Source organism: Balaenoptera musculus, chromosome 17 (assembly GCF_009873245.2).
Source record: "Balaenoptera musculus isolate JJ_BM4_2016_0621 chromosome 17, mBalMus1.pri.v3, whole genome shotgun sequence".
NCBI classification, from domain to species: Eukaryota; Metazoa; Chordata; class Mammalia; order Artiodactyla; family Balaenopteridae; genus Balaenoptera; species Balaenoptera musculus.
The window spans coordinates 78,032,792-78,086,173 of NC_045801.1; the positions used below are offsets into that span (position 1 = coordinate 78,032,792).

Genomic DNA, 53,382 nt, shown 5'->3' on the forward strand with positions numbered 1-53,382 from the left:
GACTGGGAAGAATCAGATGGAGAGGAGGAGGGAGCCAACTGAAGCATTAGTTCACAACGAGCTGGCCACTGCTCTGGGCAACCGGGGCTCTTGTTTGAGAACCGCCTAGAGAACTTTGCAGAATGCACAAAAGCGTGCATCTCCGACATGGAAAATGGAGCCCTTATGGATTGGCTTCATTCCCCGGCGGACAAGGGTTGCTCCAGGGAAGTTCACTCCCTCGCACTTGTAGATCTGTGCTTGTGCTGGAATAGCTGAGCGACTCCTGCAGGACCCCATGTAACAGCAGCTAAAGCATTAGAGCAGAAAGCAAGAGCCACGCGGTTAATGTGCTCTCAGGCTACACCTCTTGCCAGAGCAGGGGCCAGAGCAAAGCCGTGGGCCGGGATGGTATCAGATAAGAAGTAAATCATAGTAACTTTGCCTTTTCCATTCTTAATAACTACCTGACATAAGACCTTCATTCTTTCTTGCTTGATTGGCAAACTCATAACTGGGAATTCAATATTTATTGGCTTTATGCCCCGTTGTGTTTTCCCACATATATTGCCACCAAGAATAATCTGTCGTATTTGGGCAAGCATGATGAAAACCTTTGAAACAATGTCGAACAGAGTCTAAGAACTTTACCCTTTATCTCCTTTAGATCAAAAGAGATTTAGTAAGAGGTATTCAAGCTCTTATATTGGTCTCTATAATGAAGAGTTTGGTAGTGCGTGCTTTCTCATTTATTCGGCATCCTCGGGGAAGTACCTAGTGTACACACGTAAGTTTTCCAAGTAACAAAACTTTACAGAATTTTAGAAAGGAATGTCGTACTCGAGAACATCTAATGAGATTCTCCTTTTCAGCTGGGTGAACTGACGCCAATGCAGACTAAATCACCTTGACAATGGCACACTGTTGATCAGTGACTGGACAAAGAGTAGAACTCAGGTTGCATGACTGCAGTTCAGTATTTTTTCCACCCAAGACTTTTATTTCCTTCCATACTACATTTCCCCCCATATTTTCCTCCTAATCATGACTAAATGCATACATGATTTCCTAGACTTTTAAAGCAGAGTACACTAAACATAATTTATCAGTTATGTTCAATATTCTTTTAGTTGCAAGAAGGTAAACTGAGCGTCAGCTGGTCTTCCCTCTCTAAACAAAACTATAGAAACAATTCTTGTTTTGCAGAAAGTAGATACAAGCTTTGCTCAAAAAGAGGCAGTTTTCACGGGAAAGACAGAAAGAGACTTTCATCTCTGGAACACTGATGTGGGTGGGACTGGGTAGGAGAGGAGAGTGTAGCCGGGGGGCGGGGGTGTCACCGGGAGAGAGCCCGGGTCACAGAACAGAGAGGAGAAGGGCCAAGGGACCCTGACGGGGTGATGGGTTGGGACACAAAGCCAGAGCAGCTGGATCGCTCAGCCCCTGCGCACTCACTCAGCCCCGCTTCCCAGCAGAACCGCTGTCTTCCAGAAAGGATATCAGTCCTCAGGGTGGAGGCAGAGGGCGGCCCTTGGGTCCGAAGAAACCTGCCGTCTGGCAAAGGAACGGACAGAACAACTTGCCCGTCCAGCCCACGGCTCTAGATGGAAAGATACTTCTTTCTCTGGAGAATTTGTAACCCTGAACAAGCCCTTATATAGGTTTAGAATTTAAATTATGTTACCTTTGTAGTCCAATTACAAGCTAAGGATTAAATGAAAATACCCTCACAATAAGAGTGTCCTGGGTTCTTGTGGAAAAATAAATGACACAGTGAAATACTCTCAATTCAGCCTCCTTCAGAATTACCCTCAGTAAGGTTCTGCTGGGTGTGGCCTCACAGTCAAAATTACTAAACACCTGCAGTGGAGACAATGGCTGAGTGAGACTCTGAGGAACACAGACATTGGAACAGCCAGATAGAGAACTTAAAAAAAAAGCAGTACTTAAAATCTTTAATGAAATGAAGGAGGAAATTAAAATATTAGCAAGAAACAAGATATTATCAAATAAGAAAAGGCAGATTTGAAATATGATAGAATAGAAGCTTGAAAAATGAAAAACATAATCTTTGAAATTAAATACTCAGTGGATCATTCAAACAGCAGATTAGACACATGTTAGAGGAAATTAGTAAACCAGAAAAATGGCTTGAAAGTACCTACAATACAGCACTAAGAGATGAGGAAATGGAAAATATGTCAGAGAAGTTAAGAGACCTAGAGAATGATGGTCTAATAGACACTCAACGTTTGAGAAGCAAAGAATACAGAAAGTGAAGATGGAATATTTAAGGAAAGAATGGCTGAGAAGTTAAAAAATTGTTGGAAGACATACAAACTCATAGTCAAGAGGAACACAATATTCTCAGCAGGATACTTTTTTTTCCAAAAAAAAAAAAAAGCCTTAGATAATTGCAGTTAAAGAGCTGAAAGAGGAAAGACAAAGATCTTAAAAGCAGATGAAGAGCAAAGACAGATTTCTACAAAGCAATGATACTTGGACCAATAGCTGATGTGATTCAAAGATGATGGAACCCAGAAACAAGCGTGATAACATCCACAAGGGCTCAGGGAAAAGAATGGTCACTCGAAAATGATGTAGTCAGTCTCTCATTACAAATAATTACAAAATGAAGACGTTGTCAGACAAACAAAAACTGAGGCTACTCTTAACCATCAGGCTCTCAGTGAAAGAACTTTGGAAGGAACTTGAGGAAAAAAGACAGTGGTTCACAAGAGAAGGTCTGGGTGCAAAAATATACCTTTAAAACCAACAACAGAGTAAGAAGGAAACAATGTGTATTTGGGGGGATTAAAATACACCTAGAATGCAGACCTACTGCATAAGTTACAGTGGTTGTATTGAATGTGCTCCAGGGTCCCTGTCTCATCTGAGAGAGTAAAGATGTGGGTTTACTTTGGAATGCAAACGTGTTTGTGTGCTAGACATCTTCCGCTGAGCTCTCTCTCCATCACCCGACTCTGGGCGTGACCCCTGGGCGCTGCTCCACGCCCTCCTTGCCCTTTAGATTTCCGTTGGCTTGCTTGTGAGGGGCACAGAAGGGGAAGAAGAGTGAATAGAGGTACCTATTCCCTGGCTCCCCCCTCAAGCTGGGTCGCCACAGGTGGGCTGCTTCCCTTTTCCAAAGACAGCATTGATTGGACAGCCCTCTTTCAAAGCTCCTAGAGCCACATGTGTTCTTTCTGGGCTTGTAAACCACTCTCCCTACCTTGCCCTTTAAAGCCTCCATGTGCTAACGACCACTCACTGTTCCTCTGCTAAACCCTGACTATACCTCAGGAAAAATCCCTTATTAAAATGTTCTCATTTGAGCAGTTAATTTCCTGAGAGCACCCTGACTTATACAGCATGTTAACACTGAGGATACCTACTCAGTAAATAAGAAAAGAGTATATAATTTGTGAAAGGGTAGAGGCTGAGGAATGAAATTTTAATCTCCAAGTCAATCTAAAAGAAGAAAGGAAAGAGAAGTACAGACAAAGCTGGAAATATAGAAAGAAAAAGAAAATGATAGAAATAAATTCAAACATATCAATAATCACAAAATATAAATGGTAAACAGTGAGAAGACACAGAATTTCATTTGGATCGAAAAACAAAATCCACCTCTTAATACGTCCGTACAAGGCATGCACCTAAAATGAAAGCTCACAAAAATGTTTAAAGTAAAAGGATTAAAAAAAGAAAGATGGCATTGCTAAATTATTAAAAGACAGAGTGGGCTTTCAGTCAGAAAGTATTATTGGGGTTACAAAGAGTCACTAAGAATAACTAAAGGATCAAATACACGTGGTAAGAAAACAATTCTAAACTTGTATAGTGACTTCCCTGGTGGTCCAGTGGGTAAGACTCCACGCTCCCAGCGCAGGGGCCTGGGTTCGATCCCTGGTTGGGGAGCTAGATCCCACATGCATGCTGCAACTAAGAGACCGCATGCCACAACAAAAGATCCTGCGTGCCACAACTAACACCCGGCACAGCCAAATTAATTAATTAATTAATTAATATTTTAAAAAAATAAACTTGTATAAATGTACAGTATTACCTCAAAAGACATAAAGTGAAGATGAACAGAAGCTCAAAGAGAAAATGACAAATTTAATGTGACTCAGAAATTGATAGATTAAGCAAACAAAAACTTTGTAATGATATTGAAGATAAGAACAGCACAATTAGGGAGCTTCATATCATTGGTACATGTAGAATCCTATATTCGCTTAAGAACACGTATTTTCTAGCACACAAGGCTACTTATAAAAACTGACTACGTACTAAATCTTAAAAAAACTTTCAGAAAATTTCAAAGGTTTGATATCAGAGAGACCGAATTATGAAATCAAAGTAGATTAAGTTGGAAATAAACTATAAAACTATAACTAGGTTGTTAGCCATAAGAAAGAAGATGAAATCAGACTTACCATCCTGTCACAAACAACTATAAACTCTGGAAAAATATATTTAAAAAAACAACGGTTTGTGGGCACTGGAAAGCAACCAGTACAGACTTGCAATGCTGGAAACATAGGGGCACACAAGGTGAGCCCCAAATTCACCCAGGCTTCACCCTGGGGACGTGCTTCCAGGCCATTGCTCAGGGAATGTGAGTGCAGAGGTCTTGCTGGGTAGAAGAGACAGAAGAGAGTCCAAGGTACTAAGGGGACTGAGATTTGGGGGCCAGATTGACAGATTGGGTGAGCCACAGAGAGGGGACCTCAAAATGTGAGTGGAAACTCGTCTCGGGTCCTTGGGTGGCTCATAGCCGTGTGAGCACAGAGCAGAAAGCAGCTGCTAGGAGGCTGAGCGCTAAGTGGAGATTCTGGAGAGCATACATTTCCAGGGAGACGTTCAAATTCAAGCTTAGAGTGAAGAGATTTGATGGGGAGATATCCCATACCTTCAGTTGAAACCCTAGAAAGACCACACCTTAGGAGAAAGGATCACACAGTAGGAGTAAGGGCTGTGCCTTAGGAAGAAACACAAAAGCACACTTGAACTGTCTTAGCCTGACAGGATAGAGGTGATCTGTCAGCAATTTGTCTGCCTGTCGGAACACAGGCCAACACTCTTTAGGAGAGGATCACATAATCCACAGCTTCAGAAGGTAACACCCACACCACCCAGCATTTGATGACCAGATATTTAAATAAACAGGAAAATGTGATCAATAATCAAAAGACAACTTGGTTAGTAGAACACCAAAGATGATTCAGATCTTTGAAATAATAGATGAGGCTCTAATATAACTGTCATTTCCATGTTAAAGAAAGTAGAGAAAAGGCTGGACAAAAATGGATTAAAAAGGAATATTTCAACAAAGAATTAGAATCTATTAAAAGAATCAAATGAGCATTATAGCACTTAGAAAATATCTTAAATAAGAACATAGTGAATGGTTTCATAGCATCATACTGAACAGAGCAGAGGATAGTGCTGGTAAACAAGGACAGACGTATTGAATATATCCAAAGGGAAAAACCCCAAAAAAACAAAAAACAGGACAGAGTGTGCAAGAGATATAGTGGGATATGGTCAAAAGATGTAACCTACGTGTCATTGGAGTTCTAGAAGGAGAGGGAGGGGAAATGGAGGAGAAGTGAATTTGAAGAAATAATGGATGAAACATTTCCAAATCTAATGAAAATCTCGAGAAAGACAGAAAGATCTGAAAATAGGACAGAAGGAGTGTCTAAGCAGCAAGTTTTGAGTGTAGTTTTTCATGTGACAAAAGCTCAATGTGCCCTTCAATTGGTGCTCCGCAATGTGCCCACGGAGAGGACCTCAGATATGGGAGTATCTGTCCCAAGAGGTGCTCCATGAATCCCTCAACCAAAAAGTTCTTATGCTGAATTTTCCTTGTAAACCAGTCATGCTCCTGTCAGAGTGACACAATCTCTACATTTTCTCTTTTGTCTAGTCCTACGGCTTTACATGACTATTTAAACATCAATGACTCCCAGACTTATCTCTCTGGTTCTAGCTCCCTCCTCTGTTAACAGGACTCTATTTCCAACTGAATAAAATACTTTCATTTGGAAGCTGAGGAATAACCTACAAGTTAACATGGCCAAAGCATCATGATGTTTCAGCTCTGAAGCTTTAAAAGATTCCACCCTCCTCATCTTAGTAAATGGGACCCCCATCTTCCCAGTTACTGGAAACAAAGATCTGGAGGCTACCCTTGATTTCTTCCTTTCCTTCATTCCCCACATTCATTCCACCAGCATTTTTTGTTAACTTCTAAATCATGTTAAAATTCATGTATTTCTAACACTAGCCCAGACTCCATACCACTATCCTCTCTGCCTTGACGACATAAATGTATTCTCAACTGGCTTTCCTGCATTCCCTTTTGCCCCCCACCCCCTTAGTATTTTGCAAATACAGCAGTATGAGTAATATCTTTGGAATAAAAGTCAGATCATGCCACTCCTCGGTTTACACTGTGTTGGGGTTTCTCATTCTACTTCAGATAAGATTCCTTAACGAGACCTCTGAGTCCCTGGGTCCTCAGGCCCCTGCTTTCTCTGCAGCCTCACCACTCATCCTTCATCTCCTTCATTCACTGCAATCACTCCAGCTACTTCCTCCTTCCTGTTCCTTGAAAGAATGAGGCTGTCACGTGTTTGTGCTCAGTTCTCTGGGGAACAAATGAACAGACATGCAGAAGCATCGAAATAAGCCTTGTTTTCAAAGTTCTACCCAAAGGGGTGGCAAATCTGTGCTGCTCTGTTCTCAGCCGCATTCTACACTCTCTCCTCCTCCAAGTTGCAAGGAGTGCCTTTCCATGCTTCACCACTTTCGAGTTCCCAGGCAGTTCAACCAACAGGGCGTCCTGGACAAGTCTGGGTTCCAGAGGGGTGAAGAAGACAAGACATCCCTTTCCCCGCCTCCCTGTTTTGAGTGGCATCTCTGGCAGTACCTACACCTCCCTGTCGCCCCAGCTCCTTTGAGCAGCCCTTCCCTCCGGGGTCTGAACTGCTCCAGGGCAGCCCTTCCTGTGGTTTTATCTCTTGCCATATATATGTATGTTCCCAGACCGTTTCCCCAGAGTCTTCCAGCCCTGGAGCTGGTACAGATCCCTCTGTTCTCTGGCCCCCTTTCTGTCTGTATCCTGTTTCTCTCTTCAGCTCTTCTATCCTCAATGTAATAAGTTTCCTGGATTAAATGTTCCTGTTTGAAATACCTAGAGTGGTGTCTGTTTTTTGACCGGACTCTGACTGATCCAAACATGTGTTTCCAAGTGTTGCCATTGCTAAAAGCATTTTTTGACTCGTCTTTTATAAATGTCATCTCACAACACATTTCAAGAACCATCCAAAACAACAGTCTGATTAACTTGATTCACTACACAGGCATACCTCATTTTATCGCACTTTGCAGATATTGTGTTTGTTTGTTTGTTTTTTTTTACAAACTGAAAGTTTGTGGCAACCTTGCATCAAGCAAGTCTATCAGGACCATTTTCCCGAGAGCATTTCTCTCTTCCTGTCTCTGTGTCACATTTTGGTAATCATCACAATATTTCAGACCCTCCACCAGCAAAAAGATTACAACTCACTGAAGGTTCTGATGATGGTTAGCATTTTTTAGCAATAAAGTATCTTTTAATTAATATATATATATATACACACATTGTTTCTTGGATATAATGCTATTGCACACTTAATAGACTACATAACTTTATATGCACTAGGAAATGAAAAAATTTGTGTGACTTGCTGTACTGTGATATTCGCTTTATTGTGGTGGTCTGGAACAAAACCTGCAATATCTTCAAGGTATGCCTGTACAAGCCTAAAAGTGATTTATTTCCAAATACCAAAAGAACATTTAAATTCTTAAAAATCCATGATGTTTACATGTACAAAGTTTCTGAATGAAATTATAAAAGGAACAATATTCTAATATTTTTTGAGAAATAGCTATTTTGTTGGTATAAGCATAATCCTTCTACGTATCTATGTATTCTTTCTTCCTTCCTCCTTCCCTCTTTCTTTCCTCCTTACTTCCTTTTTTTTCTTTCTTAGATCAATGACTTTAAGGTTATAGCAACTCACTTTTGCCTCACAGATCCAAAATAGTACAGTCTGTGATTAGATACCTGTATGCGTATGATAATTTAAAAAGTTGATTTGTCAGCAATTCTAGACAGAGAAATGAAGAGAGGTAGGAAATTTCAGTATCACCCTATAAACTATATATCTATCACACTTTTATATTGCATATTGGGAATCAATTTCATACTTTTGCTTCATTCTAAGAGCTGTATATATGGAATTAATTCTGTACAGCACATTCTATCTTCTCATCAAACAAGCATAACTTGAGAAATTTTGCATATTTAAAAGAGAAACTAAAGTTATTCTATAACTAAATTTATATTAGTGTCAGGAAAAAAAAAAAAAAAAAGCCAAGATCATAAGCAAATGTGCCTAAAATGAGCGTCAGTCATTTGACTCTCAGAATAGGAGCTGAATGTGTTTCATAGCAGGACTGGTGCCTTGTCTCCGACGAGACTCCTTTGGAACTTTTGTACAACAGGCTTCTCAAAGGCCAGAGAGTGACAGTCTCACTGAATCACTTGTGAGAGAAGCACTCACTTACATGCCATACCGTTCCTGACATCGAATGCTGGAACAAGCAATGTAATACTTTTCTTCCCCAGAGAAACTAATCATCAGATCAAAATTTGATATAGTATTGTTTATAATTTCTATAAAAATGTAAAACCAACCAACTGTTGACTTGGTTTATTACCTGTGCACCCACCGTATGGTGTAAACAAACTAAAATGTAATCTTTTGCTTCAGAGCTAAATGGTGCTACTTTCATGGAAGAAATCCCTGAATTCTGATTTGAAATAATTTTCTCCAAACTCTGTCCTAGGGGAGAGCTTTAGAAAATCTGTTTTCTAGCATATATATCAATGAAATTTAACGCTTACAATATATTTATTTGTATATCAGTTCACAATACAACTGGAGTTGTGTGTGTCTCCGAATCTCTTTTCTGGTCATCCTCTCTTACTTCTGGACCTCACATAAGGCTGGTCACAGTCAACACTAGTGATAAAGTGCTCAGAGAGAGAAAGAAGAGAGAGAAAAGTGGACTTAATCCTAACATTCATTGTATTTTAAATATATTAGAGTCATGATACTGTGTAGCTAAATGGCATCTCTAAAGTATGAAACCCTGCTTGATTCAGGTTTCTGTGAGGGTAGATGAGGATGGTGAGAAGATAAGGGAATTAAGTATGATTTCTTATTAGACTTGAAGGACTGCATCTTTTTTTCATTTCTTTGGTTACATTTGTCACATGACAAATTAGTTATTCTCTGGAAGTGCCCTCGTCATATAGATTACAAGTGTAGGATCACTTAATTGTGATTCTAAAATGCAAAAAGCTCTGAAAATCAATTTTTTTCCCCAGAAATTAGCAGCAAATTCGTAGGGAGGCAAAATATGGTCTGAAGTGAAGTGAGACGTCTTGTGGTCTTTATCCCACTCTGTTTCACTTCAGAGATATTAATGTTTGATTACAAGAGGACTGCCTCAGACCTACTGAAGAAGTTATGTAAAACATGGTGTATATACCAGATAATTTTTAAAAAATATTTATTTATTTAATTTATTTATTTAGGCTGTGCTGGGTCTTAGCTGTGGCACATGGGATCCTTTAGTTGTGCCATGCGGACTTCTCAGTTGCGGCATACGGACACTTAGTTGCGGCATGCAGGATCTAGTTCCCCAACCAGGGTTCGAACTGGGGCCCCTGCATCGGGAGCACGGAGTCTTACCCACTGGACCACCAGGCAAGTCCCCAGATAATTTTTTGAAAATGTGAAAAATGTTAAATTCTAAAGTACGTGAGAGCCCAAGGGCTTGATATGTGGGGTTGTGGGCCTATAATTATAAAATTTGGGCTTATGGTAAGAGGCAGTTTTATGTTACAAATTATATCTACATTCATAAGAGATATTGGTTTGTAGTTTTATTTTCCTGTGATATCTTTAACTACTTTGATATTAGTTAATACTGGCCTCATAGAATGGTTTGGCTTTCTTTCTTCTTGTATTTTTGGAAGAGTTTGTAAAGGATTGGTCATTAAGATGTCTCTGGAGATTTCTCTTGTTCTTTTGTTTTAGAATATATTACTGTGTTTCTTCATTTTCCTTGACTTTCTGTGTTGGTTTCTGCACGTTAAATAAAACAACTGCCTCTCCCAGTCTTTACAGAGTTGTCTCATTTAGCCGATAAACCTGCCCAGCCCAGCTCCGAGCTGCTCTCAAACCTCTGTGACAATCCAACCCATCTTCTTTGTGCTTAGTGGCTCCCAGTGTCCGAGATGGTGCCAAGCTCTATCAGTGTCCCAAAGGGGTGGATCGCAGTCAGCACCTAGTTGTACCCTGAGTAGAAGCTGGACCCTCAGGCAGCAGCTGGGAAAGTATTTAGTTGAACCCTTTCCGGGGAGAACCTGGGAGATGAACGTTTTTGCTCCCTGTGTGCTGAGCCCAGATGTACCGCCATGGCAGAGTGCTTCTGCGTCCGTTTAAAAACTGCTTCTTTATTTGCTATAGACCTGTGGGATTCATGAACACAAACCCCACTGGCTATTAGAGCCAGGTGATTTAGGTGTTTATCCTTGGTCAGCAGCCGCAAAAGCTGGGCCGTCAGATGTATGTACGAGCTTGTTCCAGGAGATACTGGTGCCTTGGCTTTACTGTTGGAGCAGACCAGAGGGGAAGAAGGGGAAGGTGTCTGCAGGCTTCCCCAGTCTCCAGGGAGGGTTGCAGGCCGCCCTTAGATGCATGCTAACGTTAGAGGCTGGATGATCAGGCAGCATTTTGTAGGGGCAGTTAGACCCCTTTGCGCGAAAGATGGGCAGGTGGGCATTTTTGCCTGTTCCTTCCACACTGAGCCCTGGGGGGACATTCTCAGTGAGTGCTCGTGTGTCCGTTAAGAAATGCTTCTTTGTTTGCTGCGGTCTTGTGGGTCTCATGGACGCAAGCCTGTTGGCTTTTAGGGCTAGGTGTTTTGGGGGCCCGTCCCTCAGGAGGGAGTCTTGGTGGTTGGGGTGCTAGCTGTGTCTTCTAAATGCTTCAGTCCTCAGGGAGAAGCTGGAATTAGGAGTCTCCTTCCAATTGTAAGGAGCTGTGCTGGGAGTGGGGGGCACGGTGAGTGTGTCTCAGCGTTTCCTGTCTGTTTCAACATGGGCATTTTCTCTTTCACCTGATGTGTGGAGTCACTTAGTTTCTGGATTTCTTTCAAAGGGAATTTCTCTGTGTGTAGTTGTATTGATAGAATTGGTGCATCCGTAGGAGAGAAGTTCACTAGCCTTCTTTGTTATCATTTTGGTCACTGCTGCAGGCAAGATTTTGATCTCAGTGTCACAGGAATAGAAATTAATTTTAAAAATCAGAAAACAAAAAAGATTTTTTCATATGAACATTTAAGAAAAATCAATCTCATTTAAACAACTCTTCTATCAAAGAGAAACTATGAATCAAAATTAGAGAATCTCCTGAAAGCACAATAACGAAAACATTTTATTTAAGATCATTTGGAATAAAAAGAAAAGGGCACTCAGAGGAAAATTTATAGCCCTAAATACTCTTACCTATTTAAAAAAGGGAAGAAATAAATTATCCACCAAACGGAAAAGTAAGAAGAAAAACGGGTTAACTGAAACAAAACAAAAGGAATTAGTAAAGTTAAAAGCCAAAATTATGGAATTAAAAAAGAAAAAACAATAGAGTGAATTCAAGTTCATATTGCAAAACAATAACGATAAATATTAAAGTAGGTAAAACACTTGCTAACCTATTTTTGAAGAGGGGAGAAATTTCAAATATAAAAGATAAGAAATCGTAAGGAGCAAAATGAGAAATTATAGGAAAGTACAGTTTACCAAAACTGACACGTGAAAAGACACTAATTTTTCAATTATATCCTGGTAAAAATAAGGCCAAATTCTTATTGAACTTATGCAAATAACTGTATTGCTATAAAAGGTAAAGAGACTCAATAAAAGAAGTGAATTCTTGGGAAGTGAGAATCCCGTATCAGTTAAAAATATTTAATTTCAGTTCATCAAAATAAAGTCTACAGCACTGTTATGGATTATAAATAGCTTAAAGTCATCAATGAGTGGTATGCCAGTAAATGTTTCACAACTGGCTCTCTGGAAAAAACAGAACAAAAGCCTGGTTTGAGGCATTTGCCAGTTGCAGAGGTGTAGATACCCCATCAGTACTGATTTCAGCTACTAACCCGTTACGTGATTCCTCCACACCGATGCAACAGTCACAACCTCCAAAGCAGAGGTTATAGTAAAACATAGTACAGTAAGTGGCAGGGATTCATTTTTAAGTATTTATTACCTTTATTTATAATATAATTTATTTAATTGTAAGTTTATGTAATTTAACTTTTAGTAGTATCTGTTTTTAACAGCTGGTCAAAAGATTCCCCAAATTCTAACAGCTGATCTCAGTACACCATTCTACCTACTCTCTGATCAAATTGTCCCACCTCTGGGAACTTATCCTACAGATGTACCTGCACACATGCCCGAGGACATGTAAACACAATTGCAGCATTGTTTGTGATAGCAGGAGATTAAAACAATCCACATTTCTATTTGAGAAGGACTGGTTACATAAACTCTGATATTTCCACAAAATGAAATGCTCTGAAGAAGTTTAATTATTTTAAAGAGAATGAGAAAACTATGTATTGATATAGAACTATCTCCAGTAGTCATTGTTACATGAAAAACACATAATGCAGAACAATGAATATTTTTGTGTAAAAATGTAGATAAAGCAATTTAATTGTATTTGCATAAAGAAACACCCCCCAGGGACTTCCCTGGTGGCGCAGTGGTTAAGAATTCACCTGCCAATGCAGGGGACCTGGGTTCGAGCCCTGGTCCAGGAAGATCCCACATGCCGCAGAGCAACTAAGCCCATGAGCCACAACTACTGAGCCTGTGCCCTACAGCCCACGAGCCACAACTACTGAGCCCGCATGCCGCAACTACTGAAGCCCACATGCCACAAGTACTGAAGCCCGTGCACCTAGAGCCCGTGCTCCGCAACAAGAGAAGCTACCGCAAAGAGAAGCCCGTGCACCGCAATGAAGAGTAGCTCTCGCTCGCTGCAACTAGAGAAAGCCCGTGCACAGCAATGAACACCCAAAACAGCCAAAAATAAAAACAAACAAACAAACAAAAAAAAAACAACCCAAATACAAAGGAAACTAAAAAAATAGTTTTCTTATATGAGATGGGGGTTGGATGTGGAAAACAGAGATAAGGCTACTTACAATACCTTTGTAAATAGTTCTGATTTTTGGCCCACGTGAATGTATGAGCAAGTAACAATCTTTTTAAACCAATGAAAAGAAATCATTGTCCATTTTGAACTATAAATGATATTTTCTTAATGTTTACCAACTAAACTTGATAAATTGAACTATATTACTTTCACATGTGCTATATAATCTTGTTCATATCAATTATTTTTCCCAGAATTAACATATTTTCAGTATTCACTTATTTAATATCTTTCTTTGACTTGACTGTAGAATTGATCTGTCTTCCCTTCTTGCTTTAGTTGTCTGAACATACCACCTTTATACGGGAGTTTAACATACTAACATTGACGTAATTTTTCAAAATAATTGCCACTGCATTTGTCTCTGTTTCATAAAATAGATTAACCACCTCTTGCACAGTAGACAATGAAGCCACGGCTCACGCTTCAGTGTCAAAGAGAACACTTGACATTCTTCTCACATTTTAACTTTACTTGTGTGACTCACCTCTGCTTTCATTCAAGCTACAGTTTTTGTGCAAACTGGGAAGGTGAGAAGATCACTGGGTAGGATTCAAAGGAACAATTCTATTCCTAGCTCCTCCACTTATTAAATGATCATGGTTATGCAACTTAACCCCTCAAAGCCTGTTTTTAATTATAAAGTAGAGATAGGGTTATTCTGCATAAAGCACAAGGAAGTTAACGTGACCAAATGAGATGTTATCGTAGGAAGTACTTTGACAAAATCAAAGGTTCGTGCACATTTTTATATTATTGCCATCAGCACAAAGCGATCTTTTAACATGCTGCATAGATTTTGAAATCAGAAGAAAAACTGTACCTTCGAAATGAAGCTGGTTTCAAACTTTGCTGTTTTATTGAAAATATTTGTGTGTCGGTTCTAATTTTATTTACTTTTATCTCTTTACCTACTCCCTCTGCTGTTCAACTGTCCTGGTTTTCATATTCTGTTAAACTGGGGGGTGAGGGGTAGGGGTCAGGAATAAAATCAAAGAGGATTCACCTCTGTGCCTCCTGAAATATTCTTGTATTGAAATTATCTATTTCTAAGGGTAGATTATTCAATCATTCTGTATTTTTTTGGGTAGTTTATAGAACTAGGCTTTGATGTTCTTTTAAAACCTCACTCTTTGGGTGCAGTCTAAAAGCTTTTCATTTTAATGGCACATGCTTTAAAAACGCTAGAAATTGAAGGAAGTCTTATAAAACAAAGGAGTCAGTCAGAGATGGTGGTACTAGATTCAGGATGTATTGTGGCTTCTCCACTCAGGGGATGTTTGTTTCTAGACTCTGAGTGCTAACTGAATAATCATGAAATTTATTGCAAAACAAGAAACATTTTTGGCAAGCACTGCCTCCAAATCCAAAGCTTGTTCTGAGTCTGAACTCTTTGGAGCCATGAACTGCTAAGTTTTGTTAAGCTCAGTGACTATATTGATCTTAAAAGTGCACGGTGCTACGTAGTATTCAAAGGAATCCACCAGCTCTAGATTTATTATACCTTGAGTGCTGTCACTTTGCTCATAATTTTGCTTTAAGAAGTATGTGAGATTAAAGGGAAAGAAAATGCTTTTAAAGTCGATATATCAAATATAACTACTGTCTCAAGTCAATGCTACCTTTCAAACACATGCTAACATTCTATCAGCATCTTTTCTGGTCCCAAGCCCGCCCGTCCGCATCTGCTTCTTTACTGTGAAATGTGCCGTATTCTTAATTCATTCAGCCAATATATGTGTTGTAGATGCTGGATACTATATGGGGAATATCAGCAGTAATGTCATTATATTTATTAAGTCAAAATGCTTTTCACTCTTTGCACACAGGAGGGTGCCTTTGGTGAGGTCAAGTGAGTGAGTGAGGGGGTGACAGGGGTCTGTGTCTGTGAGAGGCCCTGGCCACACTCTGGGGTCCTGCACGGCCTCTTCTGGGCCATTTGAGGACAAGGCAGAAAGCCATTCAGGGACCAGGAGTCCCTCAGTCCCTGGGAAACCAGTTATCCCCCAAACCAGGAGTCCATCAATTCCTCAATGGACAGTGCCTTTGTAAACCTGCCCTAAATGTCCTTGCGTGCTAAGTTGCGCATCAGTGGTCATGGTTATTCCTGAGGATTAAAAGCTCCTGGCTTTTTCGTTCTCCGTTGAAACTCATGTTTTTATACATAAAGTGAAATCCTGTGAACTCTAAGCAATACTTCACACGTCCTCATGTTTTTAAAATGGCTTTTCCGATGCAGTTCTCAGAGGCTGAGGATCTGCCGTCCTTCCGCTACGCTCCAAGCCAGTGTCTTCAAGGAGCAAAGACAGGCGTGGAGAGAGGCACGTTCCTCTCCTCCAGACCCACTCGGGGTGCAGTGTCTCAGAGACGGAGGGATGGGTTTAGAAAATGTCCATGAAACGGGTCCCCAGGGGGATCCCCTTCTTACTGTGCCTTTGCTAAGCCACGCGAGGAGGATACAAACACTGGGGGAGAGACGAAAGTTCCCAGAGACTCCGTCTTAGTAGCGATGAAGATGTAAGGCATTGAACGTCTGAGACCCCACTGGTTGGACAGAAAACAAACCAAACAGAAAGAAAGAAAAAATAAATAAAAGAATCCCTTGACATTTTCATATGTTTCTGCAAAAGACTTTCGACAAATGCAATTACGCGAGCTACGATACCACTAGGAACCGCGTGGAAGGTTTTGACTCTCCTCTCTCACGGGCTGAGACACAATGCGTGTGGTGTGTGTGACCCCCCGGACCGGCAGGATTGGGTCCGCCGGCCGTCTCTCCCCACAGCCAGTGAGGACACGCCTTGGACACTATCCGGTCTAGCCATGACCTCCGGTGTGTGGAGTTGTTTGTTTTAACCTCACTGGAAACCTCCTAAGGGTGATGATTGAAAGGGAGCAGGCCCCCTGTTTGGGGTGCCTGCGCGTGGATATTGTTCTAGGCACTAATGTTTCACCAGGACACCCCACAGGCAAGCTCTTCCCTCGGACACCAAGGCCGGGCAAGACAGCAACTTTTCAGGTTCAATCCAGGCGCTGGGAAGACAAGGGATCAAACCCAAACGCGTCATCTTCCAAAATGAGCTTAAAGGAAGTCACAACCGCCTTCCTTCTCTGTGGATGCGGGTTAAACGCGCCCCGGGGGACAGAGGAGCAGGTCCTGCCCAGAGCCGCCTTGCAGCCGGCTGAGCTCACCTAGCAGAGACCCCGCGTGGATCAGGCATGGGGGTCCTGAGACGAGACAGACCAGCACCTTGAACTCCGGAACGGAGAGATTTTAGTAAAAGTCCGTCGATAAGGTGTGGGGAGAGCTGAGTGAACCAGCAAAGGATGAGTTCAGTACCGCAGTGAGGGACGCAGGAGAGAGGGGTTCTGTCACCCCTTGACCTGAAGGGAAGAGGGAGGAGGGAGCTCTTTCATTCTGGGAGGACAGCCGCACAGAGAGGGCCTAGGCGGGAGCTGCCCCTTCGGCGGGGGTCGCAGGCCGACCGCGGTGCCCAGGCTGGAGAGCGCTGGGTAACATCGGGACCTCACTCTCCACCTGCCCTCTGATCTGTCCCAGGTGGCTTCCAGACCTGGACCCAGCCGGAACTCTCCCTACTCAGAGCGGGTGGAGAGTGACGTGCAGGGGGAAACAGAGAGCATCCACATGGGGTGGGAAAACCGGAAAGCTGGTGTCCTTGTGCCCCTGGGCTGAGTCCTTTACCTTCAAACATCACAGGAGCTGAAAGCCTGGGACCTTGGCTAGTACAGATGGCCCCTCACCTTCAGAGCGCGCACGTCTCCCACCCAGCAGCCGGCCCAGACGGGTGGGCCTCTCTGTTCCCTGCAGTGCTATACAAAGGGACTTCCCTGGGGTGCAGTGGTTAAGACTTTGGACTTCCAATGCAGGGGGCACGAGTTGGATCCCTGGTGGGGGAACTAAGATCCCGCATGCCACCTGGCACAGCCAAAAAATGAAATGAAATGAAGTGAAATAAAATAAAATAAAATAAAATGTGAAGAATAGCCTTGCCACCAGCCACCTGACATAGCCCTGTCTCCCGGGTAAGACGTCCTTCAACAGAGAACTCAGTATCAACTTTCGTGATGCTGTATTACCTGTTTATTTCAGTTCTGATGTTCAACTATAAATCACGATCTTAATCCTATATAACGCCCGGACCCCAGTGACGTTCTCCTTGTCAAATGTCCTATTTCACATTCTGTGCCATGTGGACACTGTTGATTACCTCTCCTTCCTAAATTCTCTGTTGTCTTGATTTCTCTGAGTCTGATTCTCCTTCTCCTCCTTCCTCTATGCCTGTCATCAGTCCCCTTTGCTGAGCCCCTATTAAATGGTGTGGTTTCTGCAGCGTTTTCTCATTAGCTTGGTGTTCTCCCATGCTCATCTTGGTGCCCTTATTCCCGCCCCTGGCTCTACCTGCCCCTTATCTCTCCAACACGGACGCTCCCAGCAGCAGAGAGTCCTACACCACACACACACACACACACACACACACACACACACACTCACACACGCCTCACCGGCACCTCAAACACAGCCTCGCAGAACCTGAGCTCATTACGTTCTCCCCACGTTGCTGTGATCGCTCCTGTAGTTCCTATTTCAGTTAATGGTACCGCCCTGCACCTGGTCACCCAAGCACAAGCCTAAAGTAATTTTAGGCTCATCCTGCTCCCTAGTTTCCATGTTTATTCAAACCACAAGTCTTGCCAATCTAATTTCCTAAATGGTCCTCAAAACGATCATCTCCTCGCTGCTCTCTCAGCAATCGCCTTGCTTTCGGGTTGGATCATCCCTCACCTAGACCATCTCCATCCTGCAGGCCACTCAAGCCCCAGCCCAGCCCCGCCGTCCGGGCACCGGCGGCCTCTTTGCGTCCGTCTCCCTCCAACCTCCCCCCTGGTTCTCACCTCAGCACCATCGCCCTGCTAACACTGCAGACACACGAGCACCACAGCTCAGCTTTCACACCTCTGCACAAGTGCTTCCGTGCCTTTTCTTCCCGGTAAATCTTGTTCAAACGCCGGTCCCTACCTGGACGCCCACTTTTCCTCTACGACCGGAGATAATCCTGACTCCTTTGCACTAATTCTGTCCAATTAGTCCTTTGGACTAATCAGTCTTTTATGCCATGTGTTGCTTTGTACTGCCGTACTTTCTCTCACTCCATAACCTAGGGCCTGACATGGGAGTGGTACTGAATTTACAAATCCATGGATTCAGTTTGATCAAGAATTTCAGTGCAGGAAGTTTCAGGTTTAAAAGTCCCTGCCCTGTGACCATGGGAAAGTCCTCACTTGCATAAGACGCAGGTATGGGGCGCATTAAGATGCCCTTTGTTTATAACAGTGTGTGATGCTGATTCAGTGTGAAGCTCCCCACGTCTGCTCTTGTCTCTCCAATGCATTCTACTCATTAAAGATGAGTGATGTCTCAAAACTCCCAGATCTGAGTATGCCACCAGCCCCCGCCTGATATCCTCCAGTGTCTGTTGCTCTTAGGCTGAAATCCAAGCGTTTGTGAGAGCCCAGCGTGATCTGGGCCTCGGCTGCCCCTTTATCTGGTGTCACACCTCCCCGGTCCCCAGACTCAGGTTCCCTGACCTCCCCCCAGGCCCACGTATGTGTCCTCTCCTGCCCATCACGGCCGTCACGTACTGAGGACGGTCCCTTTCTTCCTCTTCACCTGGAGAACTCCCGCACAGTCTTCAAATGTCAGCTTCAATGCCACTTCGTACTGAGTCGGGGTCCCTGACGCCTGGTCTTCAGGGCCCCTACAGACAAGTGCAGTGTGTACACCCGCAATAGCTCATAGGCTTCCTTCACGCCAAAGACAGAAGGGGACTTGAATCTTTAACATGGCAATTTGCTGACAGACATTAATTAGTAAAGTGTCTGGAAGAAGGGGCACCATTTTCCATCTCGCACAAACTTGCTGCCTTGGCTGTTGGCTTGTCTGTTTTATTAAACACTTTTCCTCTATAACACTTACCAGGGTTAGCTGTGTTTGTTATTAATTAATTACTTGTAAAGGTAAAAAAATTAGATCTGTCTCTCACACCAGATTGCACATTCTCTTTGGGAAGGGACTGCCTTTGCCTTGTTTATTTTTGGACCCTCAAAATCCTGCCTCTTCATCTTCCACTTGGGGACGTTGAGCAACGTCTGAGGAGTGAAGTGATCTGGGGGGGCTGCCTTCTGGCTTTCTCGAGGCTGCACTGGCCGCACCCAGGGTCTACGCAAATGAAACTGCTCCCTTCAGCTCTACACCCACTGCAGGTTTCTGTCTACCGCTGGAGACATGAGAAAGCAAACTGACAGTTTGCTGGTTGGTTCTCTAGTCTATGTGACAGAAATGCCAAAGCACCCATCACCCAAGATGCTCGTAGCACTAATCAATAAAAATCACTGAACACATGCTCAGCTTTACAAGAGCTTTACTTGTAGTTATAAGCATAGTGTTTGCATTGAGCAGAATGGCAGGTGGGGATAAAGTGCTAGTAAGTTTAATAACCTGTTTTACAACAGTGTGTAACAGTGTACAGAATGTCAACAGCTTATTTTTCCTTCCTATTTTATAAGCTTTACTCCAATAGCATGATAACATTTCATGACAACCTGACTCCACGTAGGTAGCTTTCCTCTCTGTGTCCAGAGACACAGGCCAGATTCTCTTGGCAACCAGAGCTGCCTAAAGGCTTCTTAATGCTCTGCCCATTTTGGCTTCACTTTATTTTGGCCATTAATTTGGTAAAAAATAGGAGTACTCAGATGAAACAAAACTACTTTTATCATAATTAGTAATTTTTTGCCTTCAAAGACTGTCCCAACTAGTAGAGGTTTCTTACCGACGATCAGAATTAGAACATCATTTTGCAGTCTAAAAGATACGTGCAGCGTGTACACCTGCAAGAGCTCATAGGCTTCCTTCACCAAAGACAGAAGGGTCTGAGTCCTGCATTCTGTTTCCATTAGAGAGGTATTTTTCCAGCAAAATCCCTCCTAACACACACACTATATATATAGTGTGTATATATATATGGGAAAGGGCGATCAAGAATTTGAATTATTGGAATTGTACCAACTTTTGGACACTTCTTTCAAGTTTTTCACTTTAAAACTTTCCTTAAATCTTTTCAAGTAATGCCCTTCCCTTTCTTCTTTTTTGCTCTTGCTAAATATCCCCGCCTATATTGTTTTGTCTTTTGGGGAAGAGATGCTCTGCTTTTGTTCCTTTACATGAAATCATTCTGTTCAATCAACATGTGGCAAGAGACAGAAACACCTGTGTTTGAACCCAGCTCTAACATTACCAGCTGTGCAAGCCACCTGTGTGCCCAAAAAACAAAAATAAAACAAACAAACAAACAAAACCCCTATGTGATAAATAAGTGCAAGAGGAGGATAGATATTGTCAACATCCTTTCAAAAGTGTGCAGCACAGAGGCAGCTGTATCTCAGTGCTGAATTCACAGATAAATAGACAGATAGGTAGTAGGTTGATAGATAATCATGCCCTTCTCAGTTATTTTCCTTTAATGTATTATTTCGACTTTCTTTCTGACTTGGATACTGCTCAGTTTTTGTGAACTTCAAACAAACGTCTTGCTGGGCTTCTCTGGTGGCAGCCTGGGATCCCACCGTCAAGAAGTGAGCCCCCAGACATCTGCAGAAGATTCGACATTTGTCTGCCATTTTCCTGACAGACAGGGACCCTCAGACCCATGGAGGTCACAGCATTCCGATGTTTTGTGAAGGCAGATGTCATCTTCTAATGAAAATTTGCAGTCAGGCTTAAAAGAAATATAAGATTTATCAAAACTTACTTTCAAGACTCCTAGGGCACCAGGGTTGAAGGGATGCTGCTGGACTCATCACGCTTCTCAGAAGAGCCGCACATTTCCAGGCTGGGGTAAGACGCTGGTGGGCACGTCCCTCTTTGGGGGTCACAGTGTCTTGGAAGAGGTAGGGGTTCCCTTCTGCTATCAGCCAGTGGATGGAATGACTGTATGGGCCATGATGGTGCCCAGGTGTGGGCACCGATGTGATCTGTGGGAAGCAAGGGAGGGCCCGTGTTTGTCTCAAAAAGTCAGTCAGTCTTAGACAGGAGACCGCTCAGGAAACTCAGGCATCTTGCCTCCAATACCCAACTGGGAAAGGGGAACCTCCCCAGGCTCCTTGAGGACCTCATCTCAGTGGCTGGGTCCTGCTCCCTTCCTCCAGCTGACCTCGGCTTTTCTACCTTTTGGTCGCTGTGCTGAGGGCTTCTTTCACCAGCAGAACCTGCTCCTGGCGCTGGCAGAGTTACCCGAAGGAAGGATGATAGCATTTCTCTGCGGGGCTCAGGCCCTCGGAGGTTTTAGAGAAAAGGTGCCGTAGTGAGGGACCGTGAGGGCTGCAGAGATTAACGCGGGAGAAAGAGACACGGTCACCTACCTGCACCTACACCGAGGCCTGGGTAAGGCGGGGGTCTTGCTTTTCCGCAGGTAGCGCCACGAAACACAGGTGCTGCCTTAAGGCGCATTCTGTGCGTGGTCTCCGACAGAGGAGGCTGAAAGGGACGGAATATTCTATTTCTGTATATTCAGTCATTTAAATGTTGTGATTTGGTCTTATTCCAACTGGATAATTTCGCTACTGTATTTGGACGGGCCACTCAAATAGAATTACGATTTCCCCCTCACCTGAAGGCAGACGTGTCCTGAGAGCTGGGCCGGCAGCAGCTCTAGACACACGGCGAGTTCCCCAGCGGCGGACTCGTGCTGGACCGGCGCGCCCTTCCCGACGCCCAGCGGCTCAGGTCAGGCGGCGGTCAGGCGGCGGGGCGGCGGGGGCCGTCGGAGCGAGGCTGCGCGCGGGCCCGGGGCGCCGCGGGCCCAGGTGGGCGGGCCGGCCGGCCGGGGCGGGGTCCCTGGCGCCCGCGCGTCCTCGCGGCGTCCCGGGGGCTCAGCCGCCTCCGCTCGTGGGAGCCGCGCGCGGAGCGGCGGGGACGCGCTCGGGGGGAGGAGGCGTCCGCGGCCGGAGCGCGGGGCTGCGTGAGCGCGGCGACCCGAGGGCCGAGCGGACCCGGGGACGCGAGGACCCGCGCGGGCCGGCATCACTGCATCGCCCCGCGCGTCTCCGGGCCCAGAGGTGAGCTCCGGGCGTTCGAGGCGCCGTGCTTGGGAGCGAGGACGGTGCTCCTGGGATCTCGTGTCCCTGGGGGCTCCGGGCCGCAGTCCGGGGACGGTTCCAAGGGGGGCGGATTTCGGGAACCGGGGGGAAGGCGGGCGTGCTCTCCGCCCCTCCTGGCACCCGCGGCGCGTCTGCCGGCGCGGGCGGCAGCCAGAGGCCCGTCCCCCGGGGCGGGCATCAGCGGGCCCTGGGCCCTCGGCGCCGCCGGCCTCGCGCGCTGGCTCGGGCGCGGCCAAAGTTTGCCTGCGGGGCCCAGCCGGTTCTCTCGCCCCCGCAGCCCGCAGGTGTCGCCCGTCCTCGCCCCGCAGCTGCAGCCGCCCGACATGGAGCCCCCGGTCCAGATCTTCCGCGGCGAGCCGGGCTCCACCTGCGCCCCGAGCACCTGCCTGCCCCCCAACGGCAGCGGCGGGGTCCCGGGCTGGGCCGAGCCGGACCGCAACAGCAGCGCGGGCGCCGAGGACGCGCCGCCGGAGCCCGAGCACATCTCGCCGGTCATCCCGGTCATCATCACGGCGGTCTATTCCGTGGTGTTCGTCGTGGGCCTGGTGGGCAACTCGCTGGTCATGTTCGTCATCGTCCGGTGAGCGCGGGGTCCGGGCGCCGCAGTGGCCGCAGCAGGGAGGGAAGGTCGGGCCGGCCACCAGGACGCGCGGAGGGACGCCCGCCCGGTAACGGGGACCCCGTTCCGTCGGGCTCCGCAAAGTCTCAGTGCGTGGCTTCCTAGAAGTGAGATTTCCTGGGAGAGTTTTTGGTGCGGGACTTCGAGGTTCGCAGAGGGCGAATCCGAGCAGCCGGAGGTGTCTTGAGGATTTAGGAGTGACCCTCCCTGCCCCCCAAACCCCTACTGAAAACCCTACCGGACAGGGAGAGTGCAGGGGGTGTCCCTGCAAGGGGCAAAGTCAGTGTCTCGTGGGAACGAAACTGGTCCATCTGCCTGGCCTTTTGCCTGGTTGCCTGCGCCCTTTTGGAGCACTTCGTTTTCCCCTTTGCAAATGTTTCTTTAGATAAAATTCATGCCCACCTAATGCACTGAAGATAATTCAGAACTTCCTGTGGCTCGTCAGACTGGTGGTATGGTTTATGAAGCAAAGCCAGCATACTATTCAGGGTTGCTGGTATCCATACAGGAGCCTTTTTAGTACTGATATGCCATCTTATTTGTTTCGAATACCAGTGACTTTTGTACATAAGTCACCTAATATTTATCTGTTAAAGTACAGCTGCTGGAGGTTTCCAAAAATTGTTTTGCTTTTTATCTCCCACGGTGAGAACTGAAGGTTTGATTTTATTGTTCTTTTGTGGATACATTGACGTCAACTTCCAGTAATAAATATCCAAATATCCGCGTATATGCTAATTTTCTGGTAAGTGAAGTGATTTCTCTTTTGGCCTCTTGCAACAAAGGAAACAAGAGAAGAAAAAAAATCCTAACATTGTCTGGATGCTCTTTGAGAAGTTTCCCTTTCTGGCAGACTTAATGCTCTGCAGTTGCACCTTTGAGAGTGACTATGAAGCTGAGATTCCTTTGAGAAGTTCCTGTGAAATAAAGGAAGGCTGCAAGTCACGCTGTTTAGGGACATTGAAAGGGTGAAGAACTAATTTCTCTTTATTATGAACTTTAAGAACAATATCTGCAGTAGCATGAATCTTTCAAACACCCCTTTCTCTCCGCCTCTCTTCTCCGCCTCTCTCTCTCCCCTCCCTCCCTCCCTCCCCCTCCCTCCCTCCCTCCCCTCCTTCCCTCCCTCCCCCCTCCCTCCCTCTCTCTCTCTCTCTCTCTCTCTCTCTCTCTCTCTCTCTCTCTCTCTCTCTCTCTCTCTCGGAAATGTCGGGTCTTTTATCCTCATCTGTGCTCTGGAACTGAAAACCATCATTTAAGCTTCCAAATACATATTATAAAGCTCTTTTCACCTACAATTAGCGTCTCTAGCTTGGTAACCTTGCTTTTCATAATTGCTTATTGCATTTTACAGGACTTCTATCAGTGATTAGTACAAGATACAGAAGGAGGAATATTTTAAAAGCACATTGTTTTCCTAAGTCATTAGTAATTTTAGGGCTGCTCTCCATCAGAGGGAAGATTATAGTAACCAAAGGAAAAGAAAAGACAGCTGTATTCTAGACTATAATTAAATTTTTAAGAAGATCTTTGCTACAGCGGCCGTTGTCTTATAATAAAACATTGTTACAGAAAGAGAGGGTGCTAAGAACAAACCCACTCTGTTCCTTCTCCTGTCATATGTAAGTGCTTGAGTGAAACAGATACATCTAATTGTCACTTGAATGAGAACTTGAAGCTTTGAGTTTGAGAAGGGCTTCTTAGTGGCTCTACAACTTTTTATATAGCCCTGCAGTCTAGAATTAAAAAGAATAAAGAATCTTAAAATATATGCAAAGGGAACTCCACGGGGAGCATTAGACATGTCAGAAAGAAAGAATCATTGTAGATTGACTAGGATTTTTAATGATAAATATAAAAAAGTATAATTATAAATTGAATATATCTATTCCAAAGATATCCAAGATTAAAATTTGTGTGAAGGGGATAAATTCAGCTAAAAATACAGTAGGAGTTAGAGAGTTCACATAACATCATCCATCCTCCCACCCCACTTGATAGTAAATGAAGACAGAAGAGTTCTAATCTCATCCTGGAAAGCCAACCTACTGAAACAATAGTTGGCTTAAATCTATGGCTGAGAGCATTACGGAGCATTTTGTTCAAGCTGATACAGGGTCAAAGAATTGAAAAATGAAACCTCAGAAGGAAACTTGATGGACTTGGGTTTATTTTGCTCAGGAGAAAAAAGGGCTGAAGATGGTTTGCAGCAGGCGGTGGTTTGCTCATCAGAACTCAGAGCAGAACCAGAGAGTGGAATTCAAGTGCAGCTTGTGTGATTGACGTCGAGGGCTGACCAGCGTCGCTTGAAAAGATGGGGGATCACTTTTGAGAGGGACATTATTTTTCTTAACGTCTTTATTGGAGTATAATTGCTTTACAATGTTGTGTTAGTTTCTGCTGTATAACAAAGTGAATCAGCTATACATATAAATACATCCCCATACCCCCTCCCTCTTATGTCTCCCTCCTACCCTCCCTATCCCACCCCTCTAGGTGGTCACAAAGCACCGAGCTGATCTCCCCGTGCTATGCGGCTGCTTCCCACTAGCTATCTGTTTTACATTTGGTAGTGTATATAGGTCAGTGCCACTCTCTCACTTCGTCTCAGCTTACCCTTCCCCCTCCCCGTGTCGAGAAGGACGTTATTTTAAAATATTGTACATGCAAAAGAGTCCTGGTTGAGTTCTCTAGGAAGTCACTCTGGAGATGGAATTTGGACACTTGGATGGCAGGGCAGGTGCAGGTCTGGGATGGCCAGCTCAGACCTGGGGAGAAAGTGAGGGTTGTGGAAAAAGCTTTGACTGTTTTTAGACCTGCCTTACACATAGCTTTTCCCACCTTGAACACCTGGAATGCTGTCCAGTATCTTCTGAAGATAATCTAGTATTTCAAGGATTTTCATCATTTAATGTGTAGCAACTGGTATAATTGCCTAATGTTAGGGTACTTTAACCTTTCACTTTGAAAACCTTACAATTTAAGCACTCCAGCCTCCCTCTCCAGGCTTTGGGGTTTGTGGTCCTGGCATAGGATGTTCTTACCTCAGCCCTTGATCCACGTCCTTGGGTCCTACCAACACCTTGGGGGTGCCCGTGATATGACACGCAGGGCTTTGGGGTTTGTGGTCCTGGCGTAGGAAGTTCTTACCTCAGACCTTGATCCATGTCCTTAGTCTTACCAGCACCTTGGGGGTGCCCATGGTGTGACACTCCTCTCCCGGAGCTGAAGCTCCCACAGTCCGGATGCTCGTTTCGGCCTGGATGTCCCTTGACTCCCATGGGCATTCGGCACGCTGGACCAGTCTCACCTTCTCCTTGACTTCCTTCCACATCTGCTGGGTTTCAGCCTCCATCACAGCCCCCTCTTCCCTGATGTTCCCTAAATGCTCCTCTTTTCCAGAACCTTCTCAGCTCTCTTTGTCCTCACTTTGCACACCCTCCGTATTAGTCAGGATTCAACCAGAGGAGCAGAACCAGTAGGGGATGTGTGTGTTGAGGGTTTATTCCAAGGAATTGGCGTACGTGATCGTGGGGCTGGCTAGGCAGGTCTGCAGCCCCGAGCACAGGTGTCAGGAGAGGCAGGCTACCTTCCCCAGGCAGAATCTCTTCTTTCTCAGGGAAGCCGCAGCCCTGTACTTAAGGCCTTTCAACTGATTGGACCAGGCCCACCAGATCATCTAGGGTCATCTTCTTTGCTTAAGGTCAACTGATTATGGACTTTAACCACATCTACAAACACCTTCACAGCAGCAGCTTGGTAAGTGACTGAGTATTCAGAGACTGTAGCCTGGCCAAGTTGGCTTGTCAAACTGACCATCACTCTCAGTGGTGTCGTCCATCCTTGTGGCCGTAACTGTCAGGGAAATTCTGACTGGTCCTAGGTCTGTGTATCTCTCTCCCACTTACTCATCCCCAGCTGCAGACTCAGCTGGCCTCCTTCCTTCTGGATGGCTCTATGCGATTATCTTGCAGGTAGCTCAGATTTCTAGACATCTGCCTGTATTAGTTTGCTAGGGCTGCCGTAACAAAGTAATCACAGACCGGGTGGCTTAAACAACAAAAATGTGTTTTCTCACAGTTCTAGAAGCTGGAAGTTCAAGATCAAGGTGTTGGCAGGTTTGGTTTCTCCCGAGGCCTCTCTCCTTGGCTTGCAGACGGCTGCCTTCTCCCTGTGTCCTCACGTGGTCGTCTGTGTGGACGACATCCCTACTCTCTGTGTCCTAATGTCCTCTTCTTATAAGGACACCAGCCATGTTGGATTAGAGCCCACTCTAATGACCCCATTTTACCTTAATTTTACCTCATTTCACCTCTTTAAAGACCCTACTTTCAAATACAGTCACATTCTGAAGTACTGGGCGGGTAGAACTTGAACATATGAATTGGAGGGACACAATTCAGCTCTAAACACCGCTTATCCATTTTCTGTTCTCTTTAAGAAAACACTCTTCTAGCTTCAGTCTTTATGAAGTTACGTATATATATTTTTTCTTTTGTTTAATTTAAAGAAAAGCTTTACTCTTATAAAGGTATGTTTCTTTTTAAATTGAGTGTAGGGATAAACAAGGAAAAATTATTAGGAAAAAAATAACAGAAATCGGAAAATTATTTGGTCCTTGGTCTTAAGGTTTGCCTTTTCCTTTTCTCATTAGTTTTCATTAATACTTTGCTACCATAATAAAGACCTCTAGGGATCAGCGTTCTGCTGACTTTGCCCTTGGAGTAGAAGACTTTGGCTTCCCTATAATTCAGCTTGGGCGGTGTTGGAATTTGCCAAAAGAGGTCACTTTGTAAGGGGCTTAGAAAAAAACAGAACCACAGAAATACTCTGGAAATTGTTCCATTTCCTGAACTCAGATTTCTTCTCCAAAGGCAGCTAACCCACCCAAGCTTGCTGGGCATGGAAGTTGTTCCTCACGAAGGTACCTGTTCTCTGGCTCATAAATTAGGGGGCAGGGTGTTTCCTCCCCAGGCATGGCGGAAGTGCCACGCTCCACTCTGCTGAGACCATCTGACTCACTCAGGCCACCTCTGAGTCAGTGGGGACCCCATGCGTGAGCTTATGCCCGTCCCGCCAAAACTGTGTGGCGTAACCAATTCGGGGAAGGATGGGAGGGGGGATGGGGTGAGCCAGTCACAGTGTCTGCTACACCGCCTGCCTCTTCTCCATGCCAGGTGACCCAGTCCTCCTGCTGCAAGTGTTGCTGTAATCACTTCAGGTGTGTGTGCAACGTGTCCCAGGTTCTCTCAAATGTCACGGGAGCCGACCTTAGACAGTGTCACCAAGTGTCACCTCGGGAGGTGTGGGAGGGAAGGCGAGGTGTGTGGCTGGCCAACAGCAGTCTTACCTTAGGCTTTGGGTTAAAAAAAATATGTTGTAATTTATCCTGAATCCTCTCTTTGAATCAACACCCAACATTTCCATTAAAGCAAGCATAGTAAAATAACTTCAGAAATTATTTTCAGAAGAGCCTGTCATGAATTTCTGGAAGTAATTTTACTGTTTGACAAGCTCTTAAAAGAGAGAATTGGGGCTTCCCTGGTGGCACAGTGGTTGAGAGTCTGCCTGCCAATGCAGGGGACACGGGTTCGAGCCCTGGTCTGGGAGGATCCCACATGCCGCGGAGCAACTGGGCCCGTGAGCCACAACTACTGAGCCTGCGCGTCTGGAGCCTGTGCTCCGCAACAAGAGAGGCCGCGATAGAGAGGCCCGCGCACTGCGATGAAGATTGGCCCCCGCTTGCCGCAACTAGAGAAAGCCCTCGCACAGAGACGAAGACCCAACACAGCCAAAAATAAATATAAAAATAAATAAATAAAAATGCAATAAAATTTAAAAAAAAAAAGAGAGAATTGGCTTCACTGCAACTGTTTATATGGATTAGCTAAATGGAATTATTTTCTTTGCTGTGGGACATCTGATCACAGAAGTCCAAATCCTCACGGAGCTGTTTCAGAGCAGAGACTAAACGGCTGCTTAAAAAGAAAGAAAGAAAGAAAGAAAGAAAACAAAACAGGAAAAAAGAAAAGGAAAGAAAGAGAAAAAAAAAAACCAAGGTGGTGATCAGGTATAGAGCTCTTAAGCTTTAACAGACTTGGGCAAAATTGTAGTCTTCAACATCCCTTTTGGATTGTGTTGCCTTTACAGTTTTTCCCAGTGCCTGTCTTAGAGTTAGTTTCAGGAGGAACTGACTTCTCGCTGGGAGAAGGTAGCACCTCTCCATTTACCGTGTCTCCAGCTGTGTCTCCGGGGCAGCCAGCAGTGTCTTCGGGAGAACTGGGCAGTAGACGCCTCCTTTACTCCAGATTAACCTGTGGACACCCTCAGTTGTCGCTGCCAGGGGTTGGGGGGTTGAGGGTGGGAGGGTGACAGGGTGCTCTGTGCTCAGCTGAAACCCTAAAATTCTACGTCCGCAGGACGGTTTCCTTTCTAAGATTTGGCTTAACATGGTTTCAGTGGTGCAAGTTTTACAGGCTTAACAAGATACCATGTTAACAAAAGATAGTTTCAGAATAACATTCATTTATTCCTTAACAGAAAATCAGCCAATGGTTTTTTGTTTCTTTCTTTCTTTCTTTGGAGGGGATGTTGGCTTTTGTCTTAGATAAGGAAGACTAACGTAAGAAGAATAGGTTTTAGGAGTGAGGCTAATATTATAAAAGGCTTATGTCTTGGTTTTTTTTTTTAACCCACTTCACTGGCCAAGCAAGTCAGAAATTAAATGAAAAATGAGAAAAACATAAAACGTGATGAATTGAGATACCCCAAAGGAACTGGTCTGGAGTTGAGCAGGGCAGCCTTCAGACTAAGAATGGCTGGAGTTATGAGGCTTTAACGATCAGCTGTAGCAATAGGAGCGATTTTCCAAGGTTCTGTTGAGTATTAACTCTTTTAACTTCACAACGCAACTCTAAACTGTCTCTGCTTTACTGTGTTGCTTTCCACCTACTGTAGGGGCACTTCCTTCCCGTGAAAGAGAGAGCAGGAGGGTAACCATGTCACCTCTCTGTGGCACCCTGTGGTTCACCTTAGCTAGGTCAGTTTTCTGTATAAAAACGGAAAAATAACTTAAGAATTCTGTGTACTTCTAGGTATGCAGATAGCTGCACACTAGGAAGCAACATGTCAGTCATTTGAGATTTGTAGTTTTCTACCAGGTGTGGTTGGGCGTGGTAAACACTCACCCAGCGTGCACCACCGAACGCACTAGAACATTTCTTCTGGGTCTCAGGGCTGTGACTGCAGGGGGAATGAGTAGCTTCTGGGGCCCTGGCTATTGCAGTGAAAGCATTACTTCTGCATGCGCCTTCCTCCCCTTCTCCTGCTACCCTGCAAGGACCACCTGCCAGGACCCAGTGAGATGCCTGTCCGCCCTTCTGGCTGTCCATCACTACCAGCCTGGTACCTGCAGTCAGAAGGGTCAGGACTGGGAGACACGCCCCACTCCTCTGTTCTCATGAAAGCTTTTGCTCTTTGCATGTAGGAGAGTATCAGGGACCTGATACCTACGTGAATATGACTCCTTTAAAATACTATAGATTGAGGCAATTTCAAAGTCAGATCACTGGAGAAACAATGGCTGAATTTCCCTTCTTTAAAAAAAAAAAAAATTAATAAGCTACTGCCCTTGAGTAAAGAACCATAATTTCAGTAGTAAATAATCTAAAAGGATGTATAGCAAATTCATTTCATTGAGGTGAACTGGAAATATCTGGAGAATTTAATGAAGCAAACTTACTATGTTTTCAAATAAGCTCTCCTGAGAATTCACATCAGTACAGCCATCATGTCTGGTTATTTTAAATGTAAAGTCTAGAATGCTGTGTATCTGGAAAGCATACCCAGGAGTATGAATAAATCATGCAGGGAAAAGAGTGCCGAAACCCATCTCTCACTGTGCTGTTCTCCCACCGCTGGTTAAAAAGGGTTGCATCTTCCCAGGTGCTGTAGAACTGTCCTCCTCCTGAGTTTGGTGTTTGGGGCCTTCGGACTCCTGGTGCAGCTCCAGGCTTGTGGGGTAGTGGCCAGGTTCCCGTGGGGCGGGAGCCTTCGATCACACTTGTTTTTTTCACCAGACCAGTGTTTGTTCAGGAGCTTTCTATTGGCCGTTAGCTATTTGCTGTATTAAAGGAGTCTCTTCAGAAAAATGGCTAGTAGGGTGTTTGTTTTTTCATTATGTTGGAGCAGTAGTTTGATGACTACTCAGAAGGCTCAGATTTTACTTCCCACTGTCTCTCAAATTTGAGGAAATCACTTACGTCCTCTTCACTGAGTTTCCTCACCTGAAAAAAAATGGGTATTGCTTATGGAAAACCTGAAACACCATGACGTGCTGACGGCATTTGTCCGTCGAGGAGTAAAATGCTAATATTTTATATTTGCATTCCCTGGACCAGGCCCCGTTTCATCATGTCACATGTTTTCTGCCCTCATGATTCACACTAAACCACACTTATCAGCATGTTTTTCAACCTTTAGCTGCTAGAAGTAGCAGAATTCACAGAATCCCATTAGTCCTCTGATAAAATTTCTGACTCCTTAAGAATCTTTGGACTATGGTCCTGAATTCCTTTACGTATTAGGGATGGATTCCGAGAAGCACTGAGAATCATCTCTAAGGCTGCTTCCTCTTCAGAAAGAGTGGGGCTGCTGTATCTTGCAGGATTGCAGTACAGTTACTAGGACTACGGTAGGTGATTAACGGTAACACCAACAACATAATAAGAGGGGCGGCAGCAGGATGATGGCCAGGAGGGCTGGCGCCCACTGCGTGGTTATCAGGTACCAGGTCCTGTGCTGAGTAATTTGAGGCACCGGGTAAGGTAATCATTGTGACATTATTGCCAGATGACATAAAGTTCCTAAAACAGTGTCTGTCACGTGAGTCCTCAGGCAATACTTAAAATGGTTTTTCTTCCTGGTGTTCAAGGTTCTCTGTGGCCTGACGCCCCCGTTTTCCCATCCCAAGCAGCCTCCCATCACCCCCAGCAGGACCCGTGGCCCTGAATGAGACTCCAGCCAGCAAACCTCCGTGTCCAAATCCTTCTCAAAGTGCACGAGCCTATCCAGGTTCTGCCTTCCTTGAAATGTGTCCTGATCTCTTCACTGCACAGCGAACTTCCCCTCTGTCTACTTCTCTAGTTCACATCATGACTTTGGCTCGATTAGTTTGAAAGACCCTGGGGGCAGGGTCTGTATAAACTTCTTGTTCAGTGGGCTCAGTGCCCAGTGTGTTGCTGTGCATGGAGCAGGCATTGAGACGTGCGGAGATGATGACAAGATGAGTCTGGGGAAGGCGCAGGAGCGTGACTGAAGAGGGGGAGAGGATGTCAGCCTGGCGGACCAGGGCGGGTAAGAGCCGCAACTAACCGGAATCCGCAGAACCGAACCGCCTCTGTGTTTAAAGATGTATGGTGATTAGCTGTCAAGATTATGGCTTTATTATGCTGCCCCGAAGCTAAAAAGCAGCTCCTGATTAAAGAAGCTTCATTTAAATGAAAAGAGAAACACTGGGGAATGCACCCCAGTAGCAAGGGACGGTAATGATCCAAGAGTGCCGTCTCCACCTGCATCGTCTGCGCCCAGCAGTTTCGGCTGCAGGGTCACAGGGTCAATGCTCCTCCTGCCGTCGCCTCACTTCTCTCGTGCAAGTGCCACGCTGTCCCAGAATCTCCACCTGGTGACGCTGGTTCCCAAGAGCCCTGCAGGTAACTTTGTTCCCCTCGCTGTCACACGAGCGTGTACGGCTGCCAGTTCAGAAGCCACGCCCCCCCCCAAGTCCCCGTGAAGAGAACCGCGCTAGGAAGGTCTTGAGTCAGCGTGCGATGGGGAGCGCTGTCCGCTCGCGGCGACACCATCCGTGACGTTGCCCCGCGATGACGTCCTCACGGCTGGCGCCCTGGGCTCCCTGCTGAGCCCTCTTCCTGGCCGGCTCTCCACCTCCCACCGTCGTTTGCAGGCTTGCAACATTGACAAGTTCAGCGGGGACAGCGCGCAGACTTTGCTCTTTTAACGCCACGTGCTCCTGCGACCTGGACGCTGCAAAGTGCGGCCACGCGCCGCCAGCGCACCTCCAGCCGCTGCCCACAAGCCAAGAATTCCCACTCACGTGGGGCCATTTTACTTGAAATACTTGCAACTTCGTAGAAAGCGGTGTGGATGGAACGGAGAATAATTTCCTATCTGATCGCAGTGAGAAAAGCTTACTTGTTTGTTTTCACCGGCAGACACACAGTGACTGAAAGAACTCACTGCTACTTTGCTTTGGTTCAATGCAAACAATACCCAGGGGGGCTCAACCAGACTGTCTTTGGGGGTGGGGTCTTTTAATCCCGTGGCGACTGGATGCAGTCCAGTGTAGCGCATAGAAGACTGTCAATAGCTATGCGGGGAGCCCATAGTCTGCTACTTTTAATTATACCTGTTTAGTTCTCCCTTTCAGTGTTGCAGGCTTGGAAGCATGTGTCTTCCAGAACCCTGGAGGAGGGGCCGTGCCCTGCTGCCTCCTCCACATCCTCCCACTGAGTCCCTGCCTCTGCTGACACTGGAAAAATCGCTTTACTCACATGAGTCTACTTTCTTCAGCGATATTAGAGAAAAGACCTAAATCTCCTGGGCAACTCGAAGGGCAGTTGTTGTGAGAATCAAATAGGATACATGGAAGTCAAAATTCGGGGCTTTGTAAATTAGCAAGTGCTGGGGAGATGTAAAAATGCAGGGATGAAGTCAAACCCCTGGGTTTGAATTCCTGCAGTCCCTTTTATAACCGTATTACTTTGAGAAAAGTACAGAACTCCAGCGATTCTCAGTGGCCTCATTTCTAGAGTAGAAATGCTGGTACCCACCACACAGAGTCACCGTGAGGACTACGTGGGATAAAGCACGTGGAATGTACAGCAGAGTCTGACACAGGGAGTGTTTTGAAGTAAATGGTTATTACCATTATTGTCATTAACGCGATCCACCTCAGTGCTGTGACGTTGGATGTTGGTGGATGCAGGGGGTACAGGAGGACGGTGCAGGCATCTCTCTACGTCTCTGGCAGATGCCTGTAGCCCTTGGGGTGGTAACAGCGGTAGCTCCAGCATGAAGGATCTGGGCAGAGCTTGTTTCTCGGGGAGCATGGACTTTTGCTACAATTGGTATAATTACAATCTGTGTAATTCGTAGACATCTCTGTTGTAGCTAGTCATCTCTCTTTTTCTGAGATCTGATGACAAGATTTGAACTCTTTATAAGTTCAGGCCTGAAGCAGTTTCACACATCTAATTATTAAAAATATTTTTGAAAAGCTCAGAGCAAGTTATAATTCAGCATTTTATTGCTACTTAAAAGATGCATATTCTGTTTTATTGTAACTCATGTATCATTCCATTCATGGTCTTCTAGCAGTTAAGGTCCCAAGCTTCAGTTTTACTATATCTTTCATATTCAAGCTGAAATGGGTAAGTACAACCAGGGGTGTTAACTGGAAACTATGTTCCCCTCTGCTTCCTGTGGTAACTGGTGGCTTCCACCCACACAAGAGCAGGGGACAGGAGTTGGAAACATGAAGTAAATTACACCTAGTCTCCAAATCAGGTGCTTTCCCTTAGTTGTCTCAGGAACTCCATGAGATAAGTGTTATGTTTCCTATTCTATAGTTGGGAAACGGAAGCTCAGGGTTTTCAGTGATCTCTCCAAAGTCTGTCCGTTGGAGGGAAACCTAAGGAGTAGAACCCAGGTCCACCTAAATGTATGAGGCAGAGAACATCAGTCTAACTTCGTAAAGACAGAGGAGAATATCAGGTCACAAAACACGAGAGCAGAAGTCAAAGCTGTTGCCAACTCAAGTCTTTGCTAGTGTCAGGGATTGATAGAGTAGGAGCCTGGCTTGTTAGGTGCATTTTTCAAACATAAAACCATATTTTTAAGAAGACGATATTTGAACAGTTAGCATTTATTCATTAGAAACATTTGACTCTACCCTCCTACACCATTGGTGGGAATGTAAATTGGTGCAGCCACTATGGAGAACAGTATGGAGTTTCCTTAAAAAACTAAAAATAGAACTACCATATGACCCAGCAATCCCACTCCTGGACATATATCCAGAGAAAACTCTAATTTGAAAAGATACATTCACCCTAATGTTCGTAGCAGCACTATTTACAATAACCAGGACGTGGAAGCAACCTAAGTGTCCATTGACAGATGAATGGATAAAGAAGATGTGGTGTATATATACAATGGAATTTACCCAGCCATAAAAAAAATGAAATAATGCCAAAGTGAGAGAGTGGCATGGACTTACATACACTACCAAATGTAAAATAGATAGCTAGTGGGAAGCAGCCGCATAGCACGGGGAGATCAGCTCGGTGCTTTGTGACCACCTAGAGGGGTGGGATAGGGAGGGTGGGAGGGAGGGAGACGCAAGAGGGAGGGGATATGGGGATATATGTATACGTATAGCTGATTTACTTTGCGATACAGCAGAAACTAACGCACCATTGTAAAGCAATTATACTCCAATAAAGATGTTAAAAAAAATGAAATAATGCCATTTACAGCAACACGGATGGACCTAGAGATTATCATACTAAGCAGAGTAAGTCAGAAAGAGAAAGACATATATCATATGATATCACTTATATGTGGAATCTAAAAAAATGATATAAGCAAACTTATTTACAAAACAGAAATAGAGTGACAGACATAGAAAACAAATGTATGGTTACCAAAGGGGAAGTGGGAGGAGGGATAAATTAGGAGTTTGGGATTAACAGATACACACTACTGTATATAAAATAGGTAATCAACAAGGACCTACTGTATAGCACGGAGAACTATACTCAATATTTTGTAATAACCTATAATGGCAAAGAATCTGAAAAAGAATACATATATATATGTGTATTGATATATAGGTGTAACTGAATCACTTTGCTGTACACCTGAAACTAAGACAATATTGTAAATTAACTATACTTCAATTTAAAACATGGTTTAAAAAAAACAGAAACATTTGGCTCTGTCTCAGGAAATGCACTTGCTTAGTTATCTGTGCCTTTAAATGCCTGTGCTCAGAGTCTTGGGCATATACATTCAATCACTTTCTAAAACTTATGGGCCATTTAATAATATTTGAGTAAAAAATGTAAAAGCAAAACATATTTTAGAATAAACTCCTCGCTCTCCAGATTCAAGCACTGTTTAGTTAACAGAGCATCAAAACGGAGGCCAAGAGATACTGACTTGGGTACAAGTGTTCACAATGCCTTCATCCAAGCACAGGCAGGAAGAGGAAACAGGCAAGGAGACTGGTGCCGGGGTGGGACCCTGAGTGCAGTGTGATCTGTGTGTCGGGTATTTTGAGTCAGGTTGTCTCCTGCCTTTATCTCGTGTCCTGTCAGTTCGGTTTCATTGTCCTTGTTTCATGTCCTTGTTTCAACTCAGAAAAGTCGTACACTGAGTTCAGACTCAGGACTGTCTGACTTCAGACCACAGTGCCTGCAAAAGGGGAGACAAGGCTGTTCTGTCACCACCTGTCACAGAAGTGTCATGTGGAAGTTTATGTATTGAACAGCACACAGTGATCAATAAATACCACTGATACTGACTTTATAGCCAAAGTAGAAGTAGTTTTCCATAACTGGCTCCTTACAAAGAACCTTTAATTAAAGTCAAGGCCCTAACATTGAAGTCTGGCTCCTTGTAGGTACATGGGACATGGCTGAATTAATTGTGATTAGGTTCACAAATGTGAGGTGTGTAGAAAGTAATTAATATATGGATTTTCCCAACATATTTTAGCATTTGGCCTCAGAAAACCCGCTGATGTAGTTTGGTACATTTCATGCCCTGTAGCTCTCTAAGGAAGCGTTCTCTAAGTAAAACAATCTTCTTAATTCAGTTTTAGTAGAAAATGGAATTGTTCTAAGCTTCATGTTAAAACTGAAAGAAATAATTTGGGCTTAAAGGCAATATTTCTGACCTATTTTGAAATTTTCTGTTCCCTCAATTGGAAAATGAAACACATTGTGTGTTCTATAAATCTCTCAAGATGAAAGTAAAGGAAAACAGATTTCTTTCTCACCTACCATACCAGATTATGTTTTATGCTATACTGTGTATAAGGGAAGAACTCAGCCTGCTTTTTTTACATAATGCATTTAAAATGAAAAGCTAGTGGGACACTGATAGACAAAAATCAACACTTAGTTGTGTTGTAGTCATTGAAATTGAATGTATTTAAAACTAAAAACCATTTTAAAAGACATAATTACAAAGAGTGATTTCTCAAAGTAAAGTTGGGTAAACCTTCCTCGAGGAAAAGTTGGGTAGGTTTTATCTTTGTTTTACACAGTGAAAAACAATAAAGCATTAAAAAATGAACAAAGCCAAGCAGTCCTGGGTAGGATTAAAATGAATTGTCAGTCACAAAATAAAGACCTGTATCACACGCAAGTCTGTTGAAAAGATCTATATGTATGTTCATCTGTCTGTCTATACTCGTTTCTTTACCCTTTTAAAATTAAATAGATTTTGGAACGAAGCACTAGAATAAGAGCTAAATAAAGTCAGAAATGTTTGCCCATTTTTCTACTACCCCTAATGTCTAGAACAGTCCTTTTACATATTAGATGATAAATACGTAAAGAATAAGTGAATGAAAAACAAATTCAGTAACCCAGCAGCACATTTACATCATGGGTATGACGTGACGATGGAGAGAAATAATCTTGTTTCTTGCCTTTTAGATACACAAAGATGAAGACAGCAACCAACATCTATATATTTAACCTGGCTTTGGCAGATGCTTTGGTTACCACGACCATGCCCTTCCAGAGCACGGTCTATCTGATGAACTCCTGGCCCTTTGGGGATGTGCTGTGCAAGATCGTCATCTCCATCGACTACTACAACATGTTCACCAGCATCTTCACCTTGACCATGATGAGCGTGGACCGATACATCGCTGTGTGCCACCCGGTCAAGGCTCTCGACTTCCGCACGCCCCTGAAGGCAAAGATCATCAACATCTGTATTTGGATCCTGTCTTCGTCTGTTGGCATCTCTGCCATAGTCCTTGGAGGAACCAAAGTCAGGGAAGGTAAGGGCAGCTTTTTAAATTTCATTAAAAAAATGTTTATTTTATCATTGTTCATAAGAGAAATAATTTTTTATTGAAGTAGAGTTGATTTACAATGTTGTGTCAGTTTCAGGTGTTCAGCAAAGTGATTCGGTTAAATCATTTCACTTTTTAGAATGTAACTTCTAATTACACAAATTCTTAATTTGGGAGTGAGTAGGACACATATCTAGAAGAAAAGACAAATGCCAATTGAAATATAATGCTAAATCCACGGAAGATGAGAAATAAAACAGTTTTGTGTTCCTTTCCACATCTAAACACAGGATGGGATAATGGCATGACCGGAACACAGACTCCCAAGCTATCCCCTATTCAGAAAGTGCTTATTGGAATCTGGAGGGGTGGAGATGAAATACGGAACCACAGTCGTGTGGAATTTTAAAATACAATTTGTTGCGTCCTGGCAATTCTAAGATACACGTCCTCGCTCCTCTCCTTTCTCCCTAAAAAGCACCCTAAGTCATTAGAGTCATGCTGGCTATTTACTCTTTTTCCTTAGGGGTTAATCTCCAGGCCACTATCCTGGCAGCTTCATTTGGGTGTAGCCCATTCAAAATTAGGTTCACAGATGGATGGTAGTACAGAGAAGCAAAACCATCAGATTTTGGACTCGTTACCTTTTACCCCATGCAAACAGGACATTTGATGTTTTCCCTGTATTTCTAGGACAGTGGTTCTGACCCTGGGACGTGTGTTGGAATCACCTGGGTACGTTAGAAAATACTGCCGCCTGGTCCCACTCTAGAGGGTCCGGTTTAATTGACCTGAGGCACAGTTGGGGTGTCAAGATTTTTAAGATCTCCCCAGGTGACTCTGACCTGTAGCCAAGGTGAGAACTACTGCTCTAGGAGCTTAGCTTACTTGTAGAAGATAAAGCTGTGAAAATATCTTTGGTCTTAGTAGAAATTCATTGGGGGTAGGGGAGCAGAACAATCACTTCAGACTTTATAAATGCTATTTATTGCTTTAGCCATTGTCTAAATGCTCCAGTTTATTTTGGAGGTTCAGGACACCTGTGAGTACAGATAAGTAGGGACTTTCCAGGTCGCAGTGAAAAGGCAGGTGCTAAAATCATAGCTTATCCTGCATAGTACACATTTTTAAATCAAGCATAATCTTTTTCCTCTTAAACTACAAAATGAGTTTACAGCATAAGCACTGCAAGTGTTAAGCTATAATACTTGGTACATTTTAAGAAAAGCCAAACTTTACCAGAGAAGCACTTTAAAATATGATTAATTACACACAGGATTTTGTTTCTTCATACACACAACACATGAAATAAAATTGCAGGAAACTCTTCTGAGCCCTAGGGGTTGGTGCGTAATAACTTAGGTTCAAGAGGAGATGCCGCGTATGTACTGTGAGGGTGAGAACAATGGGCTAAATAACAAAAGAAGATGGATGATTTTTTCCCAGGGCAAACAAAGAATTGATTTTTACAGTTATACTTGTGAACAGTTATGTTATACTTGTCGACGTAACCACTACTCCTGTAATCATTGTCAGAAAATGACATTCTAGAAGAAATGGATTTCAGTTAGGTTTTTGAAAGGAAATGAAGATAGATGTGGGTTTTCCAGGAAGGAGCTGCTGTAGACGGACGAGTGCAGATGCAATGGAAGAAAAGAGCCCCCAGTGTCAGCAGAAGATTAGTGTGTGTGGCAAAACTAATAGAGGAAGAAATGAGAGAAGAGTAGTCTTGTAGGAGGGCTCCATCCTTTCTGTGTGTCTTTTATTTTGTGGAGCATGCTTTGTTTATGTGATGAAAGATTGTCTCCAGACCGGCTAGCGTGCTCAATTTGGAGCGTGCTTCACGCTGCATGTCAAGACCCCTGGGTGACCAAGAAGAGAACTTTAGGTGATCTCCACACACTGTGTCAGAGCTGATTGGCATTGGCATTTTTTTTTTTTTTTGGCTGTCTTGGGTCTTCATTGCTGCACGCGGGCTTTCTCCAGTTGCAGCATTGCGGTGAGTGGGCTTCTCATCGTGGTGGCTTCTCTTGTTGTGGAGCACGGGCTCTAGGCGCACTGGCTCAGTAGTTGTGGCTCACGGGCTCAGCAGTTGTGGCACACGGGCTTAGTTGCTCTGCGGCATGTGGGATCTTCCCAGACCAGGGCTTGAACCCGTGTCCCCTGCACTGGCAGGTGAATTCTTAACCACTGCGCCACCAGGGAAGCCCCTGGTCTGCTGCTCTCGAGTGAAATGTTTTGTGTATATCTGTTGAGTTCATTTTATTTTTCATGTTTTCAAGTCTGCCATTTCTTTACTGATTTTCTATGTGGATAATCTACCCGTTGTTGAAAGTGGGATATTATAGTCCCCTATTATTATTGTATTGCTGTCTATGCCTCCCTTCAGTTCTGTTTATATATACTTTATATATTTAGGTGCTCCAATGTTGGGTGCATATATATTTACAATTGTTTATCCTCTTGATGAGTTGACCCTTTTATCATTATATAAAATCGCCTCTTGTGACAGCTTTTAACTCGAAGTCTGTTTTGTCTGATGTAAGTATAGCTAGCTACTCCTGCTCTCTTTTGGTTTCCATTTTCACTGAATATCTTTTTCTGTCCCTTCACTTTCAGCCTATATATGTCTTTAAAGATAAAGATGCGCTCTTTTTCCTGAAATCAAACATTTAATAAAAATGGGTGCTTGGACTTGGATTTCCTTGGTGGTTGCCTCAGTACTCTCCTTTCCCCTTGTAGGGAAGCGTTCAGCTTCATGGACATTCCCGAGGATATTTAAAACTCTATCACTGGATGTTTTCCAAAGTCTTGTAGTTGATTATTTCACCCATTCATTAAACGTTTTTTGAGCTCCTACTACATGCAAGAGGAAGTTGATCCTCAGAGTTAAAAGATGTCTCCAAATTATAAACATCAGCCCTTACATTGCCTTGCTTATCTTAACAGGTTACTCTTCCATAATAACTACTGTACTGAGTCCATATTTTCAAGGGTTTCCTTGTGGTATTAATTTGTTTATTTAGCAAATTATTCTCCTCAAACACCATATATTCCTGCCTCCCTATGTGGCAGGGACTGAATATTATTCAAGGTGGATTGGGTACCTACCCTAAGGTAGTTTACATTCTGGATGGAGAGAAAAACGTTAGGAAAGGCAACACATTATTACAGAAGAGCTTCTGTCTGGTTTCTGTCTAGTGGTCTTATTTCCATAAACACTAAAGCAAAAAATAAGAGAGATGCTTGTTTGTTTCTTGGAATCTTCCTAGTAATGGTACTTTGGACAATGGCTTTTTTAGGGAATCAAAAATTACAAGTTATTCTGGGAGCTTTCATTTACTATTGAAAGGTTTGATATGGTATTTAGTTGATAGGAAATGACTCTAAGATAGTCATCTCTATTAATTGGCCAAAATGATTATACTCTTTGTGTTTTAAAGTATGTCTAATCGAAATTCTAAGATTTTGTTTTACTAAGGGATATATGATTAAGGGCACATGAAGATGTTTTAGAAAACACTACTAATAGAGCCGTTTCACTATTTGAAAAATATTCTTATACTATTTTTGAAGCGGATTTTCCAGTGTCAGAAGAAAATATTTTCATTCTAAAAATTATAACTTAGTATTGTTCATGATTCCTTTACCTGTAAAGAAGAATCAGGACAAAGAGAGTTTAGCCTGCTCTGTGCTCAGTGGCTGATGCTTGGGGAAAAGGGAGCCTGGGAGTGGTGAGCGGGTCCCCAGTGGAAGTTCTGTATTATAAAATGTTCTCATCCTGGGTCTCTGCTCTTTCTAATATTATGGTCACTCCAAAGAGAATACTGTCCAGCAAAGAGAAGCAGAGCAAATAAAGCCATTTTCTAAGTAATCCTATGAACATAGTCGTTTTACCTGTTACATAGTCAATGTTGGCAAAAGTAAAAAATGTGTCTGATTTATGAATTTTCTTGATGATGACGATGACGGTGATTCTCTTCCTCCTTTCCCTCCCCCCCTCTTCTATTCTCTTCTCCTCCTTTTCGTCCTCCTCCTTCTCTTTCTTCTTCAAAAGTTTACTCATGTTTCAACAATGCTCTCAGTCACAATGACCACCATCGGTTCCATTAAATCACAACAGCTGGGTCATATTTAGACAAATTTTGTTTAAATTTTTATCGACCCACATAGTGATTTCTTGTAAACCACTTAATGTTTTTCGGACAAGTTGGCTTTTGTTAAATTGAATGGCTAGATTTGAAATATTGAATCATCTATTACAAATAGATACTAGCTTTTATTGTCAGAGCCTTTGACCTGGGAGAATTGTTAATGTATGGAAATGCAAATAAGTACTCATGCTATAAATGAACAGTTAGCTCTTCTGAAAATCATCCGCGTCAAAATCGTCTGCGTCAAACCATTCCACAACGAGATAATTCGTATCGCTGGCTAATTGTATTTATTCTGTAGCATTGTGTTTGTTAGCAGTGAATGGTGACCCTCTGGCTTCATTGTTCTATGTGCAAAGATAGCATGGTTAATAGGCATGGCATTCATTCCTAACTGGTGATCTGCTTCAGGTAACAGCGTCTCACCATAATTGGACCTTTGCAACCGAAGGCATTAAAACTCACATATTTAAAACCCTTGGCAGCCACGGCGCTAACGATTGTTGTTGCTTTTGTGGTTTTGCTTTGTCACCTCCTCCAGACATGGATGTCGTCGAGTGCTCCTTGCAGTTCCCGGACGACGACTACTCCTGGTGGGACCTCTTCATGAAGATCTGTGTCTTCGTCTTTGCCTTTGTGATCCCCGTCCTCATCATCATCGTCTGCTACACCCTCATGATCCTGCGCTTAAAAAGCGTCCGGCTCCTTTCCGGCTCCCGAGAGAAAGACCGCAACCTCCGTCGCATCACCAGGCTTGTCCTGGTGGTGGTGGCGGTCTTCGTCATCTGCTGGACCCCCATCCACATTTTCATCCTTGTGGAGGCTCTGGGGAGCAGCTCCTACAGCACGGCGGCGCTCTCCAGCTATTACTTCTGTATCGCCTTAGGCTACACCAACAGCAGCCTGAACCCCATTCTCTATGCCTTTCTCGATGAAAACTTCAAGCGCTGTTTCAGGGACTTCTGCTTTCCAATTAAGATGAGGATGGAGCGCCAGAACACTGACAGAGTCAGAAATACCGTCCAGGATCCCGCTCACCTGAGGGATGCTGATGGGGTAAATAAACCAGTATGACTAGTCGTGGAGATGTCTTCCTGTAGTTCTCCAGGTAGAGAGGAGTTCAACGATCTAGGTTTAACTCAGATTTCTACTGCAGTCTGAGATGGAAGGGCAGCAGTTGCAACAAACTTTCAGAAATCTCATGGTCCCAGGTGGTGAGATGCAGGCTGCACTAGCGACCCAGGTCAGTGGAGACGTCAAGGCTGCGGGGACAGAGCGCAGGAGGTCTGAGCGAGCAGATGCAGCCCCTGTCCAGGGAGGGGAAGCGAGGCCGACTCCCAGCTCCTTTGAGGGACAGAGAAACGAGCCTTTTCCTTCTGGTTGCCTAGATTTAGTTCAGGACCCATCTGCTGTGACCTTCCTATGCAACGTGCTGTCAAAAGTTCTGTTTAGGAAAAAAGAAAAGAAAAATAAAGTGGTTTCAGAGCTTGGCGGGCATCCAATCCGGACGCTTAACACTGACTGCAGCACCCTCATTAAGAAGGAAAACCGTGTCCAGGGCCCGTGCCCAGCTCGCTTAACGCCGTGTGGACACGTATCTCCTGTGGCTGCGTGGTGAGGAGTTCGGCTTAAGACCCCCACACCCGGGGTGTCTGCTGTTCATGTGTAGTAGAAAATTGTCCTGATGTTTACCAAGTCATTTAAACCTGCAAAAGGTGGTTGTCGTCTAACCTCTTGAAAACTATGGTTTGTTTGTTTGTAGCATGCTATTCAGATAAATAACCTCATAATAAAGCATGTCCTGATGTCAAGAGACACAAAGTGGTTTAAATACCACCAACTATACATATAGTTTCATCTGTAAATAATAGTGTACGTACAAATAAGGAATGGGCTTGCCTCCCCGCCAAGTGGTTTCCCGAGGGCACGCTGATGAGATCCCAGGTCGTTCAGGGTTGATGCCGAGATATTTTGCTGCTGCAGAAGCTTCTGTCTGGGAATCAGTCACGGCGCCATGACTCCCTGAGCGCCCGTTAGCCCTGTAATGGGTGTTCTGAGCCCAGAACTCATGTGTTAATGAATCAGGAAATATTTAACTCGCTCCCAGGTTGTAGCCTTGGCAGAATCTAGCTTATAAGCAGCATCTCTTTATGAATATATCGCTGTTACCAGATTCTCTCTATTCATGGAAGGAGGACGTCTTGCTCATGTAAATCTTGAGGTACTATTTTGTGGCTTTCAGCGACAAGTAAAATGGATCCTAATTGTGGGCTGAATGAGGACATCATGTCGCTCGCGGTGCTTGGGCATACCTGGCACCATGTTGCATGAGGAGCACACCTGCTGAGGATAATGCCAACAGGCAGCACATTTAGGGTAATTTTGCTAAAACTTCCAGATGACATATAAATTCCTCTTTCTTTCCCCTGAAACGTATGGTTTCAAGGTAATGGCTTTTTCTGCAATTTGCCTGGGCAGAAGAAAGGGCTAATTTAGAAATAACACCCATCTCTTCTTTAAGCCTGTATGTTATTAGGGCAGCATCCTGTGGAATTTATAGGAAAATCAAATGTATAGACTATATAGCTACCGACATCACTACATCGATAAGTTCTGTTCACTGCTTCTCTCTTGTGTGTGTACTCTCTCCTTTTGGAAACATACCTTGCATGGAAGAATTTGTACGTGGTTTCAGAATTTTACTGTGATGATGTCTGTCTACTTTGCAGATTTTCATGGCACCTAGCACAGCTGAGTGAAGGCAGTGGGGCAAGGCTTTCCCTGATGAAAATGAAGAGCTCTTTTGAGCATTTCTTACATTTCATTGATTTCTTAGGTGTCCTTGTATTCTTATAACTAAAAGTACATAGGAATGGCTTAAATACTGGCTGACGTTCACCCCATGGTTAAAAATTTTGGCCATCATACGGGAGGGGTATTTAAATGGAGGGTTCCAGGAACAAACCCTGCTGTTGTGGGAAATATGGCAATCTCTTTAAATTCACACTCCACATGCCCTCATAGCATCTTGCCATTACTGCAGTCTAAAGGTTAGCCTGAGCGTCCTGCATCTCTTGGTGTCTAAGTTTGCAGCCCCAGGAGAGAGAGAAACAGCTCTCAGTGCCCGTGAGGCCATGGTGCTCCAAGCTTCTCCATTGTTGGAAGCACCAGAGTCCCCAAACCAGAAGAGGAGAGGATGGCTATGGCATTTTAGGGTAATTTTAGGGCAGTACTTTATAGGATGTTAAAGTGAATCATGTATGTTAGGAAAAATCTCTCTTACACAAATATATTTCTTTGTCAAAGGTGTGTGTGAGAGTTGAGTGTATGTGTGCGTGCGCATTGTGTGTGTGTGCGTGTGTGGATACTGTGTGCATGCACAGTGTGTGAGAGTTTGTGTCTGTGTCCCATCTCGTCATGTTCCTGTTCTCCAATCACGGCAAGGAGTGTACTGTCCACTGTGTCTCTTTGGGACCAGAACTGCACGTATCTAACCTTGAATTCAGCTTCCTCCATGAGCCCCTTCTCCCCTCCTTGGCAAGAACTGGAAGACAGGACCTAGTGAGGGGTCAGAAAAATGCAGAGAAATAAAACTGTGCAGGAGGCGGCAATGAGGATGAAACACCGTAATTCCGACTGGAAGAAGAGTAGAACCACCGTTAGCGTCTTGTATTACCCTTATAAATCTGGATGCATCCCCTATGCAGAGTTTAAGTCGAAACTCCAGGCTTAATACTAAAAAGGAAGCATAGTTTGGAAAGATAGTTTTGAAAAAATCAAGGAAAATTCACATAAGTCTTAAGAAAATGGTTTCATTCTATGATGCATTACTGAGAAATAAAGTTCTTAAATCTGTATACCTGTTATCAGGCAATTTATAGGTGTTTCATCTAGTACTGGGACGTAAGAAGAATAACTGGAATAAAAGGAATACATTGGCTGGCTTTAAATTAGAGCTATTTAAGGAGAAAACTGTGACAAGATTATATGTCCACTCAGTGAGATTTATTTTCTAAGCAAGAGCTGCCTGGAAGATTCAGCATAAATATGAAAATCTCTTCCCAAAAGGGCATGAACCTGCTTGCCCTAAGGCAGTTTTCTTCTCTGAAACAGAAGCATATCCATATAGTCTTTACTTTAATGTATATTCTTTATATCTTGTACTTAGAAGGTGATAATTATGCATTGTATATATGATTGTGTGCCTTGCAACAAAATAAAAACTGTACCTAAAATCACATCAGTCCATTACTGTGCTCAATCAGTCATTTATTCTTTAATGGCTTCGGTGATGCCGCACTTCGGCAAGAATGATGCTCACTGTTTCTCAAAAATCTAAACCGTTGCTTTAATTTTCCATCCACGACAATGTTGTAGATGATTAATGGAAAGGAACGGAACATGTAGGAATCTAAACCGTGTATGATTTAAATTCCCAAACCTATCAATCACTTAGGAAAATGCACTTGTTTCCAGAGTAATGCTACCAAGGTCCCAGAATCAATGGTACATACTGCCTTCCCTATGAAAAGCCACTTTTTCACTATTAAAAATATGCAAAATTCAAAATCAAACTGTCCCACCAATAAAAACATGAAAAAATCAAACTCTTCTGGAAACACAAGCAGCCTTCCGCCCTGCTCCCAATAAAATACAACCACATCACTGCCATGAATTGTTTCTAAACCTCAGGGTATTTGAACACACATAGAACAATTTAAAAATCAGTATCTTGACAAAAGAAAGATTTTTTGTAAATAAAAACAAAAATTTAGGAAAGGGAAGTGAAAAGGGGAACTCCTTTTACTAATTGGGGAGAACACACTAGCAAGTCCTATTCTCATTTAAAACTGCAAATTTCTTACTACTATTTATCTTTAATTGCTAACTCAATTTTTCATTAGTGATTGGAGCTCAAGTATGTTTTAAGGTTCCATTTTTGGTGGATCCTTCCAAATTGAATTGGAAAAAGTCTAAGGAAGCAAATAGTTTTTCATTTGAAACAAGGTCCTTTCCTTGGGCTGGATGCTATATATGTGGTTGTAAAAATGTTGGAATGTGCTGAACATGATTAGAAATTTATTTTTAAAGGAAATTGCTAATATACTTGACTGGAGGGAAAACTCAGTATGCAGCAAGTTGTAGGCATTATGACATCTTTTCCTCTCAGTAATTAATTTACAGCAAAACACATTTTAGCAGGCAGTGTCCACGTTTGTGGAAACTAGTGATAACAATAACAAATGAACATTATAATTATATAATTTTTTTCAATAACTGGTGCTTGAAAGGATGTTCATTCAGATTTATGCCAGGAGTCATATTAGATTCTGGATAGACAGGTAAACAAAACAGATACACGTTTGAGGCTTACAGTGTAAGAAAAACAAGCAGCTAAAGAATTAATCATGATGTATTGCACTGGAGGCAGAAATTAGTGGAATGTAGCCTATTCTGAAAAGTCTATCTATCTGTCAACCTAGATGTATTTTTAAAATTGCTCTATCCATGTCTTTATGCTACACTTAAAACTATTAGAAAATTTAAAATAACAATATTCCAATAATTGGAGATAACTAACATGGCAACTACTAAATAATATGTGACTTGAGTTTCAAATAGTCAAGGAAGCCAATATGTTGGAAATCAAATAATTTAGGAACAATATAGTCTTGGGATTATACCAGAGGATGAGACGTTGATAATTATGAGGTATGCTATAAAGATGTATATAAAACACAGACCAAACTACGGGGTCTAATGTAGTTGCTTTTACTATCTTTAGTGGAACTGGAGAGTACAGAATTGAAATAGCTGGTCTGCAATCAATTCACTGCCCATGTGGAGGGGGTGGGGAGAATGAAGCCAGGTGACTGCCTAATGTCCTTCTTCTCAGCGGGACCTCTGGACCTCTGCTAACTAAAGATTTTTGCTCCGTGGAAGAGACCTTATGTACAGAATGCCCTTAGCAGGATGTCCCTGGCTAGAGGATTACTTGGAATAAACCTATAATCTATAGGTTTATGGTTTGGGGTGGGGTATAAAATGGATATGTTTCATAACTTATACACTTTCCATGCTGTTCGAGGTGATCTAAATAATAATATTATTTAGGGGAAGAGAGTCCACGTCTGATGTAAAAAGAAGGACCAGGGAAGCACACTGAAGTCTCAGCTCTCTATCAAAGTTGTAGATTTCCTATATTCTTGAAATTACCAATAAAACTTGATATTTCTATGTCATAACACACCTCAACCTGAAATTCAGGCTAAAAATATGCAGTTTAAGCCTGAGATATGGGGAGTTCCCCGGCGGTCCAGTGGTCAGTGGCGCTTTCACTGCCGGGGTTTCATCCCTGGTCAGGGAGCTAAGATCCTACAAGCTTCGTGTCAAAAAAAAAAAAGCCTGAGAGTTACTAAAGGAAAAGATCAGTTAATTTTTGATTTAAAAAGAACAATGCTTCTATGGCAATATATAGTATTAATCATTATAAAACCTTACATTTTTTGCTATACTAAGTGCTTTACAGGTCCTGAGTTGATACTCTCAACAAGCCTATGAGTTAGTTGTGTGAAACAGAGATGTCACGAAAATTTACCAATGTCACATGTTAGTAAGTGGCAGAGGTGGGAAAAAAATGTGATTATTACATGCAAAGCGATGGGCTCTTTTAGGGTCAGAGTTCACGGGAGGTTGGTAAGTTGCAACAGACGCAAGTGGGAGGATAAAAACGAGTACAGACTTGGGAATTGGATTGCCTGGCTTTAAATCCCAGCTCCAGGTGAGATTTGTGTGGTCTTGGGCAAGATATTATCTTTTCTGCACTGCAGCATTCTCTATAAGACATGGACAAAAAGAATATCTACCACCTGGAATTATTGGGCTCATACAATACTACGGTCAATACTCAACAAGTGTTAGTTAATATAATAATTATTATTCTCCGTTCGCTTCACTGCAAACACATTGTATTCCATTATTTCTATGGTTTCTTCCAATTCTAAAGTCGTACAACTCTGAGATCCCCATGGGCTGCATCACATCACCACGTGACAAATCTGGACACATGGTATCTAGCAGGTAGTGAGGACACGACTCACATCTACTGTCACCTCCTTCCCATCAGTCGTTGCAAAATAAAACGTGGACACAGCTATGTCCTGGGAAGGGGTCTGAGTATTCCAGCATGATGAAAACAGGGCTTTGTCTTCCAGCATCACGGGAGGCCCAGTCCAAGGGCTTTGTTCCCTTCTCCAAACTTAGAAGGTATTCATTCCTGAGAAATGAACTGCCTTATCCTCATTGGTTGATCCCTCCTGTAAGTGAGGGTTTGTACTGGGAACAGGAAAGGACTGACCTGGTTACTTTCTAACCTGAAGGGACCACCGCAGCTGGTGCATAAGGCACAGGGGGCTTTGTTTGCCATGTAGCTCAGGGATGCTGAGTGTCTCAGATGATAGACATGAATGGATTCAACGCTCAAATGATGATGTCAGGGCTTTGTTTTGCTCCTCATATCTTTGTTCTTCCGCGTTGCCTTCATTTTCGGGAAATCTCTCTCTGTGGTACTGGCACCTCCAGGCTCACATGGTCCTTATCGCTCATGATACCCAAGGAACAGAGGGACCCTCTCTTTTCCAGCACCCACACATCCGAGGAAGGGATTCCAACTGCCCCATCCCTGCATCAATCACTGTTACCGGGGGATGCAATACTCCAGCTGGCCAGACCTCATTTACGTGCCCCCCATCCAGCCCCATGTGTGTACTAGCAGGGAGGAGCTGGGGAAGGGTAGTTTGCCTTGAACCTCAGAGAGTGGATTTCCATTAGAAGGAGGAATCTATTACCAGAGACAGGAAATGGACCCTGGGAAGAGAAATACAGCAGCTATCCACCAGTGTATCCATCTGGTCAAACTTTCGCCCTTTCCTCAAGGGCTCTACAGGAAGAAAGGGGAAGAAACTGGTGGGAAGAGAAAAATGGAGACAGCAGCTTTGAAAGGAATGTACCTGTAAAAGGTATCTGCAGGTGGAGAACAGCAGTATAGTCCAGGGGTATAGTATATACCACAGGATCCAGGGACATGGCACTCCAACAAACTACCTCACTTCTCTCCTTCTGTTCTGAGAGCTGGGTTCCGGATTTATGGTTAACCAAGAAGAAAACCCACACTAAAAATATTTATATTCCTGAGTGTTAATAGCAATTAGTATTCAAGTTTACAAATTTTGGATTAATAAAATAGAATAGGGTATTCTTAAAATTAGTAAGTAAAATTTAGCACATAAGCCACAGAACAATTAATACTTTTGAAGAGTTCTAACACTGACATTATTTTATAAATAATACAAGGTGACGAAAAAATTTAATATTTGCAGATGTTGGAATAACACTAAAAATGGCACTGCTAATACAGAACATGGTGTACAGTTGCTTATCACTGCCGACTAAATTAATGCTTTCTTGCACCTGCCATACCTTCCGTGTCTTACAACTTTTTATATCTTCCGTAAAGATGACACTTTGTCATATGGTGGCTATTTATACTTACGTTTATCCTGCAATTATCAGGTCTAAATGAGACATCATTTCAAGGAGGATGGAGCCAGGTATTACATTGCCATGGAGAAGAGATTATGATACAGGGACAGTGGGGGGAAAATTCATAAAATGATGTGTTTTCCATCAGTATCCAGAGAAGAGGGCTCTGCCATTCTTCCTGTAACTGCACACAAAACTGTGACACATGCCAGCCGGAGCATGTTTCCATTTGACTGAAAATTAAGAGTATTTGTATTCTGAGATAATTTGAGGAATAATGCACCAATAAATACTGAATTGATTTTTTTTTTAGTGCTGACTTCTTTTTTTGTAAACTAAAATATTTTTTTTTCCGTAGCCTGTTTTCATTTTTGAGTTCTGCTTATATGAACAAACTGTGATAAGATGACCCTCTCAAGGTCATTTGTTTTTCTCTTTCTGACTTACTTCACTCTGTATGACAGACTCTAGGTCCATCCCCCTCACTACAAATAACTCAATTTCATTTCTTTTTATGGCTGAGTAATATTCCATTGTATACATGTGCCACATCTGCTTTATCCATTCATATGATGCTGATCTTAAACTGTCCTCTTTTAGAAACATTTGGGAACATGTCCCAATCCCCTTCCCATCAGCCACCTCCAAACAGCTACAAGCTCTCTGAATCCAGCTGCAGAATCTTACAGGTAATTTGTATTTCCTCAGAGGCTAGCACAGTGCTTTGTATATGGTAAGATCAACTAAGTATCTGGAACAGATGTGTAAATGTTTCCATTTTCTACATATAAGCTACAGAATCCTGAACAGTATGCAGTGATCTTAAATTAGGAACTTGGAACCCTGGGCTCTGATGTTAACTAGCTGTGTATCCTTGTCTTACCTTCCAAAGCTCTTAATTTCCACTGTAAACAAGAAGGTGTGAACAAAAGTCACAAATATTTTATTCTTCGAGTAAGCCTAATCCTTGCCTCTAACTTCATTCCTGTCAGATTTACTGTGACCAAGTTGGTTGGGTGTAGGGGGGTGTTGAAGGGCAGCGGGGAGAAAGAAGGGTCGTCATGAAAGGGTTTCTCCTTGAGGCATTAGTCCTCATGATAACAGGTATGTTTGTCACTCCAAAGCTTAGCTGAAAATGGTGCAGCAGGAAATGGTGTTATGGCCTTGATTGGGAGAAATGGTGGTTGTCCTGCTGGGCCCTTCTGAGTGCTTTCTTAAAAAGAAAAATCATCTCCTGAGACTTACTTTTTTTTTATAAAGCTTTTCTCCTTCATTCCTGTGTATGGCCTATACTGAATTTGTGATAAATGTTTTTTTTTTTTTAAGAAACTATAGATGAGTGATTCTTTTTTTTTTTTAATAAGCAGATATTCATTTTTTAAATTATTTATTTATTTATTTATTTATTTTTGGCTGTGTTGGGTCTTCGTTTCTGCGCGAGGGCTTTCTCTAGTTGTGGCGAGCGGGGGCCACTCTTCATCACGGTGCGCGGGCCTCTCACTATCGCGGCCTCTCTTGTTGCGGAGCACAGGCTCCAGACGCGCAGGCTCAGTAGTTGTGGCTCACGGGCCTAGTTGCTCCACGGCATGTGGGATCATCTCAGACCAGGGCTCGAACCTGTGTCCCCTGCATCGTCAGGCAGATTCTCAACCATTGCGCCACCAGGGAAGCCCCGTGATAAATGTTAATTTGAAAATTGAGAGTAAAAGATTAACGCACATATTATGAGCTAAACTGTGTCCCCCCCAAAAGTTCATATGGTGAAGTCCTAGCCCCCAGAACTTCAGGATATGACTGTATTTGGAGATAAGGCCTTTAAAGAGGTACTCGAGTTAAAATGAAGTCATTAGGGTGGGTCTTAATCCAATGGAACTGGTATCCTTATAAAAAGAGATTAGGACACAGACACACACAGAGGAAAGACCAAGTGAGGACACAGGGAGAAGGTGGCCATCTGCAAGCCAAGGAGACAGCCAACTCTGGTGACACCTGATCTCGGACTTCCAGCCTGCAAAATTGTGAGAAAATAAATTTCTGTTGTTTAAGCCACTCAATCCGTGGTACTTTGTTATGGCTGCCCAAGCAAACTAATTCTACATAATAGATCTCAAAACATTTAACTTGTAGACAGCACCCTTTAACTAGAATTTAATTAGGAGCAAGACTAGACAATCAAACTGAGGGACTTCTAGAAAATTCCAAATTTCATTAGGTTTCTTTTCAACATAGGGTCTTCATTTTTTTGCAATTTTATTGAGATGCAATGACATATAACAACGTATAACTTTAAGGTGTGCAAGTGTTGACTTGATACACATATATTGCGATATTACTGCCACTGTGGTGTTAGTTAACACCTCCATCATGTTACATAATTATCACTTTTTTTTGTGGTGAGAACAATTAAAATCTACTACTCTCTACATAATGAGGTACCTT

General features: G+C 43.4%; 1 protein-coding gene across 2 annotated transcripts; it reads left to right on the forward strand.

Moving 5' to 3' along the window:
* The first annotated feature begins 22,807 nt into the window (after positions 1–22,807).
* On the forward strand, positions 22,808–43,526 carry OPRK1 (opioid receptor kappa 1). 2 transcript variants are annotated; one of them, XM_036830486.1, is made up of 3 exons: positions 22,808–23,097; positions 37,881–38,233; positions 42,944–43,481. In XM_036830486.1, the coding sequence occupies exons 1-3, from the start codon at positions 22,841–22,843 to the stop codon at positions 43,474–43,476; spliced, it is 1,143 nt and encodes a 380-aa protein (XP_036686381.1). In that variant the 5' UTR covers positions 22,808–22,840; the 3' UTR covers positions 43,477–43,481. The 2 variants fall into 2 exon arrangements, with proteins under 2 accessions (XP_036686381.1, XP_036686382.1); XM_036830487.1 differs by lacking the exon at positions 22,808–23,097 and adding an exon at positions 41,969–41,979 and having other exon boundaries at positions 42,961–43,526.
* The last annotated feature ends 9,856 nt before the right edge of the window (positions 43,527–53,382 follow it).

What these genes read in the sequence shown, in the direction of transcription:
- OPRK1 (XM_036830486.1), top strand. Translation starts at nt 22,841, where the DNA reads ATGGAGCCCCCGGTCCAGATCTTCCGCGGCGAGCCGGGCTCCACCTGC. An exon ending in GTCATGTTCGTCATCGTCCG is followed by an intron (nt 23,098 to 37,880) that starts GTGAGCGCGGGG and finishes CTTGCCTTTTAG; the next exon opens with ATACACAAAGATGAAGACAG. An exon ending in AGGAACCAAAGTCAGGGAAG is followed by an intron (nt 38,234 to 42,943) that starts GTAAGGGCAGCT and finishes CACCTCCTCCAG; the next exon opens with ACATGGATGTCGTCGAGTGC.